Below are 72,089 nucleotides of genomic sequence, written 5' to 3'. Positions count from 1 at the left end.
TTCTACAGACAGAGTGTTTCAAAACTGCTCAATCAAAAGTATGGTTTAACTCTGTTAGCTGAATGCTCAGATCAGAAAGAAGTTTCACAGAATGCTTCTGTGTAGTTTATATTTGAATATATTCCTTTTTCCACTACTAAGCTCTTAGCGCTCCAAATGTCCAGTTGAATTTTCTACAGAAAGAGTGTTCAGATCTGCTCAATCAAAAGTAAGGTTTAACTCTGTTAGCTGAATGCACAGATCAGAAAGAAGTTTCACCGAATGATTCTGTGTAGTTTATATTTGAAGACATTCCTTTTTACACTGTTACCCTCTTAGCGCTCGGAATCTCCACTTGCATTTTCTACAAAAAGAGTGTTTCATAACTGCTCAATCAAAAATATGTTTTATATCTGTTAACTGAATTTACAGATCAGAAATAAGTTTCACAGAATGCATCTGTGTAGTTTTTATTTGAAGATATTCTTTTTCCCAATGTAGGCCTCTTAGCGCTTAGCATGTCCAATTGCTGTTACTACAGAAAGAGTGTTTCAGAACGGCTCAATCAAAAGTAAGGTCCAACTCTGTTAGTTCAATGCACAGAACAGAAATAATTTTCACAGAATGCTACTGTGTAGTTTATATTTGAATATATTCCTTTTTCCACTATTACCCTCTTAGCGCTCCGAAAGTCCACTTGCATTTTCTACAGAAAGAGTGTTCAGAACTGCGCAATCAAAAGTATGGTTTAACTCTGTTAGCTTAATGAACATATCAGAAATAAGTTTCACACAATGCTTCTGTGTAGTTTTTATTTGAAGATATTATTTTTCCCAATAGAGGCCTCTTAGCGCTCAGAATGTCCAATTGCAGTTTCTACAGAAAGAGTGTTTCAGAAAGGCTCAATCAAAAGTAAGGTTCAACTCTGTTAGTTGAATGCACAGAACAGAAAGAAGTTTCATACAATGCTTCTGTGTAGTTTATATTTGAACATATTCTTTTTTCCACTATTACCCACTTAGCGCTACGAATATCCAGTTGCATTTTCTACAGACAGAGTGTTTCAAAACTGCTCAATCAAAAGTATGGTTTAACTCTGTTAGCTGAATGCTCAGATCAGAAAGAAGTTTCACAGAATGCTTCTGTGTAGTTTATATTTGAATATATTCCTTTTTCCACTACTACTCTCTTAGCGCTCCAAATGTCCAGTTGCATTTTCTACAGAAAGAGTGTTCAGATCTGCTCAATCAAAAGTATGGTTTAACTCTGTTAGCTGAATGCACAGATCAGAAAGAAGTTTCACAGAATGATTCAGTGTAGTTTATATTTGGAGACATTCCTTTTTCCACTATTACCCTCTTAGCGCTCCGAATCTCCACTTGCATTTTCTACAGAAAGACTGTTACAGAACGGCTCAATCAAAACTAAGGTTCAAATCTTTTAGTTGAACAAACAGAACAGAAAGAAGTTTCACAAAATTCTTCTGTGTAGTTTTTATTTGTAGACATTCTTTTTCCCAATATAGGCCTCTTAGCGCTCAGAATGTCCAATTGCAGTTTCTACAGAAAGAGTGTTTCAGAACGGCTCAATCAAAAGTAAGGTTCAACTCTGTTAGTTGAATGCACAGAACAGAAAGAAGTTTCATACAATGCTTCTGTGTAGTTTATATTTGAACATATTCTTTTTTCCACTATTACCCACTTAGCGCTATGAATGTCCAGTTGCATTTTCTACAGACAGAGTGTTTCAAAACTGCTCAATCAAAAGTATGGTTTAACTCTGTTAGCTGAATGCTCAGATCAGAAAGAAGTTTCACAGAATGCTTCTGTGTAGTTTATATATGAATATATTCCTTTTTCCACTACTACGCTCTTAGCGCTCCAAATGTCCAGTTGCATTTTCAACAGAAAGAGTGTTCAGATCTGCTCAATCAAAAGTATGGTTTAACTCTGTTAGCTGAATGCACAGATCAGAAAGAAGTTTCACAGAATGATTCTGTGTAGTTTATATTTGAAGACATTCCTTTTTACACTGTTACCCTCTTAGCGCTCGGAATCTCCACTTGCATTTTCTACAAAAAGAGTGTTTCATAACTGCTCAATCAAAAATATGTTTTATATCTGTTAACTGAATTTACAGATCAGAAATAAGTTTCACAGAATGCATCTGTGTAGTTTTTATTTGAAGATATTCTTTTTCCCAATGTAGGCCTCTTAGCGCTTAGCATGTCCAATTGCTGTTACTACAGAAAGAGTGTTTCAGAACGGCTCAATCAAAACTAAGGTTCAACTCTTTTAGTTGAACAAACAGAACAGAAAGAAGTTTCACACAATTCTTCTGTGTAGTTTTTATTTGTAGACATTCTTTTTCCCAATATAGGCCTCTTAGCGCCCAGAATGTCCAATTGCAGTTTCTACAGAAAGAGTGTTTCAGAGCGGCTCAATCAAAAGTAAGGTTCAACTCTGTTAGTTGAATGCACAGAACAGAAAGAAGTTTCATACAATGCTTCTGTGTAGTTTATATTTGAACATATTCTTTTTTCCACTATTACCCACTTAGCGCTACGAATGTCCAGTTGCATTTTCTACAGACAGAGTGTTTCAAAACTGCTCAATCAAAAGTATGGTTTAACTCTGTTAGCTGAATGCTCAGATCAGAAAGAAGTTTCACAGAATGCTTCTGTGTAGTTTATATTTGAATATATTCCTTTTTCCACTACTAAGCTCTTAGCGCTCCAAATGTCCAGTTGAATTTTCTACAGAAAGAGTGTTCAGATCTGCTCAATCAAAAGTAAGGTTTAACTCTGTTAGCTGAATGCACAGATCAGAAAGAAGTTTCACCGAATGATTCTGTGTAGTTTATATTTGAAGACATTCCTTTTTACACTGTTACCCTCTTAGCGCTCGGAATCTCCACTTGCATTTTCTACAAAAAGAGTGTTTCATAACTGCTCAATCAAAAATATGTTTTATATCTGTTAACTGAATTTACAGATCAGAAATAAGTTTCACAGAATGCATCTGTGTAGTTTTTATTTGAAGATATTCTTTTTCCCAATGTAGGCCTCTTAGCGCTTAGCATGTCCAATTGCTGTTACTACAGAAAGAGTGTTTCAGAACGGCTCAATCAAAAGTAAGGTCCAACTCTGTTAGTTCAATGCACAGAACAGAAATAATTTTCACAGAATGCTACTGTGTAGTTTATATTTGAATATATTCCTTTTTCCACTATTACCCTCTTAGCGCTCCGAAAGTCCACTTGCATTTTCTACAGAAAGAGTGTTCAGAACTGCGCAATCAAAAGTATGGTTTAACTCTGTTAGCTTAATGAACATATCAGAAATAAGTTTCACACAATGCTTCTGTGTAGTTTTTATTTGAAGATATTATTTTTCCCAATAGAGGCCTCTTAGCGCTCAGAATGTCCAATTGCAGTTTCTACAGAAAGAGTGTTTCAGAAAGGCTCAATCAAAAGTAAGGTTCAACTCTGTTAGTTGAATGCACAGAACAGAAAGAAGTTTCATACAATGCTTCTGTGTAGTTTATATTTGAACATATTCTTTTTTCCACTATTACCCACTTAGCGCTACGAATATCCAGTTGCATTTTCTACAGACAGAGTGTTTCAAAACTGCTCAATCAAAAGTATGGTTTAACTCTGTTAGCTGAATGCTCAGATCAGAAAGAAGTTTCACAGAATGCTTCTGTGTAGTTTATATTTGAATATATTCCTTTTTCCACTACTACTCTCTTAGCGCTCCAAATGTCCAGTTGCATTTTCTACAGAAAGAGAGTTCAGATCTGCTCAATCAAAAGTATGGTTTAACTCTGTTAGCTGAATGCACAGATCAGAAAGAAGTTTCACAGAATGATTCGGTGTAGTTTATATTTGGAGACATTCCTTTTTCCACTATTACCCTCTTAGCGCTCCGAATCTCCACTTGCATTTTCTACAGAAAGACTGTTACAGAACGGCTCAATCAAAACTAAGGTTCAAATCTTTTAGTTGAACAAACAGAACAGAAAGAAGTTTCACACAATTCTTCTGTGTAGTTTTTATTTGTAGACATTCTTTTTCCCAATATAGGCCTCTTAGCGCTCAGAATGTCCAATTGCAGTTTCTACAGAAAGAGTGTTTCAGAACGGCTCAATCAAAAGTAAGGTTCAACTCTGTTAGTTGAATGCACAGAACAGAAAGAAGTTTCATACAATGCTTCTGTGTAGTTTATATTTGAACATATTCTTTTTTCCACTATTACCCACTTAGCGCTACGAATGTCCAGTTGCATTTTCTACAGACAGAGTGTTTCAAAACTGCTCAATCAAAAGTATGGTTTAACTCTGTTAGCTGAATGCTCAGATCAGAAAGAAGTTTCACAGAATGCTTCTGTGTAGTTTATATTTGAATATATTCCTTTTTCCACTACTAAGCTCTTAGCGCTCCAAATGTCCAGTTGAATTTTCTACAGAAAGAGTGTTCAGATCTGCTCAATCAAAAGTATGGTTTAACTCTGTTAGCTGAATGCACAGATCAGAAAGAAGTTTCACCGAATGATTCTGTGTAGTTTATATTTGGAGACATTCCTTTTTACACTGTTACCCTCTTAGCGCTCCGAATCTCCACTTGCATTTTCTACAAAAAGAGTGTTTCATAACTGCTCAATCAAAAATATGTTTTATATCTGTTAACTGAATTTACAGATCAGAAATAAGTTTCACAGAATGCATCTGTGTAGTTTTTATTTGAAGATATTCTTTTTCCCAATGTAGGCCTCTTAGCGCTTAGCATGTCCAATTGCTGTTACTACAGAAAGAGTGTTTCAGAACGGCTCAATCAAAAGTAAGGTCCAACTCTGTTAGTTCAATGCACAGAACAGAAATAATTTTCACAGAATGCTACTGTGTAGTTTATATTTGAATATATTCCTTTTTCCACTATTACCCTCTTAGCGCTCCGAAAGTCCACTTGCATTTTCTACAGAAAGAGTGTTCAGAACTGCGCAATCAAAAGTATGGTTTAACTCTGTTAGCTTAATGAACATATCAGAAATAAGTTTCACACAATGCTTCTGTGTAGTTTTTATTTGAAGATATTATTTTTCCCAATAGAGGCCTCTTAGCGCTCAGAATGTCCAATTGCAGTTTCTGCAGAAAGAGTGTTTCAGAAAGGCTCAATCAAAAGTAAGGTTCAACTCTGTTAGTTGAATGCACAGAACAGAAAGAAGTTTCATACAATGCTTCTGTGTAGTTTATATTTGAACATATTCTTTTTTCCACTATTACCCACTTAGCGCTAAGAATGTCCAGTTGCATTTTCTACAGACAGAGTGTTTCAAAACTGCTCAATCAAAAGTATGGTTTAACTCTGTTAGCTGAATGCTCAGTTCAGAAAGAAGTTTCACAGAATGCTTCTGTGTAGTTTATATTTGAATATATTCCTTTTTCCACTACTACTCTCTTAGCGCTCCAAATGTCCAGTTGCATTTTCTACAGAAAGAGTGTTCAGATCTTCTCAATCAAAAGTATGGTTTAACTCTGTTAGCTGAATGCACAGATCAGAAAGAAGTATCACAGAATGATTCTGTGTAGTTTATATTTGGAGACATTCCTTTTTCCACTATTACCCTCTTAGCGCTCCGAATCTCCACTTGCATTTTCTACAGAAAGAGTGTTTCAGAACGGCTCAATCAAAACTAAGGTTCAACTCTTTTAGTTGAACAAACAGAACAGAAAGAAGTTTCACACAATTCTTCTGTGTAGTTTTTATTTGTAGACATTCTTTTTCCCAATATAGGCCTCTTAGCGCCCAGAATGTCCAATTGCAGTTTCTACAGAAAGAGTGTTTCAGAGCGGCTCAATCAAAAGTAAGGTTCAACTCTGTTAGTTGAATGCACAGAACAGAAAGAAGTTTCATACAATGCTTCTGTGTAGTTTATATTTGAACATATTCTTTTTTCCACTATTACCCACTTAGCGCTACGAATGTCCAGTTGCATTTTCTACAGACAGAGTGTTTCAAAACTGCTCAATCAAAAGTATGGTTTAACTCTGTTAGCTGAATGCTCAGATCAGAAAGAAGTTTCACAGAATGCTTCTGTGTAGTTTATATTTGAATATATTCCTTTTTCCACTACTAAGCTCTTAGCGCTCCAAATGTCCAGTTGAATTTTCTACAGAAAGAGTGTTCAGATCTGCTCAATCAAAAGTAAGGTTTAACTCTGTTAGCTGAATGCACAGATCAGAAAGAAGTTTCACCGAATGATTCTGTGTAGTTTATATTTGAAGACATTCCTTTTTACACTGTTACCCTCTTAGCGCTCGGAATCTCCACTTGCATTTTCTACAAAAAGAGTGTTTCATAACTGCTCAATCAAAAATATGTTTTATATCTGTTAACTGAATTTACAGATCAGAAATAAGTTTCACAGAATGCATCTGTGTAGTTTTTATTTGAAGATATTCTTTTTCCCAATGTAGGCCTCTTAGCGCTTAGCATGTCCAATTGCTGTTACTACAGAAAGAGTGTTTCAGAACGGCTCAATCAAAAGTAAGGTCCAACTCTGTTAGTTCAATGCACAGAACAGAAATAATTTTCACAGAATGCTACTGTGTAGTTTATATTTGAATATATTCCTTTTTCCACTATTACCCTCTTAGCGCTCCGAAAGTCCACTTGCATTTTCTACAGAAAGAGTGTTCAGAACTGCGCAATCAAAAGTATGGTTTAACTCTGTTAGCTTAATGAACATATCAGAAATAAGTTTCACACAATGCTTCTGTGTAGTTTTTATTTGAAGATATTATTTTTCCCAATAGAGGCCTCTTAGCGCTCAGAATGTCCAATTGCAGTTTCTGCAGAAAGAGTGTTTCAGAAAGGCTCAATCAAAAGTAAGGTTCAACTCTGTTAGTTGAATGCACAGAACAGAAAGAAGTTTCATACAATGCTTCTGTGTAGTTTATATTTGAACATATTCTTTTTTCCACTATTACCCACTTAGCGCTAAGAATGTCCAGTTGCATTTTCTACAGACAGAGTGTTTCAAAACTGCTCAATCAAAAGTATGGTTTAACTCTGTTAGCTGAATGCTCAGATCAGAAAGAAGTTTCACAGAATGCTTCTGTGTAGTTTATATTTGAATATATTCCTTTTTCCACTACTACTCTCTTAGCGCTCCAAATGTCCAGTTGCATTTTCTACAGAAAGAGAGTTCAGATCTGCTCAATCAAAAGTATGGTTTAACTCTGTTAGCTGAATGCACAGATCAGAAAGAAGTTTCACAGAATGATTCGGTGTAGTTTATATTTGGAGACATTCCTTTTTCCACTATTACCCTCTTAGCGCTCCGAATCTCCACTTGCATTTTCTACAGAAAGACTGTTACAGAACGGCTCAATCAAAACTAAGGTTCAAATCTTTTAGTTGAACAAACAGAACAGAAAGAAGTTTCACACAATTCTTCTGTGTAGTTTTTATTTGTAGACATTCTTTTTCCCAATATAGGCCTCTTAGCGCTCAGAATGTCCAATTGCAGTTTCTACAGAAAGAGTGTTTCAGAACGGCTCAATCAAAAGTAAGGTTCAACTCTGTTAGTTGAATGCACAGAACAGAAAGAAGTTTCATACAATGCTTCTGTGTAGTTTATATTTGAACATATTCTTTTTTCCACTATTACCCACTTAGCGCTACGAATGTCCAGTTGCATTTGCTACAGACAGAGTGTTTCAAAACTGCTCAATCAAAAGTATGGTTTAACTCTGTTAGCTGAATGCTCAGATCAGAAAGAAGTTTCACAGAATGCTTCTGTGTAGTTTATATTTGAATATATTCCTTTTTCCACTACTAAGCTCTTAGCGCTCCAAATGTCCAGTTGAATTTTCTACAGAAAGAGTGTTCAGATCTGCTCAATCAAAAGTATGGTTTAACTCTGTTAGCTGAATGCACAGATCAGAAAGAAGTTTCACCGAATGATTCTGTGTAGTTTATATTTGGAGACATTCCTTTTTACACTGTTACCCTCTTAGCGCTCCGAATCTCCACTTGCATTTTCTACAAAAAGAGTGTTTCATAACTGCTCAATCAAAAATATGTTTTATATCTGTTAACTGAATTTACAGATCAGAAATAAGTTTCACAGAATGCATCTGTGTAGTTTTTATTTGAAGATATTCTTTTTCCCAATGTAGGCCTCTTAGCGCTTAGCATGTCCAATTGCTGTTACTACAGAAAGAGTGTTTCAGAACGGCTCAATCAAAAGTAAGGTCCAACTCTGTTAGTTCAATGCACAGAACAGAAATAATTTTCACAGAATGCTACTGTGTAGTTTATATTTGAATATATTCCTTTTTCCACTATTACCCTCTTAGCGCTCCGAAAGTCCACTTGCATTTTCTACAGAAAGAGTGTTCAGAACTGCGCAATCAAAAGTATGGTTTAACTCTGTTAGCTTAATGAACATATCAGAAATAAGTTTCACACAATGCTTCTGTGTAGTTTTTATTTGAAGATATTATTTTTCCCAATAGAGGCCTCTTAGCGCTCAGAATGTCCAATTGCAGTTTCTGCAGAAAGAGTGTTTCAGAAAGGCTCAATCAAAAGTAAGGTTCAACTCTGTTAGTTGAATGCACAGAACAGAAAGAAGTTTCATACAATGCTTCTGTGTAGTTTATATTTGAACATATTCTTTTTTCCACTATTACCCACTTAGCGCTAAGAATGTCCAGTTGCATTTTCTACAGACAGAGTGTTTCAAAACTGCTCAATCAAAAGTATGGTTTAACTCTGTTAGCTGAATGCTCAGTTCAGAAAGAAGTTTCACAGAATGCTTCTGTGTAGTTTATATTTGAATATATTCCTTTTTCCACTACTACTCTCTTAGCGCTCCAAATGTCCAGTTGCATTTTCTACAGAAAGAGTGTTCAGATCTTCTCAATCAAAAGTATGGTTTAACTCTGTTAGCTGAATGCACAGATCAGAAAGAAGTATCACAGAATGATTCTGTGTAGTTTATATTTGGAGACATTCCTTTTTCCACTATTACCCTCTTAGCGCTCCGAATCTCCACTTGCATTTTCTACAGAAAGAGTGTTTCAGAACGGCTCAATCAAAACTAAGGTTCAACTCTTTTAGTTGAACAAACAGAACAGAAAGAAGTTTCACACAATTCTTCTGTGTAGTTTTTATTTGTAGACATTCTTTTTCCCAATATAGGCCTCTTAGCGCCCAGAATGTCCAATTGCAGTTTCTACAGAAAGAGTGTTTCAGAGCGGCTCAATCAAAAGTAAGGTTCAACTCTGTTAGTTGAATGCACAGAACAGAAAGAAGTTTCATACAATGCTTCTGTGTAGTTTATATTTGAACATATTTTTTTTCCACTATTACCCACTTAGCGCTACGAATGTCCAGTTGCATTTTCTACAGACAGAGTGTTTCAAAACTGCTCAATCAAAAGTATGGTTTAACTCTGTTAGCTGAATGCTCAGATCAGAAAGAAGTTTCACAGAATGCTTCTGTGTAGTTTATATTTGAATATATTCCTTTTTCCACTACTAAGCTCTTAGCGCTCCAAATGTCCAGTTGAATTTTCTACAGAAAGAGTGTTCAGATCTGCTCAATCAAAAGTAAGGTTTAACTCTGTTAGCTGAATGCACAGATCAGAAAGAAGTTTCACCGAATGATTCTGTGTAGTTTATATTTGAAGACATTCCTTTTTACACTGTTACCCTCTTAGCGCTCGGAATCTCCACTTGCATTTTCTACAAAAAGAGTGTTTCATAACTGCTCAATCAAAAATATGTTTTATATCTGTTAACTGAATTTACAGATCAGAAATAAGTTTCACAGAATGCATCTGTGTAGTTTTTATTTGAAGATATTCTTTTTCCCAATGTAGGCCTCTTAGCGCTTAGCATGTCCAATTGCTGTTACTACAGAAAGAGTGTTTCAGAACGGCTCAATCAAAAGTAAGGTCCAACTCTGTTAGTTCAATGCACAGAACAGAAATAATTTTCACAGAATGCTACTGTGTAGTTTATATTTGAATATATTCCTTTTTCCACTATTACCCTCTTAGCGCTCCGAAAGTCCACTTGCATTTTCTACAGAAAGAGTGTTCAGAACTGCGCAATCAAAAGTATGGTTTAACTCTGTTAGCTTAATGAACATATCAGAAATAAGTTTCACACAATGCTTCTGTGTAGTTTTTATTTGAAGATATTATTTTTCCCAATAGAGGCCTCTTAGCGCTCAGAATGTCCAATTGCAGTTTCTACAGAAAGAGTGTTTCAGAAAGGCTCAATCAAAAGTAAGGTTCAACTCTGTTAGTTGAATGCACAGAACAGAAAGAAGTTTCATACAATGCTTCTGTGTAGTTTATATTTGAACATATTCTTTTTTCCACTATTACCCACTTAGCGCTACGAATATCCAGTTGCATTTTCTACAGACAGAGTGTTTCAAAACTGCTCAATCAAAAGTATGGTTTAACTCTGTTAGCTGAATGCTCAGATCAGAAAGAAGTTTCACAGAATGCTTCTGTGTAGTTTATATTTGAATATATTCCTTTTTCCACTACTACTCTCTTAGCGCTCCAAATGTCCAGTTGCATTTTCTACAGAAAGAGTGTTCAGATCTGCTCAATCAAAAGTATGGTTTAACTCTGTTAGCTGAATGCACAGATCAGAAAGAAGTTTCACAGAATGATTCGGTGTAGTTTATATTTGGAGACATTCCTTTTTCCACTATTACCCTCTTAGCGCTCCGAATCTCCACTTGCATTTTCTACAGAAAGACTGTTACAGAACGGCTCAATCAAAACTAAGGTTCAAATCTTTTAGTTGAACAAACAGAACAGAAAGAAGTTTCACAAAATTCTTCTGTGTAGTTTTTATTTGTAGACATTCTTTTTCCCAATATAGGCCTCTTAGCGCTCAGAATGTCCAATTGCAGTTTCTACAGAAAGAGTGTTTCAGAACGGCTCAATCAAAAGTAAGGTTCAACTCTGTTAGTTGAATGCACAGAACAGAAAGAAGTTTCATACAATGCTTCTGTGTAGTTTATATTTGAACATATTCTTTTTTCCACTATTACCCACTTAGCGCTATGAATGTCCAGTTGCATTTTCTACAGACAGAGTGTTTCAAAACTGCTCAATCAAAAGTATGGTTTAACTCTGTTAGCTGAATGCTCAGATCAGAAAGAAGTTTCACAGAATGCTTCTGTGTAGTTTATATATGAATATATTCCTTTTTCCACTACTACGCTCTTAGCGCTCCAAATGTCCAGTTGCATTTTCAACAGAAAGAGTGTTCAGATCTGCTCAATCAAAAGTATGGTTTAACTCTGTTAGCTGAATGCACAGATCAGAAAGAAGTTTCACAGAATGATTCTGTGTAGTTTATATTTGAAGACATTCCTTTTTACACTGTTACCCTCTTAGCGCTCGGAATCTCCACTTGCATTTTCTACAAAAAGAGTGTTTCATAACTGCTCAATCAAAAATATGTTTTATATCTGTTAACTGAATTTACAGATCAGAAATAAGTTTCACAGAATGCATCTGTGTAGTTTTTATTTGAAGATATTCTTTTTCCCAATGTAGGCCTCTTAGCGCTTAGCATGTCCAATTGCTGTTACTACAGAAAGAGTGTTTCAGAACGGCTCAATCAAAACTAAGGTTCAACTCTTTTAGTTGAACAAACAGAACAGAAAGAAGTTTCACACAATTCTTCTGTGTAGTTTTTATTTGTAGACATTCTTTTTCCCAATATAGGCCTCTTAGCGCCCAGAATGTCCAATTGCAGTTTCTACAGAAAGAGTGTTTCAGAGCGGCTCAATCAAAAGTAAGGTTCAACTCTGTTAGTTGAATGCACAGAACAGAAAGAAGTTTCATACAATGCTTCTGTGTAGTTTATATTTGAACATATTCTTTTTTCCACTATTACCCACTTAGCGCTACGAATGTCCAGTTGCATTTTCTACAGACAGAGTGTTTCAAAACTGCTCAATCAAAAGTATGGTTTAACTCTGTTAGCTGAATGCTCAGATCAGAAAGAAGTTTCACAGAATGCTTCTGTGTAGTTTATATTTGAATATATTCCTTTTTCCACTACTAAGCTCTTAGCGCTCCAAATGTCCAGTTGAATTTTCTACAGAAAGAGTGTTCAGATCTGCTCAATCAAAAGTAAGGTTTAACTCTGTTAGCTGAATGCACAGATCAGAAAGAAGTTTCACCGAATGATTCTGTGTAGTTTATATTTGAAGACATTCCTTTTTACACTGTTACCCTCTTAGCGCTCGGAATCTCCACTTGCATTTTCTACAAAAAGAGTGTTTCATAACTGCTCAATCAAAAATATGTTTTATATCTGTTAACTGAATTTACAGATCAGAAATAAGTTTCACAGAATGCATCTGTGTAGTTTTTATTTGAAGATATTCTTTTTCCCAATGTAGGCCTCTTAGCGCTTAGCATGTCCAATTGCTGTTACTACAGAAAGAGTGTTTCAGAACGGCTCAATCAAAAGTAAGGTCCAACTCTGTTAGTTCAATGCACAGAACAGAAATAATTTTCACAGAATGCTACTGTGTAGTTTATATTTGAATATATTCCTTTTTCCACTATTACCCTCTTAGCGCTCCGAAAGTCCACTTGCATTTTCTACAGAAAGAGTGTTCAGAACTGCGCAATCAAAAGTATGGTTTAACTCTGTTAGCTTAATGAACATATCAGAAATAAGTTTCACACAATGCTTCTGTGTAGTTTTTATTTGAAGATATTATTTTTCCCAATAGAGGCCTCTTAGCGCTCAGAATGTCCAATTGCAGTTTCTACAGAAAGAGTGTTTCAGAAAGGCTCAATCAAAAGTAAGGTTCAACTCTGTTAGTTGAATGCACAGAACAGAAAGAAGTTTCATACAATGCTTCTGTGTAGTTTATATTTGAACATATTCTTTTTTCCACTATTACCCACTTAGCGCTACGAATATCCAGTTGCATTTTCTACAGACAGAGTGTTTCAAAACTGCTCAATCAAAAGTATGGTTTAACTCTGTTAGCTGAATGCTCAGATCAGAAAGAAGTTTCACAGAATGCTTCTGTGTAGTTTATATTTGAATATATTCCTTTTTCCACTACTACTCTCTTAGCGCTCCAAATGTCCAGTTGCATTTTCTACAGAAAGAGAGTTCAGATCTGCTCAATCAAAAGTATGGTTTAACTCTGTTAGCTGAATGCACAGATCAGAAAGAAGTTTCACAGAATGATTCGGTGTAGTTTATATTTGGAGACATTCCTTTTTCCACTATTACCCTCTTAGCGCTCCGAATCTCCACTTGCATTTTCTACAGAAAGACTGTTACAGAACGGCTCAATCAAAACTAAGGTTCAAATCTTTTAGTTGAACAAACAGAACAGAAAGAAGTTTCACACAATTCTTCTGTGTAGTTTTTATTTGTAGACATTCTTTTTCCCAATATAGGCCTCTTAGCGCTCAGAATGTCCAATTGCAGTTTCTACAGAAAGAGTGTTTCAGAACGGCTCAATCAAAAGTAAGGTTCAACTCTGTTAGTTGAATGCACAGAACAGAAAGAAGTTTCATACAATGCTTCTGTGTAGTTTATATTTGAACATATTCTTTTTTCCACTATTACCCACTTAGCGCTACGAATGTCCAGTTGCATTTTCTACAGACAGAGTGTTTCAAAACTGCTCAATCAAAAGTATGGTTTAACTCTGTTAGCTGAATGCTCAGATCAGAAAGAAGTTTCACAGAATGCTTCTGTGTAGTTTATATTTGAATATATTCCTTTTTCCACTACTAAGCTCTTAGCGCTCCAAATGTCCAGTTGAATTTTCTACAGAAAGAGTGTTCAGATCTGCTCAATCAAAAGTATGGTTTAACTCTGTTAGCTGAATGCACAGATCAGAAAGAAGTTTCACCGAATGATTCTGTGTAGTTTATATTTGGAGACATTCCTTTTTACACTGTTACCCTCTTAGCGCTCCGAATCTCCACTTGCATTTTCTACAAAAAGAGTGTTTCATAACTGCTCAATCAAAAATATGTTTTATATCTGTTAACTGAATTTACAGATCAGAAATAAGTTTCACAGAATGCATCTGTGTAGTTTTTATTTGAAGATATTCTTTTTCCCAATGTAGGCCTCTTAGCGCTTAGCATGTCCAATTGCTGTTACTACAGAAAGAGTGTTTCAGAACGGCTCAATCAAAAGTAAGGTCCAACTCTGTTAGTTCAATGCACAGAACAGAAATAATTTTCACAGAATGCTACTGTGTAGTTTATATTTGAATATATTCCTTTTTCCACTATTACCCTCTTAGCGCTCCGAAAGTCCACTTGCATTTTCTACAGAAAGAGTGTTCAGAACTGCGCAATCAAAAGTATGGTTTAACTCTGTTAGCTTAATGAACATATCAGAAATAAGTTTCACACAATGCTTCTGTGTAGTTTTTATTTGAAGATATTATTTTTCCCAATAGAGGCCTCTTAGTGCTCAGAATGTCCAATTGCAGTTTCTGCAGAAAGAGTGTTTCAGAAAGGCTCAATCAAAAGTAAGGTTCAACTCTGTTAGTTGAATGCACAGAACAGAAAGAAGTTTCATACAATGCTTCTGTGTAGTTTATATTTGAACATATTCTTTTTTCCACTATTACCCACTTAGCGCTAAGAATGTCCAGTTGCATTTTCTACAGACAGAGTGTTTCAAAACTGCTCAATCAAAAGTATGGTTTAACTCTGTTAGCTGAATGCTCAGTTCAGAAAGAAGTTTCACAGAATGCTTCTGTGTAGTTTATATTTGAATATATTCCTTTTTCCACTACTACTCTCTTAGCGCTCCAAATGTCCAGTTGCATTTTCTACAGAAAGAGTGTTCAGATCTTCTCAATCAAAAGTATGGTTTAACTCTGTTAGCTGAATGCACAGATCAGAAAGAAGTATCACAGAATGATTCTGTGTAGTTTATATTTGGAGACATTCCTTTTTCCACTATTACCCTCTTAGCGCTCCGAATCTCCACTTGCATTTTCTACAGAAAGAGTGTTTCAGAACGGCTCAATCAAAACTAAGGTTCAACTCTTTTAGTTGAACAAACAGAACAGAAAGAAGTTTCACACAATTCTTCTGTGTAGTTTTTATTTGTAGACATTCTTTTTCCCAATATAGGCCTCTTAGCGCCCAGAATGTCCAATTGCAGTTTCTACAGAAAGAGTGTTTCAGAGCGGCTCAATCAAAAGTAAGGTTCAACTCTGTTAGTTGAATGCACAGAACAGAAAGAAGTTTCATACAATGCTTCTGTGTAGTTTATATTTGAACATATTCTTTTTTCCACTATTACCCACTTAGCGCTACGAATGTCCAGTTGCATTTTCTACAGACAGAGTGTTTCAAAACTGCTCAATCAAAAGTATGGTTTAACTCTGTTAGCTGAATGCTCAGATCAGAAAGAAGTTTCACAGAATGCTTCTGTGTAGTTTATATTTGAATATATTCCTTTTTCCACTACTAAGCTCTTAGCGCTCCAAATGTCCAGTTGAATTTTCTACAGAAAGAGTGTTCAGATCTGCTCAATCAAAAGTAAGGTTTAACTCTGTTAGCTGAATGCACAGATCAGAAAGAAGTTTCACCGAATGATTCTGTGTAGTTTATATTTGAAGACATTCCTTTTTACACTGTTACCCTCTTAGCGCTCGGAATCTCCACTTGCATTTTCTACAAAAAGAGTGTTTCATAACTGCTCAATCAAAAATATGTTTTATATCTGTTAACTGAATTTACAGATCAGAAATAAGTTTCACAGAATGCATCTGTGTAGTTTTTATTTGAAGATATTCTTTTTCCCAATGTAGGCCTCTTAGCGCTTAGCATGTCCAATTGCTGTTACTACAGAAAGAGTGTTTCAGAACGGCTCAATCAAAAGTAAGGTCCAACTCTGTTAGTTCAATGCACAGAACAGAAATAATTTTCACAGAATGCTACTGTGTAGTTTATATTTGAATATATTCCTTTTTCCACTATTACCCTCTTAGCGCTCCGAAAGTCCACTTGCATTTTCTACAGAAAGAGTGTTCAGAACTGCGCAATCAAAAGTATGGTTTAACTCTGTTAGCTTAATGAACATATCAGAAATAAGTTTCACACAATGCTTCTGTGTAGTTTTTATTTGAAGATATTATTTTTCCCAATAGAGGCCTCTTAGCGCTCAGAATGTCCAATTGCAGTTTCTACAGAAAGAGTGTTTCAGAAAGGCTCAATCAAAAGTAAGGTTCAACTCTGTTAGTTGAATGCACAGAACAGAAAGAAGTTTCATACAATGCTTCTGTGTAGTTTATATTTGAACATATTCTTTTTTCCACTATTACCCACTTAGCGCTACGAATATCCAGTTGCATTTTCTACAGACAGAGTGTTTCAAAACTGCTCAATCAAAAGTATGGTTTAACTCTGTTAGCTGAATGCTCAGATCAGAAAGAAGTTTCACAGAATGCTTCTGTGTAGTTTATATTTGAATATATTCCTTTTTCCACTACTACTCTCTTAGCGCTCCAAATGTCCAGTTGCATTTTCTACAGAAAGAGAGTTCAGATCTGCTCAATCAAAAGTATGGTTTAACTCTGTTAGCTGAATGCACAGATCAGAAAGAAGTTTCACAGAATGATTCGGTGTAGTTTATATTTGGAGACATTCCTTTTTCCACTATTACCCTCTTAGCGCTCCGAATCTCCACTTGCATTTTCTACAGAAAGACTGTTACAGAACGGCTCAATCAAAACTAAGGTTCAAATCTTTTAGTTGAACAAACAGAACAGAAAGAAGTTTCACACAATTCTTCTGTGTAGTTTTTATTTGTAGACATTCTTTTTCCCAATATAGGCCTCTTAGCGCTCAGAATGTCCAATTGCAGTTTCTACAGAAAGAGTGTTTCAGAACGGCTCAATCAAAAGTAAGGTTCAACTCTGTTAGTTGAATGCACAGAACAGAAAGAAGTTTCATACAATGCTTCTGTGTAGTTTATATTTGAACATATTCTTTTTTCCACTATTACCCACTTAGCGCTACGAATGTCCAGTTGCATTTTCTACAGACAGAGTGTTTCAAAACTGCTCAATCAAAAGTATGGTTTAACTCTGTTAGCTGAATGCTCAGATCAGAAAGAAGTTTCACAGAATGCTTCTGTGTAGTTTATATTTGAATATATTCCTTTTTCCACTACTAAGCTCTTAGCGCTCCAAATGTCCAGTTGAATTTTCTACAGAAAGAGTGTTCAGATCTGCTCAATCAAAAGTATGGTTTAACTCTGTTAGCTGAATGCACAGATCAGAAAGAAGTTTCACCGAATGATTCTGTGTAGTTTATATTTGGAGACATTCCTTTTTACACTGTTACCCTCTTAGCGCTCCGAATCTCCACTTGCATTTTCTACAAAAAGAGTGTTTCATAACTGCTCAATCAAAAATATGTTTTATATCTGTTAACTGAATTTACAGATCAGAAATAAGTTTCACAGAATGCATCTGTGTAGTTTTTATTTGAAGATATTCTTTTTCCCAATGTAGGCCTCTTAGCGCTTAGCATGTCCAATTGCTGTTACTACAGAAAGAGTGTTTCAGAACGGCTCAATCAAAAGTAAGGTCCAACTCTGTTAGTTCAATGCACAGAACAGAAATAATTTTCACAGAATGCTACTGTGTAGTTTATATTTGAATATATTCCTTTTTCCACTATTACCCTCTTAGCGCTCCGAAAGTCCACTTGCATTTTCTACAGAAAGAGTGTTCAGAACTGCGCAATCAAAAGTATGGTTTAACTCTGTTAGCTTAATGAACATATCAGAAATAAGTTTCACACAATGCTTCTGTGTAGTTTTTATTTGAAGATATTATTTTTCCCAATAGAGGCCTCTTAGCGCTCAGAATGTCCAATTGCAGTTTCTGCAGAAAGAGTGTTTCAGAAAGGCTCAATCAAAAGTAAGGTTCAACTCTGTTAGTTGAATGCACAGAACAGAAAGAAGTTTCATACAATGCTTCTGTGTAGTTTATATTTGAACATATTCTTTTTTCCACTATTACCCACTTAGCGCTAAGAATGTCCAGTTGCATTTTCTACAGACAGAGTGTTTCAAAACTGCTCAATCAAAAGTATGGTTTAACTCTGTTAGCTGAATGCTCAGATCAGAAAGAAGTTTCACAGAATGCTTCTGTGTAGTTTATATTTGAATATATTCCTTTTTCCACTACTACTCTCTTAGCGCTCCAAATGTCCAGTTGCATTTTCTACAGAAAGAGAGTTCAGATCTGCTCAATCAAAAGTATGGTTTAACTCTGTTAGCTGAATGCACAGATCAGAAAGAAGTTTCACAGAATGATTCGGTGTAGTTTATATTTGGAGACATTCCTTTTTCCACTATTACCCTCTTAGCGCTCCGAATCTCCACTTGCATTTTCTACAGAAAGACTGTTACAGAACGGCTCAATCAAAACTAAGGTTCAAATCTTTTAGTTGAACAAACAGAACAGAAAGAAGTTTCACACAATTCTTCTGTGTAGTTTTTATTTGTAGACATTCTTTTTCCCAATATAGGCCTCTTAGCGCTCAGAATGTCCAATTGCAGTTTCTACAGAAAGAGTGTTTCAGAACGGCTCAATCAAAAGTAAGGTTCAACTCTGTTAGTTGAATGCACAGAACAGAAAGAAGTTTCATACAATGCTTCTGTGTAGTTTATATTTGAACATATTCTTTTTTCCACTATTACCCACTTAGCGCTACGAATGTCCAGTTGCATTTTCTACAGACAGAGTGTTTCAAAACTGCTCAATCAAAAGTATGGTTTAACTCTGTTAGCTGAATGCTCAGATCAGAAAGAAGTTTCACAGAATGCTTCTGTGTAGTTTATATTTGAATATATTCCTTTTTCCACTACTAAGCTCTTAGCGCTCCAAATGTCCAGTTGAATTTTCTACAGAAAGAGTGTTCAGATCTGCTCAATCAAAAGTATGGTTTAACTCTGTTAGCTGAATGCACAGATCAGAAAGAAGTTTCACCGAATGATTCTGTGTAGTTTATATTTGGAGACATTCCTTTTTACACTGTTACCCTCTTAGCGCTCCGAATCTCCACTTGCATTTTCTACAAAAAGAGTGTTTCATAACTGCTCAATCAAAAATATGTTTTATATCTGTTAACTGAATTTACAGATCAGAAATAAGTTTCACAGAATGCATCTGTGTAGTTTTTATTTGAAGATATTCTTTTTCCCAATGTAGGCCTCTTAGCGCTTAGCATGTCCAATTGCTGTTACTACAGAAAGAGTGTTTCAGAACGGCTCAATCAAAAGTAAGGTCCAACTCTGTTAGTTCAATGCACAGAACAGAAATAATTTTCACAGAATGCTACTGTGTAGTTTATATTTGAATATATTCCTTTTTCCACTATTACCCTCTTAGCGCTCCGAAAGTCCACTTGCATTTTCTACAGAAAGAGTGTTCAGAACTGCGCAATCAAAAGTATGGTTTAACTCTGTTAGCTTAATGAACATATCAGAAATAAGTTTCACACAATGCTTCTGTGTAGTTTTTATTTGAAGATATTATTTTTCCCAATAGAGGCCTCTTAGCGCTCAGAATGTCCAATTGCAGTTTCTGCAGAAAGAGTGTTTCAGAAAGGCTCAATCAAAAGTAAGGTTCAACTCTGTTAGTTGAATGCACAGAACAGAAAGAAGTTTCATACAATGCTTCTGTGTAGTTTATATTTGAACATATTCTTTTTTCCACTATTACCCACTTAGCGCTAAGAATGTCCAGTTGCATTTTCTACAGACAGAGTGTTTCAAAACTGCTCAATCAAAAGTATGGTTTAACTCTGTTAGCTGAATGCTCAGTTCAGAAAGAAGTTTCACAGAATGCTTCTGTGTAGTTTATATTTGAATATATTCCTTTTTCCACTACTACTCTCTTAGCGCTCCAAATGTCCAGTTGCATTTTCTACAGAAAGAGTGTTCAGATCTTCTCAATCAAAAGTATGGTTTAACTCTGTTAGCTGAATGCACAGATCAGAAAGAAGTATCACAGAATGATTCTGTGTAGTTTATATTTGGAGACATTCCTTTTTCCACTATTACCCTCTTAGCGCTCCGAATCTCCACTTGCATTTTCTACAGAAAGAGTGTTTCAGAACGGCTCAATCAAAACTAAGGTTCAACTCTTTTAGTTGAACAAACAGAACAGAAAGAAGTTTCACACAATTCTTCTGTGTAGTTTTTATTTGTAGACATTCTTTTTCCCAATATAGGCCTCTTAGCGCCCAGAATGTCCAATTGCAGTTTCTACAGAAAGAGTGTTTCAGAGCGGCTCAATCAAAAGTAAGGTTCAACTCTGTTAGTTGAATGCACAGAACAGAAAGAAGTTTCATACAATGCTTCTGTGTAGTTTATATTTGAACATATTTTTTTTCCACTATTACCCACTTAGCGCTACGAATGTCCAGTTGCATTTTCTACAGACAGAGTGTTTCAAAACTGCTCAATCAAAAGTATGGTTTAACTCTGTTAGCTGAATGCTCAGATCAGAAAGAAGTTTCACAGAATGCTTCTGTGTAGTTTATATTTGAATATATTCCTTTTTCCACTACTAAGCTCTTAGCGCTCCAAATGTCCAGTTGAATTTTCTACAGAAAGAGTGTTCAGATCTGCTCAATCAAAAGTAAGGTTTAACTCTGTTAGCTGAATGCACAGATCAGAAAGAAGTTTCACCGAATGATTCTGTGTAGTTTATATTTGAAGACATTCCTTTTTACACTGTTACCCTCTTAGCGCTCGGAATCTCCACTTGCATTTTCTACAAAAAGAGTGTTTCATAACTGCTCAATCAAAAATATGTTTTATATCTGTTAACTGAATTTACAGATCAGAAATAAGTTTCACAGAATGCATCTGTGTAGTTTTTATTTGAAGATATTCTTTTTCCCAATGTAGGCCTCTTAGCGCTTAGCATGTCCAATTGCTGTTACTACAGAAAGAGTGTTTCAGAACGGCTCAATCAAAAGTAAGGTCCAACTCTGTTAGTTCAATGCACAGAACAGAAATAATTTTCACAGAATGCTACTGTGTAGTTTATATTTGAATATATTCCTTTTTCCACTATTACCCTCTTAGCGCTCCGAAAGTCCACTTGCATTTTCTACAGAAAGAGTGTTCAGAACTGCGCAATCAAAAGTATGGTTTAACTCTGTTAGCTTAATGAACATATCAGAAATAAGTTTCACACAATGCTTCTGTGTAGTTTTTATTTGAAGATATTATTTTTCCCAATAGAGGCCTCTTAGCGCTCAGAATGTCCAATTGCAGTTTCTACAGAAAGAGTGTTTCAGAAAGGCTCAATCAAAAGTAAGGTTCAACTCTGTTAGTTGAATGCACAGAACAGAAAGAAGTTTCATACAATGCTTCTGTGTAGTTTATATTTGAACATATTCTTTTTTCCACTATTACCCACTTAGCGCTACGAATATCCAGTTGCATTTTCTACAGACAGAGTGTTTCAAAACTGCTCAATCAAAAGTATGGTTTAACTCTGTTAGCTGAATGCTCAGATCAGAAAGAAGTTTCACAGAATGCTTCTGTGTAGTTTATATTTGAATATATTCCTTTTTCCACTACTACTCTCTTAGCGCTCCAAATGTCCAGTTGCATTTTCTACAGAAAGAGTGTTCAGATCTGCTCAATCAAAAGTATGGTTTAACTCTGTTAGCTGAATGCACAGATCAGAAAGAAGTTTCACAGAATGATTCGGTGTAGTTTATATTTGGAGACATTCCTTTTTCCACTATTACCCTCTTAGCGCTCCGAATCTCCACTTGCATTTTCTACAGAAAGACTGTTACAGAACGGCTCAATCAAAACTAAGGTTCAAATCTTTTAGTTGAACAAACAGAACAGAAAGAAGTTTCACAAAATTCTTCTGTGTAGTTTTTATTTGTAGACATTCTTTTTCCCAATATAGGCCTCTTAGCGCTCAGAATGTCCAATTGCAGTTTCTACAGAAAGAGTGTTTCAGAACGGCTCAATCAAAAGTAAGGTTCAACTCTGTTAGTTGAATGCACAGAACAGAAAGAAGTTTCATACAATGCTTCTGTGTAGTTTATATTTGAACATATTCTTTTTTCCACTATTACCCACTTAGCGCTATGAATGTCCAGTTGCATTTTCTACAGACAGAGTGTTTCAAAACTGCTCAATCAAAAGTATGGTTTAACTCTGTTAGCTGAATGCTCAGATCAGAAAGAAGTTTCACAGAATGCTTCTGTGTAGTTTATATATGAATATATTCCTTTTTCCACTACTACGCTCTTAGCGCTCCAAATGTCCAGTTGCATTTTCAACAGAAAGAGTGTTCAGATCTGCTCAATCAAAAGTATGGTTTAACTCTGTTAGCTGAATGCACAGATCAGAAAGAAGTTTCACAGAATGATTCTGTGTAGTTTATATTTGAAGACATTCCTTTTTCCACTATTACCCTCTTAGCGCTCCGAATCTGCACTTGCATTTTCTACAAAAAGAGTGTTTCATAACTGCTCAATCAAAAATATGTTTTATCTCTGTTAACTGAATTTACAGATCAGAAATAAGTTTCACAGAATGCATCTTTGTAGTTTTTATTTGAAGATATTCTTTTTCCCAATGTAGGCCTCTTAGCGCTTAGCATGTCCAATTGCAGTTTCTACAGAAAGAGTGTTTCAGAACGGCTCAATCAAAAGTAAGGTTCAACTCTGTTAGTTCAATGCACAGAACAGAAAGAATTTTCACAGAATGCTACTGTGTAGTTTATATTTGAATATATTCCTTTTTCCACTATTACCCTCTTAGCGCTCCGAATGTCCACTTGCATTTTCTACAGAAAGAGTGTTCAGAACTGCGCAATCAAAAGTATGGTTTAACTCTGTTAGCTTAATGAACATATCCGAAATAAGTTTCACACAATGCTTCTGTGTAGTTTTTATTTGAAGATATTATTTTTCCCAATAGAGGCCTCTTAGCGCTCAGAATGTCCAATTGCAGTTTCTACAGAAAGAGTGTTTCAGAACGGCTCAATCAAAAGTAAGATTCAACTCTGTTAGTTGAATGCACAGAACAGAAAGAAGTTTCATACAATGCTTCTGTGTAGTTTATATTTGAACATATTCTTTTTTCCACTATTACCCACTTAGCGCTAAGAATGTCCAGTTGCATTTTCTACAGACAGAGTGTTTCAAAACTGCTCAATCAAAAGTATGGTTTAACTCTGTTAGCTGAATGCTCAGTTCAGAAAGAAGTTTCACAGAATGCTTCTGTGTAGTTTATATTTGAATATATTCCTTTTTCCACTACTACTCTCTTAGCGCTCCAAATGTCCAGTTGCATTTTCTACAGAAAGAGTGTTCAGATCTGCTCAATCAAAAGTATGGTTTAACTCTGTTAGCTGAATGCACAGATCAGAAAGAAGTTTCACAGAATGATTCTGTGTAGTTTATATTTGGAGACATTCCTTTTTCCACTATTACCGTCTTAGCGCTCCAAATCTCCACTTGCATTTTCTACAGAAAGAGTGTTTCAGAACGGCTCAATCAAAACTAAGGTTCAACTCTTTTAGTTGAACAAACAGAACAGAAAGAAGTTTCACACAATTCTTCTGTGTAGTTTTTATTTGTAGACATTCTTTTTCCCAATATAGGCCTCTTAGCGCCCAGAATGTCCAATTGCAGTTTCTACAGAAAGAGTGTTTCAGAGCGGCTCAATCAAAATAAGGTTCAACTCTGTTAGTTGAATGCACAGAACAGAAAGAAGTTTCATACAATGCTTCTGTGTAGTTTATATTTGAACATATTCTTTTTTCCACTATTACCCACTTAGCGCTACGAATGTCTAGTTGCATTTTCTACAGACAGAGTGTTTCAAAACTGCTCAATCAAAAGTATGGTTTAACTCTGTTAGCTGAATGCTCAGATCAGAAAGAAGTTTCACAGAATGCTTCTGTGTAGTTTATATTTGAATATATTCCTTTTTCCACTACTAAGCTCTTAGCGCTCCAAATGTCCAGTTGAATTTTCTACAGAAAGAGTGTTCAGATCTGCTCAATCAAAAGTATGGTTTAACTCTGTTAGCTGAATGCACAGATCAGAAAGAAGTTTCACCGAATGATTCTGTGTAGTTTATATTTGAAGACATTCCTTTTTACACTGTTACCCTCTTAGCGCTCCGAATCTCCACTTGCATTTTCTACAAAAAGAGTGTTTCATAACTGCTCAATCAAAAATATGTTTTATATCTGTTAACTGAATTTACAGATCAGAAATAAGTTTCACAGAATGCATCTGTGTAGTTTTTATTTGAAGATATTCTTTTTCCCAATGTAGGCCTCTTAGCGCTTAGCATGTCCAATTGCTGTTACTACAGAAAGAGTGTTTCAGAACGGCTCAATCAAAAGTAAGGTCCAACTCTGTTAGTTCAATGCACAGAACAGAAATAATTTTCACAGAATGCTACTGTGTAGTTTATATTTGAATATATTCCTTTTTCCACTATTACCCTCTTAGCGCTCCGAAAGTCCACTTGCATTTTCTACAGAAAGAGTGTTCAGAACTGCGCAATCAAAAGTATGGTTTAACTCTGTTAGCTTAATGAACATATCAGAAATAAGTTTCACACAATGCTTCTGTGTAGTTTTTATTTGAAGATATTATTTTTCCCAATAGAGGCCTCTTAGCGCTCAGAATGTCCAATTGCAGTTTCTACAGAAAGAGTGTTTCAGAAAGGCTCAATCAAAAGTAAGGTTCAACTCTGTTAGTTGAATGCACAGAACAGAAAGAAGTTTCATACAATGCTTCTGTGTAGTTTATATTTGAACATATTCTTTTTTCCACTATTACCCACTTAGCGCTACGAATATCCAGTTGCATTTTCTACAGACAGAGTGTTTCAAAACTGCTCAATCAAAAGTATGGTTTAACTCTGTTAGCTGAATGCTCAGATCAGAAAGAAGTTTCACAGAATGCTTCTGTGTAGTTTATATTTGAATATATTCCTTTTTCCACTACTACTCTCTTAGCGCTCCAAATGTCCAGTTGCATTTTCTACAGAAAGAGTGTTCAGATCTGCTCAATCAAAAGTATGGTTTAACTCTGTTAGCTGAATGCACAGATCAGAAAGAAGTTTCACAGAATGATTCGGTGTAGTTTATATTTGAAGACATTCCTTTTTCCACTATTACCCTCTTAGCGCTCCGAATCTCCACTTGCATTTTCTACAGAAAGACTGTTACAGAACGGCTCAATCAAAACTAAGGTTCAAATCTTTTAGTTGAACAAACAGAACAGAAAGAAGTTTCACACAATTCTTCTGTGTAGTTTTTATTTGTAGACATTCTTTTTCCCAATATAGGCCTCTTAGCGCTCAGAATGTCCAATTGCAGTTTCTACAGAAAGAGTGTTTCAGAACGGCTCAATCAAAAGTAAGGTTCAACTCTGTTAGTTGAATGCACAGAACAGAAAGAAGTTTCATACAATGCTTCTGTGTAGTTTATATTTGAACATATTCTTTTTTCCACTATTACCCACTTAGCGCTACGAATGTCCAGTTGCATTTTCTACAGACAGAGTGTTTCAAAACTGCTCAATCAAAAGTATGGTTTAACTCTGTTAGCTGAATGCTCAGATCAGAAAGAAGTTTCACAGAATGCTTCTGTGTAGTTTATATATGAATATATTCCTTTTTCCACTACTACGCCCTTAGCGCTCCAAATGTCCAGTTGCATTTTCAACAGAAAGAGTGTTCAGATCTGCTCAATCAAAAGTATGGTTTAACTCTGTTAGCTGAATGCACAGATCAGAAAGAAGTTTCACCGAATGATTCTGTGTAGTTTATATTTGAAGACATTCCTTTTTCCACTATTACCCTCTTAGCGCTCCGAATCTGCACTTGCATTTTCTACAAAAAGAGTGTTTCATAACTGCTCAATCAAAAATATGTTTTATCTCTGTTAACTGAATTTACAGATCAGAAATAAGTTTCACAGAATGCATCTTTGTAGTTTTTATTTGAAGATATTCTTTTTCCCAATGTAGGCCTCTTAGCGCTTAGCATGTCCAATTGCAGTTTCTACAGAAAGAGTGTTTCAGAACGGCTCAATCAAAAGTAAGGTTCAACTCTGTTAGTTCAATGCACAGAACAGAAAGTATTTTCACAGAATGCTACTGTGTAGTTTATATTTGAATATATTCCTTTTTCCACTATTACCCTCTTAGCGCTCCGAATGTCCACTTGCATTTTCTACAGAAAGAGTGTTCAGAACTGCGCAATCAAAAGTATGGTTTAACTCTGTTAGCTTAATGAACATATCCGAAATAAGTTTCACACAATGCTTCTGTGTAGTTTTTATTTGAAGATATTATTTTTCCCAATAGAGGCCTCTTAGCGCTCAGAATGTCCAATTGCAGTTTCTACAGAAAGAGTGTTTCAGAACGGCTCAATCAAAAGTAAGGTTCAACTCTGTTAGTTGAATGCACAGAACAGAAAGAAGTTTCATACAATGCTTCTGTGTAGTTTATATTTGAACATATTCTTTTTTCCACTATTACCCACTTAGCGCTAAGAATGTCCAGTTGCATTTTCTACAGACAGAGTGTTTCAAAACTGCTCAATCAAAAGTATGGTTTAACTCTGTTAGCTGAATGCTCAGATCAGAAAGAAGTTTCACAGAATGCTTCTGTGTAGTTTATATTTGAATATATTCCTTTTTCCACTACTACTCTCTTAGCGCTCCAAATGTCTAGTTGCATTTTCTACAGAAAGAGTGTTCAGATCTGCTCAATCAAAAGTATGGTTTAACTCTGTTAGCTGAATGCACAGATCAGAAAAAGTTTCACAGAATGATTCTGTGTAGTTTATATTTGGAGACATTCCTTTTTCCACTATTACCCTCTTAGCGCTACTAATCTCCACTTGCATTTTCTACAGAAAGAGTGTTTCAGAACGGCTCAATCAAAACTAAGGTTCAACTCTTTTAGTTGAACAAACAGAACAGAAAGAAGTTTCACACAATTCTTCTGTGTAGTTTTTATTTGTAGACATTCTTTTTCCCAATATAGGCCTCTTAGCGCTCAGAATGTCCAATTGCAGTTTCTACAGAAAGAGTGTTTCAGAACGGCTCTATCAAAAGTAAGGTTCAACTCTGTTAGTTGAATGCACAGAACAGAAAGAAGTTTCATACAATGCTTCTGTGTAGTTTATATTTGAACATATTCTTTTTTCCACTATTACCCACTTAGCGCTACGAATGTCCAGTTGCATTTTCTACAGACAGAGTGTTTCAAAACTGCTCAATCAAAAGTATGGTTTAACTCTGTTAGCTGAATGCTCAGATCAGAAAGAAGTTTCACAGAATGCTTCTGTGTAGTTTATATTTGAATATATTCCTTTTTCCACTACTACGCTCTTACCGCTCCAAATGTCCAGTTGCATTTTCAACAGAAAGAGTGTTCAGATCTGCTCAATCAAAAGTATGGTTTAACTCTGTTAGCTGAATGCACAGATCAGAAAGAAGTTTCACCGAATGATTCTGTGTAGTTTATATTTGAAGACATTCCTTTTTCCACTATTACCCTCTTAGCGCTCCGAATCTCCACTTGCATTTTCTACAAAAAGAGTGTTTCATAACCGCTCAATCAAAAATATGTTTTATCTCTGTTAACTGAATTTACAGATCAGAAATAAGTTTCACAGAGTGCATCTGTGTAGTTTTTATTTGAAGATATTCTTTTTCCCAATGTAGGCCTCTTAGCGCTTAGCATGTCCAATTGCAGTTTCTACAGAAAGAGTGTTTCAGAACGGCTCAATCAAAAGTAAGGTTCAACTCTGTTAGTTGAATGCACAGAACAGAAAGAATTTTCACAGAATGCTACTGTGTAGTTTATATTTGAATATATTCCTTTTTCCACTATTACCCTCTTAGCGCTCCGAATGTCCACTTGCATTTTCTACAGAAAGAGTGTTCAGAACTGCGCAATCAAAAGTATGGTTTAACTCTGTTAGCTTAATGAACATATCAGAAATAAGTTTCACACAATGCTTCTGTGTAGTTTTTATTTGAAGATATTATTTTTCCCAATAGAGGCCTCTTAGCGCTCAGAATGTCCAATTGCAGTTTCTACAGAAAGAGTGTTTCAGAACGGCTCAATCAAAAGTAAGGTTCAACTCTGTTAGTTGAATGCACAGAACAGAAAGAAGTTTCATACAATGCTTCTGTGTAGTTTATATTTGAACATATTCTTTTTTCCACTATTACCCACTTAGCGCTACGAATGTCCAGTTGCATTTTCTACAGACAGAGTGTTTCAAAACTGCTCAATCAAAAGTATGGTTTAACTCTGTTAGCTGAATGCTCAGATCAGAAAGAAGTTTCACAGAATGCTTCTGTGTAGTTTATATTTGAATATATTCCTTTTTCCACTACTACTCTCTTAGCGCTCCAAATGTCCAGTTGCATTTTCTACAGAAAGAGTGTTCAGATCTGCTCAATCAAAAGTATGGTTTAACTCTGTTAGCTGAATGCACAGATCAGAAAGAAGTTTCACAGAATGATTCGGTGTAGTTTATATTTGGAGACATTCCTTTTTCCACTATTACCCTCTTAGCGCTCCGAATCTCCACTTGCATTTTCTACAGAAAGACTGTTACAGAACGGCTCAATCAAAACTAAGGTTCAAATCTTTTAGTTGAACAAACAGAACAGAAAGAAGTTTCACACAATTCTTCTGTGTAGTTTTTATTTGTAGACATTCTTTTTCCCAATATAGGCCTCTTAGCGCTCAGAATGTCCAATTGCAGTTTCTACAGAAAGAGTGTTTCAGAACGGCTCAATCAAAAGTAAGGTTCAACTCTGTTAGTTGAATGCACAGAACAGAAAGAAGTTTCATACAATGCTTCTGTGTAGTTTATATTTGAACATATTCTTTTTTCCACTATTACCCACTTAGCGCTACGAATGTCCAGTTGCATTTTCTACAGACAGAGTGTTTCAAAACTGCTCAATCAAAAGTATGGTTTAACTCTGTTAGCTCAATGCTCAGATCAGAAAGAAGTTTCACAGAATGCTTCTGTGTAGTTTATATATGAATATATTCCTTTTTCCACTACTACGCCCTTAGCGCTCCAAATGTCCAGTTGCATTTTCAACAGAAAGAGTGTTCAGATCTGCTCAATCAAAAGTATGGTTTAACTCTGTTAGCTGAATGCACAGATCAGAAAGAAGTTTCACCGAATGATTCTGTGTAGTTTATATTTGAAGACATTCCTTTTTCCACTATTACCCTCTTAGCGCTCCGAATCTGCACTTGCATTTTCTACAAAAAGAGTGTTTCATAACTGCTCAATCAAAAATATGTTTTATCTCTGTTAACTGAATTTACAGATCAGAAATAAGTTTCACAGAATGCATCTTTGTAGTTTTTATTTGAAGATATTCTTTTTCCCAATGTAGGCCTCTTAGCGCTTAGCATGTCCAATTGCAGTTTCTACAGAAAGAGTGTTTCAGAACGGCTCAATCAAAAGTAAGGTTCAACTCTGTTAGTTCAATGCACAGAACAGAAAGAATTTTCACAGAATGCTACTGTGTAGTTTATATTTGAATATATTCCTTTTTCCACTATTACCCTCTTAGCGCTCCGAATGTCCACTTGCATTTTCTACAGAAAGAGTGTTCAGAACTGCGCAATCAAAAGTATGGTTTAACTCTGTTAGCTTAATGAACATATCCGAAATAAGTTTCACACAATGCTTCTGTGTAGTTTTTATTTGAAGATATTATTTTTCCCAATAGAGGCCTCTTAGCGCTCAGAATGTCCAATTGCAGTTTCTACAGAAAGAGTGTTTCAGAACGGCTCAATCAAAAGTAAGGTTCAACTCTGTTAGTTGAATGCACAGAACAGAAAGAAGTTTCATACAATGCTTCTGTGTAGTTTATATTTGAACATATTCTTTTTTCCACTATTACCCACTTAGCGCTAAGAATGTCCAGTTGCATTTTCTACAGACAGAGTGTTTCAAAACTGCTCAATCAAAAGTATGGTTTAACTCTGTTAGCTGAATGCTCAGATCAGAAAGAAGTTTCACAGAATGCTTCTGTGTAGTTTATATTTGAATATATTCCTTTTTCCAGTACTACTCTCTTAGCGCTCCAAATGTCTAGTTGCATTTTCTACAGAAAGAGTGTTCAGATCTGCTCAATCAAAAGTATGGTTTAACTCTGTTAGCTGAATGCACAGATCAGAAAGAAGTTTCACAGAATGATTCTGTGTAGTTTATATTTGGAGACATTCCTTTTTCCACTATTACCCTCTTAGCGCTACTAATCTCCACTTGCATTTTCTACAGAAAGAGTGTTTCAGAACGGCTCAATCAAAACTAAGGTTCAACTCTTTTAGTTGAACAAACAGAACAGGAAGAAGTTTCACACAATTCTTCTGTGTAGTTTTTATTTGTAGACATTCTTTTTCCCAATATAGGCCTCTTAGCGCTCAGAATGTCCAATTGCAGTTTCTACAGAAAGAGTGTTTCAGAACGGCTCAATCAAAAGTAAGGTTCAACTCTGTTAGTTGAATGCACAGAACAGAAAGAAGTTTCATACAATGCTTCTGTGTAGTTTATATTTGAACATATTCTTTTTTCCACTATTACCCACTTAGCGCTACGAATGTCCAGTTGCATTTTCTACAGACAGAGTGTTTCAAAACTGCTCAATCAAAAGTATGGTTTAACTCTGTTAGCTGAATGCTCAGATCAGAAAGAAGTTTCACAGAATGCTTCTGTGTAGTTTATATTTGAATATATTCCTTTTTCCACTACTACGCTCTTACCGCTCCAAATGTCCAGTTGCATTTTCAACAGAAAGAGTGTTCAGATCTGCTCAATCAAAAGTATGGTTTAACTCTGTTAGCTGAATGCACAGATCAGAAAGAAGTTTCACCGAATGATTCTGTGTAGTTTATATTTGAAGACATTCCTTTTTCCACTATTACCCTCTTAGCGCTCCGAATCTCCACTTGCATTTTCTACAAAAAGAGTGTTTCATAACCGCTCAATCAAAAATATGTTTTATCTCTGTTAACTGAATTTACAGATCAGAAATAAGTTTCACAGAGTGCATCTGTGTAGTTTTTATTTGAAGATATTCTTTTTCCCAATGTAGGCCTCTTAGCGCTTAGCATGTCCAATTGCAGTTTCTACAGAAAGAGTGTTTCAGAACGGCTCAATCAAAAGTAAGGTTCAACTCTGTTAGTTGAATGCACAGAACAGAAAGAATTTTCACAGAATGCTACTGTGTAGTTTATATTTGAATATATTCCTTTTTCCACTATTACCCTCTTAGCGCTCCGAATGTCCACTTGCATTTTCTACAGAAAGAGTGTTCAGAACTGCGCAATCAAAAGTATGGTTTAACTCTGTTAGCTTAATGAACATATCAGAAATAAGTTTCACACAATGCTTCTGTGTAGTTTTTATTTGAAGATATTATTTTTCCCAATAGAGGCCTCTTAGCGCTCAGAATGTCCAATTGCAGTTTCTACAGAAAGAGTGTTTCAGAACGGCTCAATCAAAAGTAAGGTTCAACTCTGTTAGTTGAATGCACAGAACAGAAAGAAGTTTCATACAATGCTTCTGTGTAGTTTATATTTGAACATATTCTTTTTTCCACTATTACCCACTTAGCGCTACGAATGTCCAGTTGCATTTTCTACAGACAGAGTGTTTCAAAACTGCTCAATCAAAAGTATGGTTTAACTCTGTTAGCTGAATGCTCAGATCAGAAAGAAGTTTCACAGAATGCTTCTGTGTAGTTTATATTTGAATATATTCCTTTTTCCACTAATACGCTCTTAGCGCTCCAAATGTCCAGTTGAATTTTCTACAGAAAGAGTGTTCAGATCTGCTCAATCAAAAGTATGGTTTAACTCTGTTAGCTGAATGCACAGATCAGAAAGAAGTTTCACAAAATGATTCTGTGTAGTTTATATTTGGAGACATTCCTTTTTCCACTATTACCCTCTTAGCGCTCCGAATCTCCACTTGCATTTTCTACAGAAAGAGTGTTTCAGAACGGCTCAATCAAAACTAAGGTTCAACTCTTTTAGTTGAACAAACAGAACAGAAAGAAGTTTCACACAATTCTTCTGTGTAGTTTTTATTTGTAGACATTCTTTTTCCCAATATAGGCCTCTTAGCGCTCAGAATGTCCAATTGCAGTTTCTACAGAAAGAGTGTTTCAGAACGGCTCAATCAAAAGTAAGGTTCAACTCTGTTATTTGAATGCACAGAACAGAAAGAAGTTTCATACAATGCTTCTGTGTAGTTTATATTTGAACATATACTTTTTTCCACTATTACCCACTTAGCGCTACGAATGTCCAGTTGCATTTTCTACAGACAGAGTGTTTCAAAACTGCTCAATCAAAAGTATGGTTTAACTCTGTTAGCTGAATGCTCAGATCAGAAAGAAGTTTCACAGAATGCTTCTGTGTAGTTTATATTTGAATATATTCCTTTTTCCACTAATACGCTCTTAGCGCTCCAAATGTCCAGTTGAATTTTCTACAGAAAGAGTGTTCAGATCTGCTCAATCAAAAGTATGGTTTAACTCTGTTAGCTGAATGCACAGATCAGAAAGAAGTTTCACCGAATGATTCTGTGTAGTTTATATTTGAAGACATTCCTTTTTCCACTGTTACCCTCTTAGCGCTCCGAATCTCCACTTGCATTTTCTACAAAAAGAGTGTTTCATAACTGCTCAATCAAAAATATGTTTTATATCTGTTAACTGAATTTACAGATCAGAAATAAGTTTCACAGAATGCATCTGTGTAGTTTTTATTTGAAGATATTCTTTTTCCCAATGTAGGCCTCTTAGCGCTTAGCATGTCCAATTGCAGTTACTACAGAAAGAGTGTTTCAGAACGGCTCAATCAAAAGTAAGGTTCAACTCTGTTAGTTGAATGCACAGAACAGAAAGAATTTTCACAGAATGCTACTGTGTAGTTTATATTTGAATATATTCCTTTTTCCACTATTACCCTCTTAGCGCTCCGAATGTCCACTTGCATTTTCTACAGAAAGAGTGTTCAGAACTGCGCAATCAAAAGTATGGTTTAACTCTGTTAGCTTAATGAACATATCAGAAATAAGTTTCACACAATGCTTCTGTGTAGTTTTTATTTGAAGATATTATTTTTCCCAATAGAGGCCTCTTAGCGCTCAGAATGTCCAATTGCAGTTTCTACAGAAAGAGTGTTTCAGAAAGGCTCAATCAAAAGTAAGGTTCAACTCTGTTAGTTGAATGCACAGAACAGAAAGAAGTTTCATTCAATGCTTCTGTGTAGTTTATATTTGAACATATTCTTTTTTCCACTATTACCCACTTAGCGCTACGAATATCCAGTTGCATTTTCTACAGACAGAGTGTTTCAAAACTGCTCAATCAAAAGTATGGTTTAACTCTGTTAGCTGAATGCTCAGATCAGAAAGAAGTTTCACAGAATGCTTCTGTGTAGTTTATATTTGAATATACTCCTTTTTCCACTACTACTCTCTTAGCACTCCAAATGTCCAGTTGCATTTTCTACAGAAAGAGTGTTCAGATCTGCTCAATCAAAAGTATGGTTTAACTCTGTTAGCTGAATGCACAGATCAGAAAGAAGTTTCACAGAATGATTCTGTGTAGTTTATATTTGGAGACATTCCTTTTTCCACTATTACCCTCTTAGCGCTCCGAATCTCCACTTGCATTTTCTACAGAAAGACTGTTACAGAACGGCTCAATCAAAACTAAGGTTCAACTCTTTTAGTTGAACAAACAGAACAGAAAGAAGTTTTACACAATTCTTCTGTGTAGTTTTTATTTGTAGACATTCTTTTTCCCAATATAGGCCTCTTAGCGCTCAGAATGTCCAATTGCAGTTTCTACAGAAAGAGTGTTTCAGAACGGCTCAATCAAAAGTAAGGTTCAACTCTGTTAGTTGAATGCACATAACAGAAAGAAGTTTCATACAATGCTTCTGTGTAGTTTATATTTGAACATATTCTTTTTTCCACTATTACCCACTTAGCGCTACGAATGTCCAGTTGCATTTTCTACAGACAGAGTGTTTCAAAACTGCTCAATCAAAAGTATGGTTTAACTCTGTTAGCAGAATGCTCAGATCAGAAAGAAGTTTCACAGAATGCTTCTGTGTAGTTTATATTTGAATATATTCCTTTTTCCACTACTACGCTCTTAGCGCTCCAAATGTCCAGTTGCATTTTCAACAGAAAGAGTGTTCAGATCTGCTCAATCAAAAGTATGGTTTAACTCTGTTAGCTGAATGCACAGATCAGAAAGAAGTTTCACCGAATGATTCTGTGTAGTTTATATTTGAAGACATTCCTTTTTCCACTATTACCCTCTTAGCGCTCCGAATCTCCACTTGCATTTTCTACAAAAAGAGTGTTTCATAACTGCTCAATCAAAAATATGTTTTATCTCTGTTAACTGAATTAACAGATCAGAAATAAGTTTCACAGAATGCATCTGTGTAGTTTTTATTTGAAGATATTCTTTTTCCCAATGTAGGCCTCTTAGCGCTTAGCATGTCCAATTGCAGATTCTACAGAAAGAGTGTTTCAGAAAGGCTCAATCAAAAGTAAGGTTCAACTCTGTTAGTTGAATGCACAGAACAGAAAGAAGTTTCATAAAATGCTTCTGTGTAGTTTATATTTGAACATATTCTTTTTTCCACTATTACCCACTTAGCGCTACGAATGTCCAGTTGCATTTTCTACAGACAGAGTGTTTCAAAACTGCTCAATCAAAAGTATGGTTTAACTCTGTTAGCTGAATGCTCAGTTCAGAAAGAAGTTTCACAGAATGCTTCTGTGTAGTTTATATTTGAATATATTACTTTTTCCACTACTACTCTCTTAGCGCTATAAATGTCCAGTTGCATTTTCTACAGAAAGAGTGTTCAGATCTGCTCAATCAAAAGTATGGTTTAACTCTGTTAGCTGAATGCACAGATCAGAAAGAAGTTTCACAGAATGATTCTGTGAAGTTTATATTTGGAGACATTCCTTTTTCCAGTATACCCTCTTAGCGCTCCGAATCTCCACTTGCATTTTCTACAGAAAGAGTGTTTCAGAACGGCACAATCAAAACTAAGGTTCAACCCTTTAGTTGAACAAACAGAACAGAAAGAAGTTTCACACAATTCTTCTGTGTAGTTTTTATTTGTAGACATTCTTTTTCCCAATATAGGCCTCTTAGCGCTCAGAATGTCCAATTGCAGTTTCTACAGAAAGAGTGTTTCAGAACGGCTCAATCAAAAGTAAGGTTCAACTCTGTTAGTTGAATGCACAGAACAGAAAGAAGTTTCATACAATGCTTCTGTGTAGTTTATATTTGAACATATTCTCTTTTCCACTATGACCCACTTAGCGCTACGAATGTCCAGTTGCATTTTCTACAGACAGAGTGTTTCAAAACTGCTCAATCAAAAGTATGGTTTAACTCTGTTAGCTGTATGCTCAGATCAGAAAGAAGTTTCACAGAATGCTTCTGTGTAGTTTATATTTGAATATATTCCTTTTTCCACTACTACGCTCTTAGCGCTCCAAAGGTCCAGTTGCATTTTCAACAGAAAGAGTGTTCAGATCTGCTCAATCAAAAGTATGGTTTAACTCTGTTAGCTGAATGCACAGATCAGAAAGAAGTTTCACCGAATGATTCTGTGTAGTTTATATTTGAAGACATTCCTTTTTCCACTGTTACCCTCTTAGCGCTCCGAATCTCCACTTGCATTTTCTACAAAAGGAGTGTTTCATAACTGCTCAATCAAAAATATGTTTTATCTCTGTTAACTGAATTTATAGATCAGAAATAAGTTTCACAGAATGCATCTGTGTAGTTTTTATTTGAAGATATTCTTTTTCCCAATGTAGGCCTCTTAGCGCTTAGCATGTCCAATTGCAGTTTCTACAGAAAGAGTGTTTCAGAACGGCTCAATCAAAAGTAAGGTACAACTCTGTTAGTTGAATGCACAGAACAGAAAGAATTTTCACAGAATGCTACTGTGTAGTTTATATTTGAATATATTCCTTTTCCACTATAACCCTCTTAGCGCTCCGAATGCCCAGTTGCATTTTCTACAGAAAGAGTGTTCAGAACTGCGCAATCAAAAGTATGGTTTAATTCTGTTAGCTTAATGAACATATCAGAAATAAGTTTCACACAATGCTTCTGTGTAGTTTTTATTTGAAGATATTATTTTTCCCAATAGAGGCCTCTTAGCGCTCAGAATGTCCAATTGCAGTTTCTACAGAAAGAGTGTTTCAGAAAGGCTCAATCAAAAGTAAGGTTCAACTCTGTTAGTTGAATGCACAGAACAAAAAGATGTTTCATACAATGCTTCTGTGTAGTTTATATTTGAACATATTCTTTTTTCCACTATTACCCACTTAGCGCTACGAATGTCCAGTTGCATTTTCTACAGACAGAGTGTTTCAAAACTGCTCAATCAAAAGTATGGTTTAACACTGTTAGCTGAATGCACAGATCAGAAAGATGTTTCACAGAATGATTCTGTGTAGTTTATATTTGGAGACATTCCTTTTTCCACTATTACCCTCTTAGCGCTCCGAATCTCCACTTGCATTTTCTACAGAAAGAGTGTTTCAGAACGGCTCAATCAAAACTAAGGTTCAACTCTTTTAGTTGAACAAACAGAACAGAAAGAAGTTTCACACAATTCTTCTGTGTAGTTTTTATTTGTAGACATTCTTTTTCCCAATATAGGCCTCTTAGCGCTCAGAATGTCCAATTGCAGTTTCTACAGAAAGAGTGTTTCAGAACGGCTCAATCAAAAGTAAGGTTCAACTCTGTTAGTTGAATGCACAGAACAGAAAGAAGTTTCATACAATGCTTCTGTGTAGTTTATATTTGAACATATTCTCTTTTCCACTATTACCCACTTAGCGCTACGAATGTCCAGTTGCATTTTCTACAGACAGAGTGTTTCAAAACTGCTCAATCAAAAGTATGGTTTAACTCTGATAGCTGTATGCTCAGATCAGAAAGAAGTTTCACAGAATGCTTCTGTGTAGTTTATATTTGAATATATTCCTTTTTCCACTACTACGCTCTTAGCGCTCCAAATGTCCAGTTGCATTTTCAACAGAAAGAGTGTTCAGATCTGCTCAATCAAAAGTATGGTTTAACTCTATTAGCTGAATGCTCAGATCAGAAAGAAGTTTCACAGAATGCTTCTGTGTAGTTTATATTTGAATATATTCCTTTTTCCACTGCTACTCTCTTAGCGCTCCAAATGTCCAGTTGGATTTTCTACAGAAAGAGTGTTCAGATCTGCTCAATCAAAAGTATGGTTTAACTCTGTTAGCTGAATATACAGATCAGAAAGAAGTTTCACAGAATGATTCTGTGTAGTTTATATTGGGAGACATTCCTTTTTCCACTATTACCCTCTTAGCGCTCCGAATCTCCACTTGCATTTTCTACAGAAAGAGTGTTTCAGAACGGCTCAATCAAAACTAAGGTTCAACTCTTCTAGTTAAACAAACAGAACAGAAAGAAGTTTCAAACAATTCTTCTGTGTAGTGTTTATTTGTAGAAATTCTTTTTCCCAATATAGGCCTCTTAGCGCTCAGAATGTCCAATTGCAGTTTCTACAGAAAGAGTGTTTCAGAACGGCTCAATCAAAAGTAAGGTTCAACTCTGTTAGTTGAATGCACAGAACAGAAAGAAGTTTCATACAATGCTTCTGTGTAGTTTATATTTGAACATATTCTCTTTTCCACTATTACCCACTTAGCGCTACGAATGTCCAGTTGCATTTTCTACAGACAGAGTTTTTCAAAACTGCTCAATCAAAAGTATGGTTTAACTCTGTTAGCTGTATGCTCAGATCAGAAAGAATTTTCACAGAATGCTTCTGTGTAGTTTATATTTGAATATATTCCTTTTTCCACTACTACGCTCTTAGCGCTCCAAATGTCCAGTTGCATTTTCAACAGAAAGAGTGTTCAGATCTGCTCAATCAAAAGTATGGTTTAACTCTGTTAGCTGAATGCACAGATCAGAAAGAAGTTTCACCGAATGATTCTGTGTAGTTTATATTTGAAGACATTCCTTTTTCCACTATTACCCTCTTAGCGCTCCGAATCTCCACTTGCATTTTCTACAAAAAGAGTGTTTCATAACTGCTCAATCAAAAATATGTTTTATCTCTGTTAACTGAATTTACAGATCAGAAATAAGTTTCACAGAATGCATCCGTGTAGTTTTTATTTGAAGATATTCTTTTTCCCAATGTAGGCCTCTTAGCGCTTAGCATGTCCAATTGCAGTTTCTACAGAAAAAGTGTTTCAGAACGGCTCAATCAAAAGTAAGGTTCAACTCTGTTAGTTGAATGCACAGAACAGAAAGAATTTTCACAGAATGCTACTGTGTAGTTTATATTTGAATATGTTCCTTTTTCCACTATTACCCTCTTAGCGCTCCGAATGTCCACTTGCATTTTCTACAGAAAGAGTGTTCAGAACTGCGCAATCAAAAGTATGGTTTAACTCTGTTAGCTTAATGAACATATCAGAAATAAGTTTCACACAATGCTTCTGTGTAGTTTTTATTTGAAGATATTTTTTTTCCCAATAAGGCCTCTTAGCGCTCAGAATGTCCAATTGCAGATTCTACAGAAAGAGTGTTTCAGAAAGGCTCAATCAAAAGTAAGGTTCAACTCTGTTAGTTGAATGCACAGAACAGAAAGTAGTTTCATAAAATGCTTCTGTGTAGTTTATATTTGAACATATTCTTTTTTCCACTATTACCCACTTAGCGCTACGAATGTCCAGTTGCATTTTCTACAGACAGAGTGTTTCAAAACTGCTCAATCAAAAGTATGGTTTAACTCTGTTAGCTGAATGCTCAGATCAGAAAGAAGTTTCACAGAATGCTTCTGTGTAGTTTATATTTGAATATATTCCTTTTTCCACTACTACTCTCTTAGCGCTCCAAATGTCCAGTAGCATTTTCTACAGAAAGGGTGTTCAGATCTGCTCAATCTAAAGTATGGTTTAACTCTGTTAGCTGAATGCACAGATCAGAAAGAAGTTTCACAGAATGATTCTGTGTAGTTTATATTTGGAGACATTCCTTTTTCCACTATTACCCTCTTAGCGATCCGAATCTCCACTTGCATTTTCTACAGAAAGAGTGTTTCAGAACGGCTCAATCAAAACTAAGGTTCAACCCTTTTAGTTGAACAAACAGAACAGAAAGAAGTTTCACACAATTCTTCTGTGTAGTTTTTATTTGTAGACATTCTTTTTCCCAATATAGGCCTCTTAGCGCTCAGAATGTCCAATTGCAGTTTCTACAGAAAGAGTGTTTCAGAACGGCTCAATCAAAAGTAAGGTTCAACTCTGTTAGTTGAATGCACAGAACAGAAATAAGTTTCATACAATGCTTCTGTGTAGTTTATATTTGAACATATTCTCTTTTCCACTATTACCCACTTAGCGCTACGAATGTCCAGTTGCATTTTCTACAGACAGAGTGTTGCAAAACTGCTCAATCAAAAGTATGGTTTAACTCTGATAGCTGAATGCTCAGATCAGAAAGAAGTTTCACAGAATGCTTCTGTGTAGTTTATATTTGAATATATTACTTTTTCCACTACTACGCTCTTAGCGCTCCAAAGGTCCAGTTGCATTTTCAACAGAAAGAGTGTTCAGATCTGCTCAATCAAAAGTATGGTTTAACTCTGTTAGCTGAATGCACAGATCAGAAAGAAGTTTCACCGAATGATTCTGTGTAGTTTATATTTGAAGACATTCCTTTTTCCACTATTACCCTCTTAGCGCTCCGAATCTCCACTTGCATTTTCTACAAAAAGAGTGTTTCATAACTGCTCAAACAAAAATATGTTTTATGTCTGTTAACTGAATTTATAGATCAGAAATAAGTTTCACAGAATGCATCAGTGTAGTTTTTATTTGAAGATATTCTTTTTCCCAATGTAGGCCTCTTAGCGCTTAGCATGTCCAATTGCAGTTTCTACAGAAAGAGTGTTTCAGAACGGCTCAATCAAAAGTAAGGTTCAACTCTGTTAGTTGAATGCACAGAACAGAAAGAATTTTCACAGAATGCTACTGTGTAGTTTATATTTGAATATATTCCTTTTTCCACTATTACCCTCTTAGTGCTCCGAATCTCCACTTGCATTTTCTACAGAAAGAGTGTTCAGAACTGCGCAATCAAAAGTATGGTTTAACTCTGTTAGCTTAATGAACATATCAGAAATAAGTTTCACACAATGCTTCTGTGTAGTTTTTATTTGAAGATATTATTTTTCCCAATAGAGGCCTCTTAGTGCTCAGAATGTCCAATTGCAGTTTCTACAGAAAGAGTGTTTCAGAAAGGCTCAATCAAAAGTAAGGTTCAACTCTGTTAGTTGAATGCACAGAACAGAAAGAAGTTTCATACAATGCTTCTGTGTAGTTTATATTTGAACATATTCTTTTTTCAACTATTACCCACTTAGCGCTACGAATGTCCAGTTGCATTTTCTACAGACAGAGTGTTTCAAAACTGCTCAATCAAAAGTATGGTTTAACTCTGTTAGCTGAATGCTCAGTTCAGAAAGAAGTTTCACAGAATGCTTCTGTGTAGTTTATATTTGAATATATTACTTTTTCCACTACTACTCTCTTAGCGCTATAAATGTCCAGTTGCATTATCTACAGAAAGAGTGTTCAGATCTGCTCAATCAAAAGTATGGTTTAACTCTGTTAGCTGAATGCACAGATCAGAAAGAAGTTTCACAGAATGATTCTGTGAAGTTTATATTTGGAGACATTCCTTTTTCCAGTATACCCTCTTAGCGCTCCGAATCTCCACTTGCATTTTCTACAGAAAGAGTGTTTCAGAACGGCACAATCAAAACTAAGGTTCAACCCTTTAGTTGAACAAACAGAACAGAAAGAAGTTTCACACAATTCTTCTGTGTAGTTTTTATTTGTAGACATTCTTTTTCCCAATATAAGCCTCTTAGCGCTCAGAATGTCCAATTGCAGTTTATACAGAAAGAGTTTTTCAGAACGGCTCAATCAAAAGTAAGGTTCAACTCTGTTAGTTGAATGCACAGAACAGAAAGAAGTTTCATACAATGCTTCTGTGTAGTTTATATTTGAACATATTCTCTTTTCCACTATTACCCACTTAGCGCTACGAATGTCCAGTTGCATTTTCTACAGACAGAGTGTTTCAAAACTGCTCAATCAAAAGTATGGTTTAACTCTGTTAGCTGAATGCACAGATCAGAAAGAAGTTTCACCGAATGATTCTGTGTAGTTTATATTTGAAGACATTCCTTTTTCCACTGTTACCCTCTTAGCGCTCCGAATCTCCACTTGCATTTTCTACAAAAGGAGTGTTTCATAACTGCTCAATCAAAAATATGTTTTATCTCTGTTAACTGAATTTATAGATCAGAAATATGTTTCACAGAATGCATCTGTGTAGTTTTTATTTGAAGATATTCTTTTTCCCAATGTAGGCCTCTTAGCGCTTAGCATGTCCAATTGCAGTTTCTACAGAAAGAGTGTTTCAGAACGGCTCAATCAAAAGTAAGGTACAACTCTGTTAGTTGAATGCACAGAACAGAAAGAATTTTCACAGAATGCTACTGTGTAGTTTATATTTGAATATATTCCTTTTTCCACTATTACCCTCTTAGCGCTCCGAATGCCCAGTTGCATTTTCTACAGAAAGAGTGTTCAGAACTGCGCAATCAAAAGTATGGTTTAATTCTGTTAGCTTAATGAACATATCAGAAATAAGTTTCACACAATGCTTCTGTGTAGTTTTTATTTGAAGATATTATTTTTCCCAATAGAGGCCTCTTAGCGCTCAGAATGTCCAATTGCAGTTTCTACAGAAAGAGTGTTTCAGAAAGGCTCAATCAAAAGTAAGGTTCAACTCTGTTAGTTGAATGCACAGAACAGAAAGATGTTTCATACAATGCTTCTGTGTAGTTTATATTTGAACATATTCTTTTTTCCACTATTACCCACTTAGCGCTACGAATGTCCAGTTGCATTTTCTACAGACAGAGTGTTTCAAAACTGCTCAATCAAAAGTATGGTTTAACTCTGTTAGCTGAATGCTCAGATCAGAAATTAGTTTCACAGAATGCTTCTGTGTAGTTTATATTTGAATATATTCCTTTTTCCACTACTACGCTCTTAGCGCTCCAAATGTCCAGTTGCATTTTCTACAGAAAGAGTGTTCAGATCTGCTCAATCAAAAGTATGTTTTAACTCTGTTAGCTGAATGCACAGATCAGAAAGAAGTTTCACCGAATGATTCTGTGTAGTTTATATTTGAAGACATTCCTTTTTCCACTATTACCCTCTTAGCGCTCCGAATCTCCACTTGCATTTTCTACAAAAAGAGTGTTTCATAACTGCTCAATCAAAAATATGTTTTATCTCTGTTAACTGAAATTACAGATCAGAAATAAGTTTCACAGAATGCACCTGTGTAGTTTTTATTTGAAGATATTCTTTTTCCCAATGTAGGCCTCTTAGCGCTTAGCATGTCCAATTGCAGTTTCTACAGAAAGAGTGTTTCAGAACGGCTCAATCAAAAGTAAGGTTCAACTCTGTTAGTTGAATGCACAGAACAGAAAGAATTTTCACAGAATGCTACTGTGTAGTTTATATTTGAATATATTCCTTTTTCCACTATTACCCTCTTAGCGCTCCGAATGTCCACTTGCAATTTCTACAGAAAGAGTGTTCAGAACTGCGCAATCAAAAGTATGGTTTAACTCTGTTAGCTTAATGAACATATCAGAAATAGGTTTCACACAATGCTTCTGTGTAGTTTTTATTTGAAGATATTATTTTTCCCAATAGAGGCCTCTTAGCGCTCAGAATGTCCAATTGCAGTTTCTACAGAAAGAGTGTTTCAGAAAGGCTCAATCAAAAGTAAGGTTCAACTCTGTTAGTTGAATGCACAGAACAGAAAGAAGTTTCATACAATGCTTCTGTGTAGTTTATATTTGAACATATTCTTTTTTCCACTATTACCCACTTAGCGCTACGAATGTCCAGTTGCATTTTCTACAGACAGAGTGTTTCAAAAGTGCTCAATCAAAAGTATGGTTTAACTCTGTTAGCTGAATGCTCAGATCAGAAAGAAGTTTCACAGAATGCTTCTGTGTAGTTTATATTTGAATATATTCCTTTTTCCACTACTACTCCCTTAGCGCTCCAAATGTCCAGTTGCATTTTCTACAGAAAGAGTGTTCAGATCTGCTCAATCAAAAGTATGGTTTAACTCTGTTAGCTGAATGCACAGATCAGAAAGAAGTTTCACAGAATGATTCTGTGTAGTTTATATTTGGAGACATTCCTTTTTCCACTATTACCCTCTTAGCGCTCCGAATCTCCACTTGCATTTTCTACAGACAGAGTGTTTCAGAACGGCTCAATCAAAACTAAGGTTCAACTCTTTTAGTTGAACAAACAGAACAGAAAGAAGTTTCACACAATTCTTCTGTGTAGTTTTTATTTGTAGACATTCTTTTTCCCAATATAGGCCTCTTAGCGCTCAGAATGTCCAATTGCAGTTTCTACAGAAAGAGTGTTTCAGAACGGCTCAATCAAAAGTAAGGTTCAACTCTGTTAGTTGAATGCACAGAACAGAAAGAAGTTTCATACAATGCTTCTGTGTAGTTTATATTTGAACATATTCTCTTTTCCACTATTACCCACTTAGCGCTACGAATGTCCAGTTGCATTTTCTACAGACAGAGTGTTTCAAAACTGCTCAATCAAAAGTATGGTTTAACTCTGTTAGCTGTATGCTCAGATCAGAAAGAAGTTTCACAGAATGCTTCTGTGTAGTTTATATTTGAATATATTCCTTTTTCCACTACTACGCTCTTAGCGCTCCAAATGTCCAGTTGCATTTTCAACAGAAAGAGTGTTCAGATCTGCTCAATCAAAAATATGGTTTAACTCTGTTAGCTGAATGCACAGATCAGAAAGAAGTTTCACCGAATGATTCTGTGTAGTTTATATTTGAAGACATTCCTTTTTCCACTATTACCCTCTTAGCGCTCCGAATCTCCAATTGCATTTTCTACAAAAAGAGTGTTTCATAACTGTTCAATCAAAAATATGTTTTATCTCTGTTAACTGAATTTATAGATCAGAAATAAGTTTCACAGAATGCATCTGTGTAGTTTTTATTTGAAGATATTCTTTTTCCCAATGTAGGCCTCTTAGCGCTTAGCATGTCCAATTGCAGTTTCTACAGAAAGAGTGTTTCAGAACGGCTCAATCAAAAGTAAGGTTCAACTCTGTTAGTTGAATGCACAGAACAGAAAGAATTTTCACAGAATGCTACTGTGTAGTTTATATTTGAATATATTCCTTTTTCCACTATTACCCTCTTAGCGCTCCGAATGTCCACTTGAATTTTCTACAGAAAGAGTGTTCAGAACTGCGCAATCAAAAGTATGGTTTAACTCTGTTAGCTTAATGAACATATCAGAAATAAGTTTCACACAATGCTTCTGTGTAGTTTTTATTTGAAGATATTATTTTTCCCAATAGAGGCCTCTTAGCGCTCAGAATGTCCAATTGCAGTTTCTACAGAAAGAGTGTTTCAGAAAGGCTCAATCAAAGGTAAGGTTCAACTCTGTTAGTTGAATGCACAGAACAGAAAGAAGTTTCATACAATGCTTCTGTGTAGTTTATATATGAACATATTCTTTTTTCCACTATTACCCACTTAGCGCTACGAATGTCCAGTTGCATTTTCTACAGACAGAGTGTTTCAAAACTGCTCAATCAAAAGTATGGTTTAACTCTGTTAGCTGAATGCTCAGATCAGAAAGAAGTTTCACAGAATGCTTCTGTGTAGTTTATATTTGAATATATTCCTTTTTCCACTACTACCCTCTTAGCGCTCCAAATGTCCAGTTGCATTTTCTACAGAAAGAGTGTTCAGATCTGCTCAATCAAAAGTATGTTTTAACTCTGTTAGCTGAATGCACAGATCAGAAAGAAGTTTCACAGAATGATTCTGTGTAGTTTATATTTGGAGACATTCCTTTTTCCACTATTACCCTCTTAGCGCTCCGAAACTCCACTTGCATTTTCTTCAGAAAGAGTGTTTCAGAACGACTCAATCAAAACTAAGTTTCAACTCTTTTAGTGGAACAAACAGAACAGAAAGAAGTTTCACACAATTCTTCTGTGTAGTTTTTATTTGTAGACATTCTTTTCCCCAATATAGGCCTCTTAGCGCTCAGAATGTCCAATTGCAGTTTCTACAGAAAGAGTGTTTCAGAACGGCTCAATCAAAAGTAAGGTTCAACTCTGTTACTTGAATGAACAGAACAGAAAGAAGTTTCATACAATGCTTCTGTGTAGTTTATATTTGAACATATTCTTTTTTCCACTATTACCCACTTAGCGCTACGAATGTCCAGTTGCATTTTCTACAGACAGAGTGTTTCAAAACTGCTCAATCAAAAGTATGGTTTAACTCTGTTAGCTGAATGCTCAGATCAGAAAGAAGTTTCACAGAATGCTTCTGTGTAGTTTATATTAGAATATATTCCTTTTTCCACTAATACGCTCTTAGCGCTCCAAATGTCCAGTTGCATTTTCAACAGAAAGAGTGTTCAGATCTGCTCAATCAAAAGTATGGTTTAACTCTGTTAGCTGAATGCACAGATCAGAAAGAAGTTTCACCGAATGATTCTGTGTAGTTTATATTTGAAGACATTCCTTTTTCCACTATTACCCTTTTAGCGCTCCGAATCTCCACTTGCATTTTCTACAAAAAGAGTGTTTCATAACTGCTCAATGAAAAATATGTTGTATCTCTGTTAACTGAATTTACAGATCAGAAATAAGTTGCACAGAATGCATCTGTGTAGTTTTTATTTGAAGATATTCTTTTTCCCAATGTAGGCCTCTTAGCGCTTAGCATGTCCAATTGCAGTTTCTACAGAAAGAGTGTTTCAGAACGGCTCAATCAAAAGTAAGGTTCAACTCTGTTAGTTGAATGCACAGAACAGAAAGAATTTTCACAGAATGCTACTGTGTAGTTTATATTTGAATATATCCCTTTTTCCACTATTACCCTCTTAGCGCTCCGAATGTCCACTTGCATTTTCTACAGAAAGAGTGTTCAGAACTGCGCAATCAAAAGTATGGTTTAACTCTGTTAGCTTAGTGAACATATCAGAAATAAGTTTCACACAATGCTTCTGTGTAGTTTTTATTTGAAGATATTATTTTTCCCAATATAGGCCTCTTAGCGCTCAGAATGTCCAATTGCAGATTCTACAGAAAGAGTGTTTCAGAAAGACTCAATCAAAAGTAAGGTTCAACTCTCTTAGTTGAATGCACAGAACAGAAAGAAGTTTCATACAATGCTTCTGTGTAGTTTATATTTGAACATATTCTTTTTTCCACTATTACCCACTTAGCGCTACGAATGTCCAGTTGCATTTTCTACAGACAGAGTGTTTCAAAACTGCTCAATCAAAAGTATGGTTTAACTCTGTTAGCTGAATGCTCAGATCAGAAAGAAGTTTCACAGAATGCTTCTGTGTAGTTTATATTTGAATATATTCCTTTTTCCACTACTACTCTCTTAGCGCTCCAAATGTCCAGTTGCATTTTCTACAGAAAGAGTGTTCAGATCTGCTCAATCAAAAGTATGGTTTAACTCTGTTAGCTGAATGCACAGATCAGAAAGAAGTTTCACAGAATGATTCTGTGTAGTTTATATTTGGAGACATTCCTTTTTCCACTATTACCCTCTTAGCGCTCCGAATCTCCACTTGCATTTTCTACAGAAAGAGTGTTTCAGAACGGCTCAATCAAAACTAAGGTTCAACTCTTTTAGTTGAACAAACAGAACAGAAAGAAGTTTCACACAATTCTTCTGTGTAGTTTTTATTTGTAGACATTCTTTTTCCCAATATAGGCCTCTTAACGCTCAGAATGTCCAATTGCAGTTTCTACAGAAAGAGTGTTTCAGAACGGCTCAATCAAAAGTAAGGTTCAACTCTGTTAGTTGAATGCACAGAACAGAAACAAGTTTCATTCAATGCTTCTGTGTAGTTTATATTTGAACATATTCTTTTTTCCACTATTACCCACTTAGCGCTACGAATGTCCAGTTGCATTTCCTACAGACAGAGTGTTTCAAAACTGCTCAATCAAAAGTATGGTTTAACTCTGTTAGCTGTATGCTCAGATCAGAAAGAAGTTTCACAGAATGCTTCTGTGTAGTTTATATTTGAATATATTCCTTTTTCCACTACTACGCTCTTAGCGCTCCAAATGTCCAGTTGCATTTCCAACAGAAAGAGTGTTCAGATCTGCTCAATCAAAAGTATGGTTTAACTCTGTTAGCTGAATGCACAGATCAGAAAGAAGTTTCACCGAATGATTCTGTGTAGTTTATATTTGAAGACATTCCTTTTTCCACTATTACCCACTTAGCGCTCCGAATCTCCACTTGCATTTTCTACAAAAAGAGTGTTTCATAACCGCTCAATCAAAAATATGTTTTATCTCTGTTAACTGAATTTACAGATCAGAAATAAGTTTCACAGAATGCATCTGTGTAGTTTTTATTTGAAGATATTCTTTTTCCCAATGTAGGCCTCTTAGCGCTTAGCATGTCCAATTGCACTTTCTACAGAAACAGTGTTTCAGAATGGCTCAATCAAAAGTAAGGTTGAACTCTGTTAGTTGAATGCACAGAACAGAAAGAATTTTCACAGAATGCTACTGTGTAGTTTATATTTGAATATATTCCCTTTTCCACTATTACCCTCTTAGCGCTCCGAATGTCCACTTGCATTTTCTACAGAAAGAGTGTTCAGAACTGCGCAATCAAAAGTATGGTTTAACTCTGTTAGCTTAATGAACATATCAGAAATAAGTTTCACACAATGCTTCTGTGTAGTTTTTATTTGAAGATATTATTTTTCCCAATATAGGCCTCTTAGCGCTCAGAATGTCCAATTGCAGATTCTACAGAAAGAGTGTTTCAGAAAGGCTCAATCAAAAGTAAGGTTCAACTCTGTTAGTTGAATGCACAGAACAGAAAGAAGTTTCATACAATGCTTCTGTGTAGTTTATATTTGAACATATTCTTTTTTCCACTATTACCCACTTAGCGCTACGAATGTCCAGTTGCATTTTCTACAGACAGAGTGTTTCAAAACTGCTCAATCAAAAGTATGGTTTAACTCTGTTAGCTGAATGCTCAGATCAGAAAGAAGTTTCACAGAATGCTTCTGTGTAGTTTATATTTGAATATATTCCTTTTTCCACTACTACTCTCTTAGCGCTCCAAATGTCCAGTTCCATTTTCTACAGAAAGAGTGTTCAGATCTGCTCAATCAAAAGTATGGTTTAACTCTGTTAGCTGAATGCACAGATCAGAAAGAAGTTTCACCGGATGATTCTGTGTAGTTTATATTTGGAGAGATTCCTTTTTCCACTATTACCCTCTTAGCGCTCCGAATCTCCACTTGCATTTTCTACGGAAAGAGTGTTTCAGAACGGCTCAATCAAAACTAAGGTTCAACTCTTTTAGTTGAACAAACAGAACAGAAAGAAGTTTCACACAATTCTTCTGTGTAGTTTTTATTTGTAGACATTCTTTTTCCCAATATAGGCCTCTTAACGCTCAGAATGTCCAATTGCAGTTTCCACAGAAAGAGTGTTTCAGAACGGCTCAATCAAAAGTAAGGTTCAACTCTGTTAGTTGAATGCACAGAACAGAAACAAGTTTCATACAATGCTTCTGTGTAGTTTATATTTGAACATATTCTTTTTTCCACTATTACCCACTTAGCGCTACGAATGTCCAGTTGCATTTCCTACAGACAGAGTGTTTCAAAACTGCTCAATCAAAAGTATGGTTTAACTCTGTTAGCTGTATGCTCAGATCAGAAAGAAGTTTCACAGAATGCTTCTGTGTAGTTTATATTTGAATATATTCCTTTTTCCACTACTACGCTCTTAGCGCTCCAAATGTCCAGTTGCATTTTCAACAGAAAGAGTGTTCAGATCTGCTCAATCAAAAGTATGGTTTAACTCTGTTAGCTGAATGCACAGATCAGAAAGAAGTTTCACCGAATGATTCTGTGTAGTTTATATTTGAAGACATTCCTTTTTCCACTATTACCCACTTAGCGCTCCGAATCTCCACTTGCATTTTCTACAAAAAGAGTGTTTCATAACCGCTCAATCAAAAATATGTTTTATCTCTGTTAACTGAATTTACAGATCAGAAATAAGTTTCACAGAATGCATCTGTGTAGTTTTTATTTGAAGATATTCTTTTTCCCAATGTAGGCCTCTTAGCGCTTAGCATGTCCAATTGCACTTTCTACAGAAACAGTGTTTCAGAATGGCTCAATCAAAAGTAAGGTTGAACTCTGTTAGTTGAATGCACAGAACAGAAAGAATTTTCACAGAATGCTACTGTGTAGTTTATATTTGAATATATTCTCTTTTCCACTATTACCCTCTTAGCGCTCCGAATGTCCATTGCATTTTCTACAGAAAGAGTGTTCAGAACTGCGCAATCAAAAGTATTGTTTAACTCTGTTGGCTTAATGAACATATCAGAAATAAGTTTCACACAATGCTTCTGTGTAGTTTTTATTTGAAGATATTATTTTTCCCAATATAGGCCTCTTAGCGCTCAGAATGTCCAATTGCAGATTCTACAGAAAGAGTGTTTCAGAAAGGCTCAATCAAAAGTAAGGTTCAACTCTGTTAGTTGAATGCACAGAACAGAAAGAAGTTTCATACAATGCTTCTGTGTAGTTTATATTTGAACATATTCTTTTTTCCACTATTACCCACTTAGCGCTACGAATGTCCAGTTGCATTTTCTACAGACAGAGTGTTTCAAAACTGCTCAATCAAAAGTATGGTTTAACTCTGTTAGCTGAATGCTCAGATCAGAAAGAAGTTTCACAGAATGCTTCTGTGTAGTTTATATTTGAATATATTCCTTTTTCCACTACTACTCTCTTAGCGCTCCAAATGTCCAGTTGCATTTTCTACAGAAAGAGTGTTCAGATCTGCTCAATCAAAAGTATGGTTTAACTCTGTTAGCTGAATGCACAGATCAGAAAGAAGTTTCACAGAATGATTCTGTGTAGTTTATATTTGGAGACATTCCTTTTTCCACTATTACCCTCTTAGCGCTCCGAATCTCCTCTTGCATTTTCTACAGAAAGAGTGTTTCAGAACGGCTCAATCAAAACTAAGGTTCAACTCTTTTAGTTGAACAAACAGAACAGAAGGAAGTTTCACACAATTCTTCTGTGTAGTTTTTATTTGTAGACATTCTTTTTCCCAATATAGGCCTCTTAACGCTCAGAATGTCCAATTGCAGTTTCTACAGAAAGAGTGTTTCAGAACGGCTCAATCAAAAGTAAGGTTCAACTCTGTTAGTTGAATGCACAGAACAGAAACAAGTTTCATACAATGCTTCTGTGTAGTTTATATTTGAACATATTCTTTTTTCCACTATTACCCACTTAGCGCTACGAATGTCCAGTTGCATTTCCTACAGACAGAGTGTTTCAAAACTGCTCAATCAAAAGTATGGTTTAACTCTGTTAGCTGTATGCTCAGATCAGAAAGAAGTTTCACAGAATGCTTCTGTGTAGTTTATATTTGAATATATTCCTTTTTCCACTACTACGCTCTTAGCGCTCCAAATGTCCAGTTGCATTTTCAACAGAAAGAGTGTTCAGATCTGCTCAATCAAAAGTATGGTTTAACTCTGTTAGCTGAATGCACAGATCAGAAAGAAGTTTCACCGAATGATTCTGTGTAGTTTATATTTGAAGACATTCCTTTTTCCACTATTACCCACTTAGCGCTCCGAATCTCCACTTGCATTTTCTACAAAAAGAGTGTTTCATAACCGCTCAATCAAAAATATGTTTTATCTCTGTTAACTGAATTTACAGATCAGAAATAAGTTTCACAGAATGCATCTGTGTAGTTTTTATTTGAAGATATTATTTTTCCCAATGTAGGCCTCTTAGCGCTTAGCATGTCCAATTGCACTTTCTACAGAAACAGTGTTTCAGAATGGCTCAATCAAAAGTAAGGTTGAACTCTGTTAGTTGAATGCACAGAACAGAAAGAATTTTCACAGAATGCTACTGTGTAGTTTATATTTGAATATATTCCCTTTTCCACTATTACCCTCTTAGCGCTCCGAATGTCCACTTGCATTTTCTACAGAAAGAGTGTTCAGAACTGCGCAATCAAAAGTATGGTTTAACTCTGTTAGCTTAATGAACATATCAGAAATAAGTTTCACACAATGCTTCTGTGTAGTTTTTATTTGAAGATATTATTTTTCCCAATATAGGCCTCTTAGCGCTCAGAATGTCCAATTGCAGATTCTACAGAAAGAGTGTTTCAGAAAGGCTCAATCAAAAGTAAGGTTCAACTCTGTTAGTTGAATGCACAGAACAGAAAGAAGTTTCATACAATGCTTCTGTGTAGTTTATATTTGAACATATTCTTTTTTCCACTATTACCCACTTAGCGCTACGAATGTCCAGTTGCATTTTCTACAGACAGAGTGTTTCAAAACTGCTCAATCAAAAGTATGGTTTAACTCTGTTAGCTGAATGCTCAGATCAGAAAGAAGTTTCACAGAATGCTTCTGTGTAGTTTATATTTGAATATATTCCTTTTTCCACTACTACGCTCTTAGCGCTCCAAATGTCCAGTTGCATTTTCTACAGAAAGAGTGTTCAGATCTGCTCAATCAAAAGTATGGTTTAACTCTGTTAGCTGAATGCACAGATCAGAAAGAAGTTTCACCGAATGATTCTGTGTAGTTTATATTTGAAGGCATTACTTTTTCCACTATTACCCTCTTAGCGCTCCGAATCTCCACTTGCATTTTCTACAAAAAGAGTGTTTCATAACTGCTCAATCAAAAATATGTTTTATCTCTGTTAACTGAATTTACAGATCAGAAATAAGTTTCACAGAATGCATCTGTGTAGTTTTTATTTGAAGATATTCTTTTTCCCAATGTAGGCCTCTTAGCGCTTAGCATGTCCAATTGCAGTTTCTACAGAAAGAGAGTTTCAGAACGGCTCAATCAAAAGTAAGGTTCAACTCTGTTAGTTGAATGCACAGAACAGAAAGAATTTTCACAGAATGCTACTGTGTAGTTTATATTTGAATATATTCCTTTTTCCACTACAACCCTCTTAGCGCTCCGAATGTCCACTTGCATTTTCTACAGAAAGAGTGTTCAGAACTGCGCAATCAAAAGTATGGTTTAACTCTGTTAGCTTAATGAACATATCAGAAATAAGTTTCAAACAATGCTTCTGTGTAGTTTTTATTTGAAGATATTATTTTTCCCAATAGAGGCCTCTTAGCACTCAGAATGTCCAATTGCAGTTTCTACAGAAAGAGTGTTTCAGAAAGGCTCAATCAAAAGTAAGGTTCAACTCTGTTAGTTGAATGCACAGAACAGAAAGAAGTTTCATACAATGCTTCTGTGTAGTTTATATTTGAACATATTCTTTTTTCCACTATTACCCCCTTAGCGCTACGAATGTCCAGTTGCATTTTCTACAGACAGAGTGTTTCAAAACTGCTCAATCAAAAATATGGTTTAACTCTGTTAGCTGAATGCTCAGATCAGAAAGAAGTTTCACAGAATGCTTCTGTGTAGTTTATATTTGAATATATTCCTTTTTCCACTACGACTCTCCTAGCGCTCCAAATGTCCAGTTGCATTTTCTACAGAAAGAGAGTTCAGATCTGCTCAATCAAAAATATGTTTTATCCCTGTTAACTGAATTTACAGATCAGAAATAAGTTTCACAGAATGCATCTGTGTAGTTTTTACTTGAAGATATTCTTTTTCCCAATGTAGGCCTCTTAGCGCTTAGCATGTCCAATTGCAGTTTCTACAGAAAGAGTGTTTCAGAACGGCTCAATCAAAACTAAGGTTCAACTCTATTAGTTGAACAAACAGAAGAGAAAGAAGTTTCACACAATTCTTCGGTGCAGTTTTTATTTGCAGACATTCTTTTTCCCAATATAGGCCTCTTAGCGCTCAGAATGTCCAATTGCAGTTTCCACAGAAAGAGTGTTTCAGAACGGCTCAATCAAAAGTAAGGTTCAACTCTGTTAGTTGAATGCACAGAACAGAAAGAAGTTTCATACAATGCTTCTGTGTAGTTTATATTTGAACATATTCTTTTTTCCACTATTACCCACTTAGCGCTACGAATGTCCAGTTGCATTTTCTACAGACAGAGTGTTTCAAAACTGCTCAATCAAAAGTATGGTTTAACTCTGTTAGCTGTATGCTCAGATCAGAAAGAAGTTTCACAGAATGCTTCTGTGTAGTTTATATTTGAATATATACCTTTTTCCACTACTACGCTCTTAGCGCTCCAAATGTCCAGTTGCATTTTCAACAGAAAGAGTGTTCAGATCTGCTCAATCAAAAGTATGGTTTAACTCTGTTAGCTGAATGCACAGATCAGAAAGAAATTTCACCGAATGATTCTGTGTAGTTTATATTTGAAGACATTCCTTTTTCCACTATTACCCTCTTAGCGCTCCGAATCTCCACTTGCATTTTCTACAAAAAGAGTGTTTCATAACTGCTCAATCAAAAATATGTTTTATCTCTGTTAACTGAATTTACAGATCAGAAATAAGTTTCACAGAATGCATCTGTGTAGTTTTTATTTGAAGATATTCTTTTTCCCAATGTAGGCCTCTTAGCGCTTAGCATGTCCAATTGCAGTTTCTACAGAAACAGTGTTTCAGAATGGCTCAATCAAAAGTAAGGTTCAACTCTGTTAGTTGAATGCACAGAACAGAAAGAATTTTCACAGAATGCTACTGTGTAGTTTATATTTGAATATATTCCTTTTTCCACTATTACCCTCTTAGCGCTCCGAATGTCCACTTGCATTTTCTGCAGAAAGAGTGTTCAGAACTGCGCAATCAAAAGTATGGTTTAACTCTGTTAGCTTAATGAACATATCAGAAATAAGTTTCAAACAATGCTTCTGTGTAGTTTTTATTTGAAGATATTATTTTTCCCAATAGAGGCCTCTTAGCGCTTAGCATATCCAATTGCAGTTTCTACAGAAAGAGTGTTTCAGAACGGCTCAATCAAAACTAAGGTTCAACTCTTTTAGTTGAACAAACAGAAGAGAAAGAAGTTTCACACAATTCTTCTGTGTAGTTTTTATTTGCAGACATCCTTTTTCCCAATATAGGCCTCTTAGCGCTCAGAATGTCCAATTGCAGTTTCTACAGAAAGAGTGTTTCAGAACGGCTCAATCAAAAGTAAGGTTCAACTCTGTTAGTTGAATGCACAGAACAGAAAGAAGTTTCATACAATGCTTCTGTGTAGTTTATATTTGAACATATTCTTTTTTCCACTATTACCCACTTAGCGCTACGAATGTCCAGTTGCATTTTCTACAGACAGAGTGTTTCAAAACTGCTCAATCAAAAGTATGGTTTAACTCTGTTAGCTGAATGCTCAGATCAGAAAGAAGTTTCACAGAATGCTTCTGTGTAGTTTATATTTGAATATATTCCTTTTTCCACTACTACGCTCTTAGCGCTCCGAATGTCCAGGTGCATTTTCTACAGAAAGAGTGTTCAGATCTGCTCAAACAAAAGTATGGTTTAACTCTGTTAGCTGAATGCACAGATCAGAAAGAAGTTTCACTGAATGATTCTGTGTAGTTTATATTTGAAGACATTCCTTTTTCCACTATTACCCTCTTAGCGCTCCGAATCTCCACTTGCATTTTCTACAAAAAGAGTGTTTCATAACTGCTCAATCAAAAATATGTTTTATCTCTGTTAACTGAATTTACAGATCAGAAATAAGTTTCACAGAATGCATCTGTGTAGTTTTCACTTGAAGATATTCTTTTTCCCAATGTAGGCCTCTTAGCGCTTAGCATGTCCAATTGCAGTTTCGACAGAAAGAGTGTTTCAGAACGGCTCAATGAAAAGTAAGGTTCAACTCGGTTAGTTGAATGCACAGAACAGAAAGAAGTTTCATACAATGCTTCTGTGTAGTTTATATTTGAACATATTCTTTTTTCCACTATTACCCACTTAGCGCTACGAATGTCCAGTTGCATTTTCTACAGACAGAGTGTTTCAAAACTGCTCAATCAAAAGTATGGTTTAACTCTGTTAGCTGAATGCTCAGATCAGAAAGAAGTTTCACAGAATGCTTCTGTGTAGTTTATATTTGAATATATTCCTTTTTCCACTACTACGCTCTTAGCGCTCCAAATGTCCAGTTGCATTTTCTACAGAAAGAGTGTTCAGATCTGCTCAATCAAAAGTATGGTTTAACTCTGTTAGCTGAATGCACAGATCAGAAAGAAGTTTCACCGAATGATTCTGTGTAGTTTATATTTGAAGACATTCCTTTTTCCACTATTACCCTCTTAGCGCTCCGAATCTCCACTTGCATTTTCTACAAAAAGAGTGTTTCATAACTGCTCAATGAAAAATATGTTTTATCTCTGTTAACTGAATTTACAGATCAGAAATAAGTTGCACAGAATGCATCTGTGTAGTTTTTATTTGAAGATATTCTTTCTCCCAATGTAGGCCTCTTAGCGCTTAGCATGTCCAATTGCAGTTTCTACAGAAAGAGTGTTTCAGAACGGCTCAATCAAAAGTAAGGTTCAACTCTGTTAGTTGAATGCACAGAAAAGAAAGAATTTTCACAGAATGCTACTGTGTAGTTTATATTTGAATATATCCCTTTTTCCACTATTACCCTCTTAGCGCTCCGAATGTCCACTTGCATTTTCTACAGAAAGAGTGTTCAGAACTGCGCAATCAAAAGTATGGTTTAACTCTGTTAGCTTAATGAACATATCAGAAATAAGTTTCACACAATGCTTCTGTGTAGTTTTTATTTGAAGATATTATTTTTCCCAATATAGGCCTCTTAGCGCTCAGAATGTCCAATTGCAGATTCTACAGAAAGAGTGTTTCAGAACGGCTCAATCAAAAGTAAGGTTCAACTCTGTTAGTTGAATGCACAGAACAGAAAGAAGTTTCATACAATGCTTCTGTGTAGTTTATATTTGAACATATTCTCTTTTCCACTATAACCCACTTAGCGCTACGAATGTCCAGTTGCATTTTCTACAGACAGAGTGTTTCAAAACTGCTCAATCAAAAGTATGGTTTAACTCTGTTAGCTGAATGCTCAGATCAGAAAGAAGTTTCACAGAATGCTTCTGTGTAGTTTATATTTGAATATATTCCTTTTTCCACTAGTACGCTCTTAGCGCTTCAAAGGTCCATTTGCATTTTCAACAGAAAGAGTGTTCAGATCTGCTCAATCAAAAGTATGGTTTAACTCTGTTAGCTGAATGCACAGATCAGAAAGAAGTTTCACAGAATGATTCTGTGTAGTTTATATTTGGAGACATTCCTTTTTCCACTATTACCCTCTTAGCGCTCCGAAACTCCACTTGCATTTTCTACAGAAAGAGTGTTTCAGAACGGCTCAATCAAAACTAAGGTTCAACTCTTTTAGTTGAACAAACAGAACAGAAAGAAGTTTCACACAATTCTTCTGTATAGTTTTTATTTGTAGACATTCTTTTTCCCAATATAGGCCTCTTAGCGCTCAGAATGTCCAATTGCAGTTTCTACAGAAAGAGTGTTTCAGAACGGCTCAATAAAAAGTAAGGTTCAACTCTGTTAGTTGAATGCACAGAACAGAAAGAAGTTTCATACAATGCTTCTGTGTAGTTTATATTTGAACATATTCTTTTTTCCACTATTACCCACTTAGCGCTACGAATGTCCAGTTGCATTTTCTACTGACAGAGTGTTTCAAAACTGCTCAATCAAAAGTATGGTTTAAGTCTGTTAGCTGAATGCTCAGATCAGAAAGAAGTTTCACAGAATGCTTCTGTGTAGTTTATATTTCAATATATTCCTTTTTCCACTACTACGCTCTTAGCGCTCCAAATGTCCAGTTGCATTTTCTACAGAAAGAGTGTTCAGATCTGCTCAATCAAAAGTATGGTTTAACTCTGTTAGCTGAATGCACAGATCAGAAAGAAGTTTCACCGAATGATTCTGTGTAGTTTATATTTGAAGACATTCCTTTTTCCACTATTACCCTCTTAGCGCTCCGAATCTCCACTTGCATTTTCTACAAAAAGAGTGTTTCATAACTGCTCAATCAAAAATATGTTTTATCTCTGTTAACTGAATTTACAGATCAGAAATAAGTTTCACAGAATGCATCTGTGTAGTTTTTATTTGAGGATATTATTTTTCCCAATGTAGGCCTCTTAGCGCTTAGCATGTCCAATTGCAGTTTCTACAGAAAGAGTGTTTCAGAACGGCTCAATCAAAAGTAAGGTTCAACTCTGTTAGTTGAATGCACAGAACAGAAAGAATTTTCACAGAATGCTACTGTGTAGTTTATATTTGAATATATTCCTTTTTCCACTATTACCCTCTTAGCGCTCCGAATGTCCACTTGCATTTTCTACAGAAAGAGTGTTCAGAACTGCGCAATCAAAAGTATGGTTTAACTCTGTTAGCTTAATGAACATATCAGAAATAAGTTTCACACAATGCTTCTGTGTAGTTTTTATTTGAAGATATTATTTTTCCCAATAGAGGCCTCTTAGCGCTCAGAATGTCCAATTGCAGTTTCTACAGAAAGAGTGTTTCAGAAAGGCTCAATCAAAAGTAAGGTTCAACTCTGTTAGTTGAATGCACCGAACAGAAAGAAGTTTCATACAATGCTTCTGTGTAGTTTATATTTGAACATATTCTTTTTTCCACTATTACCCACTTAGCGCTACGAATGTCCAGTTGCATTTTCTACAGACAGAGTGTTTCAAAACTGCTCAATCAAAAGTATGGTTTAACTCTGTTAGCTGAATGCTCAGATCAGAAAGAAGTTTCACAGAATGCTTCTGTGTAGTTTATATTTGAATATATTCCTTTTTCCACTACTACTCTCTTAGCGCTCCAAATGTCCAGTTGCATTTTCTACAGAAAGAGTGTTTAGATCTGCTCAATCAAAAGTATGGTTTAACTCTGTTAGCTGAATGCACAGATCAGAAAGAAGTTTCACAGAATGATTCTGTGTAGTTTATATGTGGAGACATTCCTTTTTCCACTATTACCCTCTTAGCGCTCCGAATCTCCACTTGCATTTTCTACAGAAAGAGTGTTTCAGAACGGCTCATTCAAAACTAAGGTTCAACTCTTTTAGTTGAACAAACAGAACAGAAAGAAGTTTCACGCAATTCTTCTGTGTAGTTTTTATTTGTAGACATTCTTTTTCCCAATATAGGCCTCTTAGCGCTCAGAATGTCCAATTGCAGTTTCTACAGAAAGAGTGTTTTAGAACGGCTCAATCAAAAGTAAGGTTCAACTCTGTTAGTTGAATGCACAGAACAGAAAGAAGTTTCATACAATGCTTCTGTGTAGTTTATATTTGAACATATTCTTTTTTCCACTATTACCCACTTAGCGTTACGAATGTCCAGTTGCATTTTCTACAGACAGAGTGTTTCAAAACTGCTCAATCAAAAGTATGGTTTAACTCTGTTAGCTGAATGCTCAGATCAGAAAGAAGTTTCACAGAATGCTTCTGTGTAGTTTATATTTGAATATATTCCTTTTTCCACTACTACGCTCTTAGCGCTCCCAATGTCCAGTTGCATTTTCTACAGAAAGAGTGTTCAGATCTGCTCAATCAAAAGTATGGTTTAACTCTGTTAGCTGAATGCACAGATCAGAAAGAAGTTTCACCGAATGATTCTGTGTAGTTTATATTTGAAGACATTCCTCTTTCCACTATTACCCTCTTAGCGCTCCGAATCTCCACTTGCATTTTCTGCAAAAAGAGTGTTTCATAACTGCTCAATCAAAAATATGTTTTATCTCTGTTAACTGAATTTACAGATCAGAAATAAGTTTCACAGAATGCATCTGTGTAGTTTTTATTTGAAAGTATTGTTTTTCCCAATGTAGGCCTCTTAGCGCTTAGCATATCCAATTGCAGTTTCTACAGAAAGAGTGTTTCAGAATGGCTCAATCAAAAGTAAGGTTCAACTCTGTTAGTTGAATGCACAGAACAGAAAGAATTTTCACAGAATGCTACTGTGTAGTTTATATTTGAATATATTCCTTTTTCCACTATTACCCTCTTAGCGCTCCGAATGTCCACTTGCATTTTCTACAGAAAGAGTGTTCAGAACTGCGCAATCAAAAGTGTGGTTTAACTCTGTTAGCTTAATGAACATATCAGAAATAAGTTTCACACAATTCTTCTGTGTAGTTTTTATTTGAAGATATTATTTTTCCCAATAGAGGCCTCTTAGCGCTCAGAATGTCCAATTGCAGTTTCTACAGAAAGAGAGTTTCAGAAAGGCTCAATCAAAAGTAAGGTTCAACTCTGTTAGTTGAATGCACAGAACAGAAAGAAGTTTCATACAATGCTTCTGTGTAGTTTATATTTGAACATATTCTTTTTTCCACTATTACCCACTTAGCGCTACGAATGTCCAGTTGCATTTTCTACAGACAGAGTGTTTCAAAACTGCTCAATCAATAATATGGTTTAACTCTGTTAGCTGAATGCTCAGATCAGAAAGAAGTTTCACAGAATGCTTCTGTGTAGTTTATATTTGAATATATTCCTTTTTCCACTACTACTCTGTTAGCGCTCCAAATGTCCAGTTGCATTTTCTACAGAAAGAGTGTTCAGATCTGCTCAATCAAAAGTATGTTTTAACTCTGTTAGCTGAATGCACAGATCAGAAAGAAGTTTCACAGAATGATTCTGTGTAGTTTATATTTGGAGACATTCCTTTTTCCACTATAACCCTCTTAGCGCTCCGAATCTCCACTTGCATTTTCTACAGAAAGAGTGTTTCAGAACGGCTCAATCAAAACTAAGGTTCAACTCTTTTAGTTGAACAAACAGAAGAGAAAGAAGTTTCACACAATTCTTCTGTGTAGTTTTTATTTGCAGACATTCTTTTTCCCAATATAGGCCTCTTAGCGCTCAGAATGTCCAATTGCAGTTTCTACAGAAAGAGTGTTTCAGAACGGCTCAATCAAAAGTAAGGTTCAACTCTGTTAGTTGAATGCACAGAACAGAAAGAAGTTTCATACAATGCTTCTGTGTAGTTTATATTTGAACATATTCTTTTTTCCACTATTACCCACTTAGCGCTACGAATGTCCAGTTGCATTTTCTACAGACAGAGTGTTTCAAAACTGCTCAATCAAAAGTATGGTTTAACTCTGTTAGCTGAATTCTCAGATCAGAAAGAAGTTTCACAGAATGCTTCTGTGTAGTTTATATTTGAATATATTCCTTTTTCCACTACTACGCTCTTAGCGCTCCAAATGTCCAGTTGCATTTTCTACAGAAAGAGTGTTCAGATCTGCTCAATCAAAAGTATGGTTTAACTCTGTTAGCTGAATGCACAGATCAGAAAGAAGTTTCACCGAATGATTCTGTGTAGTTTATATTTGAAGACATTCCTTTTTCCACTATTACCCTCTTAGCGCTCCGAATCTCCACTTGCATTTTCTACAAAAAGAGTGTTTCATAACTGCTCAATCAAAAATATGATTTATCTCTGTTAACTGAATTTACAGATCAGAAATAAGTTTCACAGAATGCATCTGTGTAGTTTTTATTTGAAGATATTTTTTTTTCCAATGTAGGCCTCTTAGCGCTTAGCATGTCCAATTGCAGTTTCTACAGAAAGAGTGTTTCAGAACGGCTCAATCAAAAGTAAGGTTCAACACTGTTAGTTGAATGCACAGAACAGAAAGAATTTTCACAGAATGCTACTGTGTAGTTTATATTTTAATATATTCCTTTTTCCACTATTACCCTCTTAGCGCTCCGAATGTCCACTTGCATTTTCTACAGAAAGAGTGTTCAGAACTGCGCCATCAAATGTATGGTTTAACTCTGTTAGCTTAATGAACATATCAGAAATAAGTTTCACACAATGCTTCTGTGTAGTTTTTATTTGAAGATATTATTTTTCCCAATAGAGGCCTCTTAGCGCTCAGAATGTCCAATTGCAGTTTCTACAGGAAGAGTGTTTCAGAAAGGCTCAATCAAAAGTAAGGTTCAACTCTGTTAGTTGAATGCACAGTACAGAAAGAAGTTTCATACAATGCTTCTGTGTAGTTTATATTTGAACATATTCTTTTTTCCGCTATTACCCACTTAGCGCTACGAATGTCCAGTTGCATTTTCTACAGACAGTGTGTTTCAAAACTGCTCAATCAAAAGTATGGTTTAACTCTGTTAGCTGAATGCTCAGAACAGAAAGAAGTTTCACAGAATGCTTCTGTGTAGTTTATATTTGAATATATTCCTTTTTCCACTACTACTCTCTTAGCGCTCCAAATGTCCAGTTGCATTTTCTACAGAAAGAGTGTTCAGATCTTCTCAATCAAAAGTATGGTTTAACTCTGTTAGCTGAATGCACAGATCAGAAAGAAGTTTCACCGAATGATTCTGTGTAGTTTATATTTGGAGACATTCCTTTTTCCACTATTACCATCTTAGCGCTCCGAATCTCCACTTGCATTTTCTACAGAAAGAGTGTTTCAGAACGGCTCAATCAAAACTAAGGTTCAAATCTTTTAGTTGAACAAACAGAACAGAAAGAAGTTTCACACAATTCTTCTGTGTAGTTTTTATTTGTAGACATTCTTTTTCCCAATATAGGCCTCTTAGCGCTCAGAATGTCCAATTGCAGTTTCTACAGAAAGAGTGTTTCAGAACGGCTCAATCAAAAGTAAGGTTCAACTCTGTTAGTTGAATGCACAGAACAGAAAGAAGTTTCATACAATGCTTCTGTGTAGTTTATATTTGAACATATTCTTTTTTCCACTATTACCCACTTAGCGCTACGAATGTCCAGTTGCATTTTCTACAGACAGAGTGTTTCAAAACTGCTCAATCAAAAGTATGGTTTAACTCTGTTAGCTGAATGCTCAGATCAGAAAGAAGTTTCACAGAATGCTTATGTGTAGTTTATATTTCAATATATTCCTTTTTCCACTACTACGCTCTTAGCGCTCCAAATGTCCAGGTGCATTTTCTACAGAAAGAGTGTTCAGATCTGCTCAATCAAAAGTATGGTTTAACTCTGTTAGCTGAATGCACAGATCAGAAAGAAGTTTCACCGAATGATTCTGTGTAGTTTATATTTGAAGACATTCCTTTTTCCACTATTACCCTCTTAGCGCTCCGAATCTCCACTTGCATTTTCTACAAAAAGAGTGTTTCATAACTGCTCAATCAAAAATATGTTTTATCTCTGTTAACTGAATTTACAGATCAGAAATAAGTTTCACAGAATGCATCTGTGTAGTTTTTATTTGAAGATATTCTTTTTCCCAATGTAGGCCTCTTAGCGCTTAGCATGTCCAATTGCAGTTTCTACAGAAAGAGTGTTTCAGAACGGCTCAATCAAAAGTATGGTTCAACTCTGTTAGTTGAATGCACAGAACAGAAAGTATTTTCACAGAATGCTACTGTGTAGTTTATATTTGAATATATTCCTTTTTCCACTATTACCCTCTTAGCGCTCCGAATGTCTACTTGCATTTTCTACAGAAAGAGTGTTCAGAACTGCGCAATCAAAAGTATGTTTTAACTCTGTTAGCTTAATGAACATATCAGAAATAAGTTTCACACAATGCTTCTGTGTAGTTTATATTTCAAGATATTATTTTTCCCAATAGAGGCCTCTTAGCGCTCAGAATGTCCAATTGCAGTTTCTACAGAAAGAGTGTTTCAGAACGGCTCAATCAAAAGTAAGGTTCAACTCTGTTAGTTGAATGCACAGAACAGAAAGAAGTTTCATACAATGCTTCTGTGTAGTTTATATTTGAACATATTCTTTTTTCCACTATTACCCACTTAGCGCTACGAATGTCCAGTTGCATTTTCTACAGACAGAGTGTTTCAAAACTGCTCAATCAAAAGTATGTTTTAACTCTGTTAGCTGAATGCTCAGATCAGAAAGAAGTTTCACAGAATGCTTCTGTGTAGTTTATATTTGAATATATTACTTTTTCCACTATTTCTCTCTTAGCGCTCCAAATGTCCAGTTGCATTTTCTACAGAAAGAGTGTTTAGATCTGCTCAATCAAAAGTATGGTTTAACTCTGTTAGCTGAATGCACAGATCAGAAAGATGTTTCACAGAATGATTCTGTGTAGTTTATATGTGGAGACATTCCTTTTTCCACTATTACCCTCTTAGCGCTCCGAATCTCCACTTGCATTTTCTACAGAAAGTGTGTTTCAGAACGGCTCAATCAAAACTAAGTTTCAACTCTTTTAGTTGAACAAACAGAACAGAAAAAAGTTTCACACAATTCTTCTGTGTAGTTTTTATTTGTAGACATTCTTTTTCCCAATATAGGCCTCTTAGCGCTCAGAATGTCCAATTGCAGTTTCTACAGAAAGAGTGTTTCAGAACGGCTCAATGAAAAGTAAGGTTCAACTCGGTTAGTTGAATGCACAGAACAGAAAGAAGTTTCATACAATGCTTCTGTGTAGTTTATATTTGAACATATTCTTTTTTCCACTATTACCCACTTAGCGCTACGAATGTCCAGTTGCATTTTCTACAGACAGAGTGTTTCAAAACTGCTCAATCAAAAGTATGGTTTAACTCTGTTAGCTGAATGCTCAGATCAGAAAGAAGTTTCACAGAATGCTTCTGTATAGTTTATATTTGAATATATTCCTTTTTCCACTACTACGCTCTTAGCGCTCCAAATGTCCAGTTGCATTTTCTAGAGAAAGAGTGTTCAGATCTGCTCAATCAAAAGTATGGTTTAACTCTGTTAGCTGAATGCACAGATCAGAAAGAAGTTTCACCGAATGATTCTGTGTAGTTTATATTTGAAGACATTCCTTTTTCCACTATTACCCTCTTAGCGCTCCGAATCTCCACTTGCATTTTCTACAAAAAGAGTGTTTCATAACTGCTCAATCAAAAATATGTTTTATCTCTGTTAACTGAATTTACAGATCAGAAATAAGTTTCACAGAATGCATCTGTGTAGTTTTTACTTGAAGATATTCTTTTTCCCAATGTAGGCCTCTTAGCGCTTAGCATGTCCAATTGCAGTTTCTACAGAAAGAGTGTTTCAGAACGGCTCAATCAAAAGTAAGGTTCAACTCTGTTAGTTGAATGCACAGAGCAGAAAGAATTTTCACAGAATGCTACTGTGTAGTTTATATTTGAATATATTCCTTTTTCCACTATTACCCTCTTAGCGCTCCGAATGTCCACTTGCATTTTCTACAGAAAGAGTCATCAGAACTGCGCCATCAAAAGTATGGTTTAACTCTGTTAGCTTAATGAACATATCAGAAATAAGTTTCACACAATGCTTCTGTGTAGTTTTTATTTGAAGATATTATTTTTCCCAATAGAGGCCTCTTAGCGCTCAGAATGTCCAATTGCAGTTTCTACAGAAAGAGTGTTTCAGAACGGCTCAATCAAAAGTAAGGTTCAACTCTGTTATTTGAATGCACAGAACAGAAAGAAGTTTCATACAATGCTTCTGTGTAGTTTATATTTGAACATATTCTTTTTTCCACTATTACCCACTTAGCGCTACGAATGTCCAGTTGCATTTTCTACAGACAGAGTGTTTCAAAACTGCTCAATCAAAAGTATGGTTTAACTCTGTTACCTGAATGCTCAGAACAGAAAGAAGTTTCACAGAATGCTTCTGTGTAGTTTATATTTGAATATATTCCTTTTTCCACTACTACTCTCTTAGCGCTCCAAATGTCCAGTTGCATTTTCTACAGAAAGAGTGTTCAGATCTGCTCAATCAAAAGTATGGTTTAACACTGTTAGCTGAATGCACAGATCAGAAAGAAGTTTCACCGAATGATTCTGTGTAGTTTATATTTGGAGACATTCCTTTTTCCACTATTACCCTCTTAGCGCTCCGAATCTCCACTTGCATTTTCTACAGAAAGAGTGTTTCAGAACGGCTCAATCAAAACTAAGGTTCAACTCCTTTAGTTGAACAAACAGAACAGAAAGAATTTTCCCACAATTCTTCTGTGTAGTTTTTATTTGTAGACATTCTTTTTCCCAATATAGGCCTCTTAGCGCTCAGAATGTCCGATTGCAGTTTCTACAGAAAGAGTGTTTCAGAACGGCTCAATCAAAAGTAAGGTTCAACTCTGTTAGTTGAATGCACAGAACAGAAAGAAGTTTCATACAATGCTTCTGTGTAGTTTATATTTGAACATATTCTTTTTTCCACTATTACCCACTTAGCGCTACGAATGTCCAGTTGCATTTTCTACAGACAGAGTGTTTCAAAACTGCTCAATCAAAAGTATGGTTTAACTCTGTTAGCTGAATGCTCAGATCAGAAAGAAGTTTCACAGAATGCTTCTGTGTAGTTTATATTTGAATATATTCCTTTTTCCACTACTACGCTCTTAGCGCTCCAAATGTCCAGTTGCATTTTCTACAGAAAGAGTGTTCAGTTCTGCTCAATCAAAAATATGGTTTAACTCTGTTAGCTGAATGCACAGATCAGAAAGAAGTTTCACCGAATGATTCTGTGTAGTTTATATTTGAAGACATTCCTTTTTCCACTATTACCCTCTTAGCGCTCCGAATCTCCACTTGCATTTTCTACAAAAAGAGTGTTTCATAACTGCTCAATCAAAAATATGTTTTATCTCTGTTAACTGAATCTACAGATCAGAAATAAGTTTCACAGAATGCATCTGTGTAGTTTTTATTTGAAGATATTCTTTTTCCCAATGTAGGCCTCTTAGCGCTTAGCATGTCCAATTGCAGTTTCTACAGAAAGAGTGTTTCAGAACGGCTCAATCAAAAGTAAGTTTCAACTCTGTTAGTTGAATGCACAGAACAGAAAGAATTTTCACAGAATGCTACTGTGTAGTTTATATTTGAATATATTCCTTTTTCCACTATTACCCTCTTAGCGCTCCGAATGTCCACTTGCATTTTCTACAGAAAGAGTGTTCAGAACTGCGCCATCAAAAGTATGGTTTAACTCTGTTAGCTTAATGAACATATCAGAAATAAGTTTCACACAATGCTTCTGTGTAGTTTTTATTTGAAGATATTATTTTTCCCAATAGAGGCCTCTTAGCGCTCAGAATGTCCAATTGCAGTTTCTACAGAAAGAGTGTTTCAGAACGGCTCAATCAAAAGTAAGGTTCAACTCTGTTATTTGAATGCACAGAACAGAAAGAAGTTTCATACAATGCTTCTGTGTAGTTTATATTTGAACATATTCTTTTTTCCACTATTACCCACTTAGCGCTACGAATGTCCAGTTGCATTTTCTACAGACAGAGTGTTTCAAAACTGCTCAATCAAAAGTATGGTTTAACTCTGTTACCTGAATGCTCAGAACAGAAAGAAGTTTCACAGAATGCTTCTGTGTAGTTTATATTTGAATATATTCCTTTTTCCACTACTACTCTCTTAGCGCTCCAAATGTCCAGTTGCATTTTCTACAGAAAGAGTGTTCAGATCTGCTCAATCAAAAGTATGGTTTAACACTGTTAGCTGAATGCACAGATCAGAAAGAAGTTTCACCGAATGATTCTGTGTAGTTTATATTTGGAGACATTCCTTTTTCCACTATTACCCTCTTAGCGCTCCGAATCTCCACTTGCATTTTCTACAGAAAGAGTGTTTCAGAACGGCTCAATCAAAACTAAGGTTCAACTCCTTTAGTTGAACAAACAGAACAGAAAGAATTTTCCCACAATTCTTCTGTGTAGTTTTTATTTGTAGACATTCTTTTTCCCAATATAGGCCTCTTAGCGCTCAGAATGTCCGATTGCAGTTTCTACAGAAAGAGTGTTTCAGAACGGCTCAATCAAAAGTAAGGTTCAACTCTGTTAGTTGAATGCACAGAACAGAAAGAAGTTTCATACAATGCTTCTGTGTAGTTTATATTTGAACATATTCTTTTTTCCACTATTACCCACTTAGCGCTACGAATGTCCAGTTGCATTTTCTACAGACAGAGTGTTTCAAAACTGCTCAATCAAAAGTATGGTTTAACTCTGTTAGCTGAATGCTCAGATCAGAAAGAAGTTTCACAGAATGCTTCTGTGTAGTTTATATTTGAATATATTCCTTTTTCCACTACTACGCTCTTAGCGCTCCAAATGTCCAGTTGCATTTTCTACAGAAAGAGTGTTCAGTTCTGCTCAATCAAAAATATGGTTTAACTCTGTTAGCTGAATGCACAGATCAGAAAGAAGTTTCACCGAATGATTCTGTGTAGTTTATATTTGAAGACATTCCTTTTTCCACTATTAACCTCTTAGCGCTCCGAATCTCCACTTGCATTTTCTACAAAAAGAGTGTTTCATAACTGCTCAATCAAAAATATGTTTTATCTCTGTTAACTGAATCTACAGATCAGAAATAAGTTTCACAGAATGCATCTGTGTAGTTTTTATTTGAAGATATTCTTTTTCCCAATGTAGGCCTCTTAGCGCTTAGCATGTCCAATTGCAGTTTCTACAGAAAGAGTGTTTCAGAACGGCTCAATCAAAAGTAAGTTTCAACTCTGTTAGTTGAATGCACAGAACAGAAAGAATTTTCACAGAATGCTACTGTGTAGTTTATATTTGAATATATTCCTTTTTCCACTATTACCCTCTTAGCGCTCCGAATGTCCACTTGCATTTTCTACAGAAAGAGTGTTCAGAACTGCGCCATCAAAAGTATGGTTTAACTCTGTTAGCTTAATGAACATATCAGAAATAAGTTTCACACAATGCTTCTGTGTAGTTTTTATTTGAAGATATTATTTTTCCCAATAGAGGCCTCTTAGCGCTCAGAATGTCCAATTGCAGTTTCTACAGAAGGAGTGTTTCAGAAAGGCTCAATCAAAAGTAAGGTTCAACTCTGTTAGTTGAATGCACAGAACAGAAAGATGTTTCATACAATGCTTCTGTGTAGTTTATATTTGAACATATTCTTTTTTCCACTATAACCCACTTAGCGGTACGAATGTCCAGTTGCATTTTCTACAGACAGAGTGTTTCAAAACTGCTCAATCAAAAGTATGGTTTAACTCTGTTAGCTGAATGCTCAGAACAGAAAGAAGTTTCACAGTATGCTTCTGTGTAGTTTATATTTGAATATATTCCTTTTTCCACTACTACTCTCTTAGCGCTCCAAATGTCCAGTTGCATTTTCTACAGAAAGAGTGTTCAGATCTGCTCAATCAAAAGTATGGTTTAACTCTGTTAGCTGAATGCACAGATCAGAAAGAAGTTTCACCGAATGATTCTGTGTAGTTTATATTTGGAGACATTCGTTTTTCCACTATTACCCTCTAAACGCTCCGAATCTCCACTTGCATTTTCTACAGAAAGAGTGTTTCAGAACGGCTCAATCAAAAATAAGGTTCAACTCTTTTAGTTGAACAAACAGAACAGAAAGAAGTTTCACACAATTCTTCTGTGTAGTTTTTATTTGTAGACATTCTTTTTCCCAATATAGGCCTCCTAGCGCTCAGAATGTCCAATTGCAGTTTCTACAGAAAGAGTGTTTCAGAACGGCTCAATCAAAAGTAATGTTCAACTCTGTTAGTTGAATGCACAGAACAGAAAGAAGTTTCATACAATGCTTCTGTGTAGTTTATATTTGAACATATTCTTTTTTCCACTATTACCCACTTAGCGCTACGAATGTCCAGTTGCATTTTCTACAGACAGAGTGTTTCAAAACTGCTCAATCAAAAGTATGGTTTAACTCTGTTAGCTGAATGCTCAGATCAGAAAGAAGTTTCACAGAATGCTTCTGTGTAGTTTATATTTGAATATATTCCTTTTTCCACTACTACGCTCTTAGCGCTCCAAATGTCCAGTTGCATTTTCTACAGAAAGAGTGTTCAGATCTGCTCAATAAAAAGTATGGTTTAACTCTGTTAGCTGAATGCACAGATCAGAAAGAAGTTTCACAGAATGATTCTGTGTAGTTTATATTTGAAGACATTCCTTTTTCCACTAGTACCCACTTAGCGCTCCGAATCTACACTTGCATTTTCTACAAAAAGAGTGTTTCATAACTGCTCAATCAAAAATATATTTTATCTCTGTTAACTGAATTTACAGATCAGAAATAAGTTTCACAGAATGCATCTGTGTAGTTTTTATTTGAAGATATTCTTTTTCCCAATGTAGGCCTCTTAGCGCTTAGCATGTCCAATTGCAGTTTCTACAGAAAGAGTGTTTCAGAACGGCTCAATCAAAAGTAAGGTTCAACTCTGTTAGTTGAATGCACACAACAGAAAGAATTTTCACAGAATGCTACTGTGTAGTTTATATTTGAATATATTCCTTTTTCCACTATTACCCTCTTAGCGCTCCGAATGTCCACTTGCATTTTCTACAGAAAGAGTGTTCAGAACTGCGCAATCAAAAGTATGGTTTAACTCTGTTAGCTTAATGAACATATCAGAAATAAGTTTCACACAATGCTTCTGTGTAGTTTTTATTTGAAGATATTATTTTTCCCAATAGAGGCCTCTTAGCGCTCAGAATGTCCAATTGCAGTTTCTACAGAAAGAGTGTTTCAGAAAGGCTCAATCAAAAGTAAGGTTCAACTCTGTTAGTTGAATGCACAGAACAGAAAGAAGTTTCATACAATGATTCTGTGTAGTTTATATTTGAACATATTCTTTTTTCCACTATTACCCACTTAGCGCTACGAATGTCCATTTGCATTTTCTACAGACAGAGTGTTTCAAAACTGCTCAATCAAAAGTATGGTTTAACTCTGTTAGCTGAATGCTCAGATCAGAAAGAAGTTTCACAGAATGCTTCTGTGTAGTTTATATTTGAATATATTCCTTTTTCCACTACTACTCTCTTAGCGCTCCAAATGTCCAGTTGCATTTTCTACAGAAAGAGTGTTCAGATCTGCTCAATCAAAAGTATGGTTTAACTCTGTTAGCTGAATGCACAGATCAGAAAGAAGTTTCACAGAATGATTCTGTGTAGTTTATATTTGGAGACATTCCTTTTTCCACTATTACCCTCTTAGCGCTCCGAATCTCCACTTGCATTTTCTACAGAAAGAGTGTTTCAGAACGGCTCAATCAAAACTAAGGTTCAACTCTTTTAGTTGAACAAACAGAACAGAAAGAAGTTTCACACAATTCTTCTGTGTAGTTTTTATTTGTAGACATTCTTTTTCCCAATATAGGCCTCCTAGCGCTCAGAATGTCCAATTGCAGTTTCTACAGAAAGAGTGTTTCAGAACGGCTCAATCAAAACTAAGGTTCAACTCTTTTAGTTGAACAAACAGAACAGAAAGAAGTTTCACACAATTCTTCTGTGTAGTTTTTATTTGTAGACATTGTTTTTCCCAATATAGGCCTCTTTGCGCTCAGAATGTCCAATTGCAGTTTCTACAGAAAGAGTGTTTCAGAACGGCTCAATCAAAAGTAAGGTTCAACTCGGTTAGTTGAATGCACAGAACAGAAAGAATTTTCACAGAATGCTACTGTGTAGTTTATAATTGAATATATTCCTTTTTCCACTATTACCCTCTTAGCGCTCCGAATGTCCACTTGCATTTTCTACAGAAAGAGTGTTCAGAACTGCGCAATCAAAAGTATGGTTTAACTCTGTTAGCTTAATGAACATATCAGAAATAAGTTTCACACAATGCTTCTGTGTAGTTTTTATTTGAAGATATTATTTTTCCCAATAGAGGCCTCTTAGCGCTCAGAATGTCCAATTGCAGTTTCTACAGAAACAGTGTTTCAGAAAGGCTCAATCAAAAGTAAGGTTCAACTCTGTTAGTTGAATGCACAGAACAGAAAGAAGTTTCATACAATGCTTCTGTGTTGTTTATATTTGAATATATTCCTTTTTCCACTACTACTCTCTTAGCGCTCCAAATGTCCAGTTGCATTTTCTACAGAAAGACTGTTCAGATCTGCTCAATCAAAAGTATGGTTTAACTCTGTTAGCTGAATGCACAGATCAGAAAGAAGTTTCACAGAATGATTCTGTGTAGTTTATATTTGGAGACATTCCTTTTTCCACTATTACCCACTTAGCGCTCCGAATCTCCACTTGCATTTTCTACAGAAAGAGTGTTTCAGAACGGCTCAATCAAAAATAAGGTTCAACTCTTTAGTTGAACAAACAGAACAGAAAGAAGTTTCACACAATTCTTCTGTGTAGTTTTTATTTGTAGACATTCTTTTTCCCAATATAGGCCTCCTAGCGCTCAGAATGTCCAATTGCAGTTTCTACAGAAAGAGTGTTTCAGGACGGCTCAATCAAAAGTAAGATTCAACTCTGTTAGTTGAATGCACAGAACAGAAAGAAGTTTCATTCAATGCTTCTGTGTAGTTTATATTTGAACATATTCTTTTTTCCACTATTACCCACTTAGCGCTACGAATGTCCAGTTGCATTTTCTACAGACAGAGTGTTTCAAAACTGCTAAATCAAAAGTATGGTTTAACTCTGTTAGCTGAATACTCAGATCAGAAAGAAGTTTCACAGAATGCTTCTGTTTAGTTTATATTTGAATATAATCCTTTTTCCACTACTACTCTCTTAGCGCTCCAAATGTCCAGTTGCATTTTCTACAGAAAGAGTGTTCAGATCCGCTCAATCAAAAGTATGGTTTAACTCTGTTAGCTGAATGCACAGATCAGAAAGAAGTTTTACAGAATGATTCTGTGTAGTTTATATTTGGAGACATTCGTTTTTCCACTATTACCCTCTAAACGCTCCGAATCTCCACTTGCATTTTCTACAGAAAGAGTGTTTCAGAACGGCTCAATCAAAAATAAGGTTCAACTCTTTTAGTTGAAC

Source organism: Symphalangus syndactylus, chromosome 6, assembly GCF_028878055.3.
Source record: "Symphalangus syndactylus isolate Jambi chromosome 6, NHGRI_mSymSyn1-v2.1_pri, whole genome shotgun sequence".
Classification (NCBI taxonomy): domain Eukaryota; kingdom Metazoa; phylum Chordata; class Mammalia; order Primates; family Hylobatidae; genus Symphalangus; species Symphalangus syndactylus.
This window is presented reverse-complemented; position numbering follows the sequence as displayed.